The sequence below is a fragment of the Porites lutea genome, chromosome 9 (genome assembly GCF_958299795.1).
Source record: "Porites lutea chromosome 9, jaPorLute2.1, whole genome shotgun sequence".
Lineage (NCBI taxonomy): Eukaryota > Metazoa > Cnidaria > Anthozoa > Scleractinia > Poritidae > Porites > Porites lutea.
In genome coordinates this window covers 24,903,575-24,966,194 of record NC_133209.1, presented here as the reverse complement: position 1 = coordinate 24,966,194, position 62,620 = coordinate 24,903,575, and the positions used below count along the sequence as shown (strand labels likewise).

At 39.4% G+C, this 62,620-nt stretch overlaps 4 protein-coding genes across 5 annotated transcripts in view; all 4 read left to right on the top strand.

Annotated features, from left to right (window-relative positions):
- Nucleotides 1–3,097: 3,097 nt before the first annotated feature.
- On the top strand, nucleotides 3,098–10,451 carry LOC140948796 (neural cell adhesion molecule 2-like). The gene is made up of 6 exons (XM_073398062.1): nucleotides 3,098–3,334; nucleotides 4,252–4,560; nucleotides 5,775–6,092; nucleotides 6,743–7,099; nucleotides 7,762–8,070; nucleotides 9,397–10,451. The coding sequence occupies exons 1-6, from the start codon at nucleotides 3,175–3,177 to the stop codon at nucleotides 9,711–9,713; spliced, it is 1,770 nt and encodes a 589-aa protein (XP_073254163.1). The 5' UTR covers nucleotides 3,098–3,174; the 3' UTR covers nucleotides 9,714–10,451.
- An 848-nt stretch (nucleotides 10,452–11,299) lies between these two features.
- Nucleotides 11,300–26,832, top strand: LOC140948797 (neural cell adhesion molecule 2-like). 2 transcript variants are annotated; one of them, XM_073398064.1, is made up of 6 exons: nucleotides 11,300–11,427; nucleotides 11,604–11,912; nucleotides 21,205–21,513; nucleotides 22,546–22,878; nucleotides 24,069–24,377; nucleotides 26,318–26,832. In XM_073398064.1, the coding sequence occupies exons 1-6, from the start codon at nucleotides 11,343–11,345 to the stop codon at nucleotides 26,620–26,622; spliced, it is 1,650 nt and encodes a 549-aa protein (XP_073254165.1). In that variant the 5' UTR covers nucleotides 11,300–11,342; the 3' UTR covers nucleotides 26,623–26,832. The 2 variants fall into 2 exon arrangements, with proteins under 2 accessions (XP_073254165.1, XP_073254164.1); XM_073398063.1 differs by lacking the exons at nucleotides 11,300–11,427; nucleotides 11,604–11,912 and adding exons at nucleotides 18,668–19,015; nucleotides 19,192–19,497.
- A 9,965-nt stretch (nucleotides 26,833–36,797) lies between these two features.
- On the top strand, nucleotides 36,798–47,926 carry LOC140948799 (uncharacterized). The gene is made up of 3 exons (XM_073398066.1): nucleotides 36,798–37,159; nucleotides 47,111–47,419; nucleotides 47,773–47,926. Exons 1-3 carry the CDS (start codon nucleotides 37,006–37,008, stop codon nucleotides 47,796–47,798), a joined length of 489 nt encoding a protein of 162 aa, XP_073254167.1. The 5' UTR covers nucleotides 36,798–37,005; the 3' UTR covers nucleotides 47,799–47,926.
- A 4,092-nt stretch (nucleotides 47,927–52,018) lies between these two features.
- Nucleotides 52,019–62,620, top strand: part of LOC140949096 (vascular endothelial growth factor receptor 1-like) — a 40,408-nt gene continuing 29,806 nt past the window's right edge. Inside the window, exons 1-4 of the mRNA XM_073398337.1 lie at nucleotides 52,019–52,025; nucleotides 52,626–52,940; nucleotides 54,679–54,993; nucleotides 55,544–55,852. Of these exons, the coding sequence (XP_073254438.1) occupies nucleotides 52,019–52,025; nucleotides 52,626–52,940; nucleotides 54,679–54,993; nucleotides 55,544–55,852 (946 nt within the window). The remainder of the gene's footprint in view (nucleotides 52,026–52,625; nucleotides 52,941–54,678; nucleotides 54,994–55,543; nucleotides 55,853–62,620) is intronic.

The window sequence follows — 62,620 nt, the reverse complement described above, 5'->3', positions numbered from 1 at the left end:
AATAACAGCAATTTCACTTCACCTTAGGAATAGCACGGATACTTCATCGATTGACTCCAATATTAGATATGAAAGCAAGCGTTGGCGGTCAACTTTTAAGACTGATAGTGATAAATTCTGTCTGTTTATCTATGCTAATAGAAGCCTTGGAGTTTTTCAATAGGATAGACAAAGACACAATTGAGCTTTAGTGTAGTTTTTGTTCAAGCAAACAATGAAGGCGCCCCCTATATTAATCATGTCGACGCAAGAGCGCTCAAGTTACTTCCTAACGTAACAAATCAATAAGAAATAATCAAACTGAAAAGGGAGGATAGCGCTTTGACATCTAACGTTGTCATCCAACGCACCAGTCACGGAAAGGACAATCAAACCTAAAAACAGCATTCATTAATGAAACTAAAGTTTACACTGAAATCCTAAGTATAATGCTGCGAACAGATGCTGGGCAGTAAAACACTGACCTGAGAAAAGATGAACTGACACGATACGCATTTTGCTAATGAACACTTTTATTGGGATTAAAGACTGCAAGAGAGAAAAAAAAAGCACAAAGCCTGAACGAAACTCAAAAATTATGATTATAATAATGATGTACTGTACTTTTTTTTTCTTTCCTTCAGCACAGGAATAAGCAAACTTTTACTCTTGGCAGTCCTGTGTAAATATTCGAATCAAATACCTAAAGTGATCCGGTTTTGTCTCGCCGAAGATAAATTGGGTTGTTTTGCCCCTGCTGGCGGTAACGACCGCCCATTAGGAGGGTCTTATGAGAACAATGCTTCCAAGAGCCATTATGGTCCTTGATGCTTCTTAATTCTAAATTTAGCGCAAAAACGGGAAAAAAAACTTTCTCTATCTTATTGGATATTAGTCTGTGACATACCCTCTACGAAAATTCCATCTAATTCGGCTCAAAAACTCTGTCTGTGAAAACTAAATCTGTAATGGAAGCATCATAAAATAATTCAATTTGGTCAAGGCTATGGTTTTTATAGGAGACGATTTTGTGAGTGGTTTTTTTTTCCGCTCATCAATTCGATTCTAACTTCGCTGGTGACTCATTCATATCAGTACTCGATGTCGTGACCGCCTTCGAGATACGAAATTACGAAATTCTTCTTTAGAAGACTCACGTTTCTCATTACGGAGTTTACAAACGACGACACCAACAGCAATGATAACGTCAAAAAAGCTGCAATAGTTTTACTAAGCGAAACCACAACTTTGCACGTGCATCACGCTTTTTTTGCACATCACTGTATTTTCTTTGCCGTCACTGCAGGACTACAACGTGAAAATGCCTAATTTCACGTATAATGGAGGACGAAGTAAGCGGCGACATAGTTTTCTTTCTCTTTTCAAACGTGATTGCGGTCCCAAATAAATCAATTCCAGGGAAATTCCCCTGTATTTGACATTTTAAGCGAATTGGAATAAATGCGACTAAGGTTGAAACAACGCGAATTCGTTTTTAAAATGACGTTTTCACTGTCGTCGCCGTCGTCGATGCTAATTAAAGCCCTAATAACGGGGGAAGGGGGGGGGGGGGGATACGGGTTTGCTGGCTATTTTAAAACCCTTGGCAGATCGGGAACCAAAAACTTGGCGAACCATTGTTCTATATCATACTCTAATTAACAGCTATGAAGCTAAAATGCGCATTTTCATCATTCCCTGCAAAGAGAGAATTTGTTTCTTCGCTTACTTGATTAATCTTCAGAGGTGAGTGTAGGCTTAGAACTAGGAAGTGACCGGATCAAGCGACAACGTCAGGGCCACTTTGGGCAATAAGATCAACCGGCGCCACGAAAATTTGAGCGGACATATACGATGTTATTAAAACACGGAAATGAAAGATTGTCAGTTGGCAATAAAAAATGGCAAAAGATAAAATTGGAAATGAGACAATACTATCCTGAAATGGAATGTCATGCAGGTTGTTATGAGTGACGTGAGAATATACTCTTAATCCTGACAATGAAACATTGAAATCAAAACACTATTTTTTGTTTACCTTTTTCATTTTAGTCCCCTCTATTTTATATTTCATGTGAATTCAGTCAATTCGTCCGCTCCTCGTTTTGCTGTCACTTCTCTTTCCCGACTTGAATCCACCAGTCATCCCGACCTATTTAGCAACATTTACCGGAAATGTATATCCTTTAATGTTAATTGTACTTGAGGTGAATAACATACGCAGTTTATATAGACTTGCAAAAAGGATTTAAATAAAAGTGGTCCCAAAATTATACAATAATAATTGTCAATACTAAATAATAATAATAATAATAATAATAATAACGATAATAATAAGCTTAAGAATAATTGAAGCTTTGATAAACAGTAATTGCTTTCAAGAAAAAAAATTCTCAGATTGAGTGTCCATGCGCTACACTGAGCTAAAATGGCACTTAAAATGATAAGCCTGTCAGTTTTGGCAAACTGTGCCTCTAGTCATGAAAAGTGATAATTGAGGTCAAAATTTGGGATATCCTTTTTTTCCAGTTGTTAACAGTTTAAGATGTCTTTGTATGTGACACGCTGATAAAGAAGAAATGGTCTTATCCTTTGAGAAGGAGTTTCTCCAGCTACCGGAGGAAAACGGCTCCGCCCTTGTGGCAATCTTTCGTATGCGGTAAAAATAGACATGGCCCACTAATTACCTTGTTTCTCCTTTCATTGTCAAATGGTTTTTTGGCCAAAAAAGGGCAAACAAACAAAAAGAAGACATCAAGAGGGCAAATTGCCACAAAGAGTTTAGCGTCAACACGAAATTATCCAACGTATAGCGACAAATTCGTGAACTATAATTATTAATCTTCTGCCAAATGAAGAAATTATCCTTACAAAAAAAAAATAAAGACATTACAGAATAGAAATAAAAAATTATTATTTTGGTCCTAAACCTTGGAAGGAGCTCAAAGGTTTAACTTAAAGGCACGTTTCCAATAGGATGCTTTGTGTTCTTAAGGGATATAAGAAGATAGGCACTCGACAGATTAACTACAATAATGTCGTGAATGATTGTTATGTATAACTTGTGGCATTAAAACTCTTTAAATTCCTTAAATGGTATATATATACTGCACGTTTTAAGCAATATTAGTTGCAAATAGCTTGTAAAAGTGATGTCGATGATTTGTGATAAATTGCTGGACTAAAGTGTACAATATGGTCGAATTCAAGCGAAGAGTGGGGAAAAATGTTGCTTCCGAAAGATTCGTTCTTCAGTGTAGTTTAGTGGCAACAATTAGATTTGATTCAGGCAACATCCACTTTCTGCATACAGTTTTTTTCTGTTGTTCCATTTTCCTCTTAGCTGCAGTGCCAGGTAAGCTGACTCGAGTTTCTCTGTATATATTTTCGCCCAATGACACCAGCTAACCAGAAAATTTCCAGTCTTCTTGAAGTTATTAGGTTAACTACAAAACAGTTCTTTCAAGTGCATGACTGAAAAGTTCGCCTCCAAGGTTACTCAGACTAGAATTTCACTAGGTCCCTTTTCATCATAAAACTAAGCACTTCGATGAGTAACTATGCGGACACTCTGAGGCAAACCCTACTGCCTTGACACTTCCTCGTCCTTCTATTTTTCTATGGCGTTGCGTGTTAAGAAAAACGTAGTTGTAAACGTTCTCTTTTATAAAGCACTGCAGTTTTTACGTCAGATAATTCCACAACAATTTCAAGAATGATATGATTACTGTTGCCGGCTTTTTCACATAGAGGTCTGACTATTATCCTTATAAACCCGTTAAGTAAAAGGACGGTTTATAATCAATTAAGATTAACAGAAAGTCACAAGTTTTTAGACAAAAGTAAACACAAGCGGCTAAATAAACAGAGATTTTAGTCTCTGAGAGGACCATGTCGCCTGTGCTCTGACGCCAAGTTTGTAGTTGATTAAATTGATTAGACTGGAGTTGACGCCAAATGTGAGTGAAGTTTGTTGTTGATTCAATTTATTCGCATCCTTGATTTGAGAGGTATTTTTCTCCATGCAGGTACACCGGTTTGGCCTTCGTCTCAGAAAGTCTGGAACATTTTCAATCTTGTCCTAGATCCGGAACGGCAAACAAAAAACCATGATATCGATCTGAATATGATATGTCAATAAATTGTTATTATCATGGTAATCATCATTACTTAAAACCTCTTAGTGAGAAAAGAAAAAAGAGATGAAGTTAAAATGGGACTAACTTCTAATTGGGACTAATTTTGAAGGGAATTTTCGTTTCAACTCGGCAGGTGCAGTAGCCCTGGAATTCCTCCAGGATCCTCCACTAGTCCTGTCATCTCACGTTGGCAGGAGTGTTGACTTCAATTGTTCAACAGATGATCCAAACGCTGCAGTGTCACTTTTGTTTTCTGACAATTTTGGAGCTTCTTGGAGTGAGAAGCCAGTCACACCAAATAAAGTTGCCTTGAAGAAACAAGTGTTCACTTTAATAAATATCGTTTTGCGAGATGGCGGAATCTACGCTTGTAGGGCGACAGACCAGTCGGGGAAGACTATTCAATGGCCCAGTAATCATGGATTCTTTTTCGTACAATCAGGTGTGTTGATTCGCTGAGGGCTAGACCATCTTCACGATACTCGCAATACTCTGCAAGCGCTTAATAAGGATTATGTGTCGCGTGGTTTCTCAGGGGGGCAAACACACGATAGAAAGCAGTCAGGTAATACAAGTAATCATGGGTTTGTTTATTCCCTCATAACAAGACATTTATGGTGTCTAGAATGAATCACCTGGAACACGATTTCTTGTTTCGGCACATTTTGGAGACGGTAGCGTGGCCGAGCGGTTAGAGGGTGGGACTTACAATTCGGAGGCCCCGACTTCACGTCCCGGCCAGACCGTTAGCTGGATTTTTTCACAGTAGTCCATAGTTCAAATCCTCGACCACGCTCAGTGAATAGCCAGCTGGTTTGCCTCCGACCAGTTGGGATTCGTAACCATGTTATGTCATGATTTGAATTATTTGTTTTAGTCATTTGCAAGGCCCCAACAGCATTAAGTGCCATAAATACTGCCGAGGGTAAATAAAGGAATTATTATTATTATTACTACTATTATTATCATTATTATTATTACTAATATCATTATTAGTATTATTATTATTATTATTATTATTAGTATTATTATTATTATTATTATTATTATTATTATTATTATTATATGTACATTTTATCAGTTGTTTGCCCCCGAGAAACCACGTGACATTGCGTTTATCCCATCAATCTTAAGTCTGTGCAGCGCGTATCACGAATAAGGTCTTTTAATCTTAGAGAGATGTTTTTTGCGCTCGTTCCTCACATACCATTTGGAGATACCACTGTTGGCATTGCGAAGTGTTGGCTGCTTTCTTAAGCTTAAGTAAAACATCAAATATTCCCATAGATTTTTTATTTATTCCTATAGATATCATTAGAGAAAGACGGACATAGACATATAAGACATACTTTATCTAAACACGATTAAAAACATCTGTTTAAAACCGCGATAATTTAAAACTTAAACACTGGATTACATTTTTGTCGAGTGGGTGCCTGTTGATGAATATATCATATTCGGATAAGCCACGGAGTCTCCCACTATTTTCAAACATCCGCAACCGAAGTATTTACCGTTTGCCATACCGTAGAACTAGTATCCAGTACATATTATATCGTCTTCCTTCTTACTTTCGTTTACTTTGCTGTTGTTTTAGCTTGTTTCATGTTCGTTTAATTCACGTTAAAATACCTGATTCTTAAACATCTTCTGCAGCTGAGCTACCAAGACATTTTGTTTTGATACCAAACAAATCAATATACGTGCTGCAAGGGCAGAGTGGAGAAGTTACGTGTGAATGTGAAGGTGCTACAGTGTGTAAACTAAAGTGGGAAAAGCAAGAGGATGATGGTGAATCATATGCTGCTGTCCCTGACAGCCAAGTGACCGTCAACAGAAATTTGTCTACAAACAGAGTACAGGCTATTCTGAACATTACAAATGCACAGCCTGAAGACTCTGGTACGTACAAGTGCAACGTATTGGTTGAACCTGATAAATCTGACTTCAAGCTCATCGTCATTAGAGTAAAAGGTAAGTTGAGCCTAATTAAGCCGTTTAGCTTACGTAGCAGGCGTTTGGAAGTATTTTGCAGGAAAGAATGGGGCGCGCTACGGAGACACGTGAGGGGAGAGACGTGTCTCTCTCACGCGCCTCCGGTCGTTCTTTCTCGCATATCACTTCCAAGCGCCTGCTACGCAGACCAAAGTAGGTTAAATGTAGTCTGGTGAACTTTCAGAACTTGCAACATATTTTTAAGCGTTCTGAAAGATTATTGCTTGTAACCATGTACTGTTGTTCTTAATATACTATTGAATAAAAATAAACAACAACTAAATTGACAAATTAAACAACAAACAGACAGTTGAAACAAAAAGCTGATTTTTTACCAACATGCTTATACTATAAGTAGTTCAAAAATGTCTTACTTACTTCATTAAAATGCATACAAAAACTTAATTGATGTTCAATACTTATACCTGAATAAGTACCTAACATGGTTATAAAACGTCTAACTTACTGAATGAAAGTTTATACAAAAACTTTAACTGATGTTTAATGAGTTCTTTAAATACGATGATGATAAAGTTTCAACTCCTGTTTTGCGGGTTGTTGACTTCGTACCTTAATTAATACATGTCTTTGAATAATGTAACGTTCTAACACCGTTTTTTTGTCGATAGCTCCAACAGCACCTAGAATCACTGCACCCCGTAATGGAAAAACTATAGTTCTAGAGGAGGGATCGACAAAGATCCTCAAATGTATAGCAAATGGAGCTCCTAAACCTAACGTTACCTGGTACAGAAAAGAAAAGCAACTACACAGCAAACGAACAGTAAATGATCGAAAAAGTTGCAAGGATACTGCTTATGAGGTTTATGAAGAAAACGAGGAAACTTCAGGATTACATACGTTGCATACGGTTCAAATTCTTAGAATAAGAAGTGTTCTGTATCCAAGAGATCAAGGAGAGTTTAAGTGTGTCGCATCGAATGGAGTTTCAAACGTTCAAGCAGTTTTGCACCTTCAAGTACAAGGTGAGCTTGGGCTAATTGAAGACTGGTTCATTTAAGGGGAGTTTCGACCACTTTTTTCGCTAAAAGCTTTAATATTGGCCTACGGTTTTTCATGGTACGACCTTGGGCCAATATTGCCCAGTAGTACGGCTCCCGCGCTTGGTAAGTAAGTCAATACGCGTGCATTCTCTGCATTCTACGATAGCCATTTTGAATATTCAGTTTCCGACTCTCGTACCAGCCTTTCGTATGTAAGTTTGCTGTTCATCTCTTTGCTCCAGGAGATTCTTAGTTCTGTTTGGCGAAAAGCCATTAGGTAGATTTTTATCAATAATCATTATGTAAAAGCTTGTTTCTTTATTGGTCCCTAGTTACAACAAATTCACACCAAGCGGGAAGCCAAGGAACACCCTTTGTTTGCTTTCTTCTCATCTCTACATCTCCAGCACCTTTCTAACTATCATTGCCGACCCTAGCCTGGGCAGCGGCGGGATATTCTTGTGCCAAGAGTACTTTCTTGCTCTCCCACGCTAATCCCGCCGGCTACGCAGGCTATGCCGACCCCAACAATGCACATTTCGGGGATCGTTCCACACAAAATTCTCATATTAATCACTATCAGGCTATCTTTAGTGGTATAAATCCCTTTATTTGTTGTTTGCTTTGTTGTTTTCGGTACACAGTCGACTTAGTAAAACACCAAAAGTTACGACCACCAAAGCCGATTAATGTACTGCAAGGTCAAGAAGCAAGGGTAAAATGCGACTTACATGGTACTTTAACGGCTACGTTAGAATGGAAAAAGCAGACCGTTTCAGGAGATGTACCTGTTCCAGACAGTTTGGTCTCTGTTATTAAAGACAGGAGCATCAAACGAACCAGAGCCGTCCTCAAGATTAAATACGTTCAAATGGAAGACAGTGGCGTTTATAAGTGCGTCTCAAAGGCTTTCGGCAAAACACATTTCAAGCTCGCCTATATTACAGTGAAAGGTAATTCGTTTTCCTTTAATTGACTAGATTTACATGTGGGAGTTACTAGCGTACGGGTCTATATTCGGAGAGAAGATGATAGTACTTTAGCTTACTGGTGATCTGCTCTTCAACTACATCGAACCACTGCCTGGGGGTGGGGTGGGGGCGCAGAGGAAGGGTAAAAGCCTTTCCTCCTCGACTCCCACTTCTGAAAGAGCTTGCTGTTAGCAGGATAACCTTGAAAAGGGACAACTGGCGCGGTTATAGAGTTCCTGTTTACAGTGATCGACTGAAAATTTTATCTACGAGACTCTGTAACTCTGTGAGCTGGTGATTGGACACCAAATTGAGGTTAGCCGCTTACGGGACTGAGTAGAAGGTCTCGCAATACAGATTTGACTGCAATAGAAAAAAATGTAAAAAATGTAAACCTATGAAGCCCGTCAGACTCCTCTGTTTTTGTGGACTTAAAGGTGCACGACACTCGATAGCATTTCTATCATTTTGATCTTACTGACCAATTAAAAAGGTCGCGGTAATTTATTCCGTCACAATTTGTGAGCAAAAACCAAAGATTAAGTTATAGTTTGTGCACCGTCGTGGAGTCTAATTATATTTGATGTTTGCTGCCTTTCACAACCTGTTTTCTCTACTTAGTATGTGTAAACTGAACTACTTGCAGAAAAAAGGCTTTACTCGAATAATCATAGGGTTAGCATGCAGGGCGAATTTGTCACATCACTATATAACTTTGCTCCAAAAATCTTGATAAAAGCCTGGCATTAGCCTGGTAAACCATAGTTGAACCAGACTTAGCATAAGAAGTAAGATTGGGAGCCGTGTTAAGCCGGTTTTACCAGGCTTTCGAGGTAAGCGCGGTTAAAGTTTACCATGAAAGTCTGGTAACTCAGGTTTTAACTGAAAAATCTTAACCAGGCTGGTATTACCAGGCTTTCCTAACTTGACGACTATGTAAATGAAGCCTCTCCGAACATTATCCGTTTCTCTTGTAAGGTTCAAGGCTGCCATATCGCAGGTTAAGAAATGTCTGAGCTTCGAGAAAATGCCCCACGCAAGGGAATCCGGACTCTGGAATCCGGGACATTTTGCTTTTTTTTGTGGAAACCAGAATCCAGGGCTTTGGAATGCGAAATACAGCTTAAGGAATCGCGAATCCACTAACGATTGGAGTCCGAAATCCAAGTTCCAATAACAAAGAATCCCGAATCTAGTACCCGGAATCCGGAATCCCCGGCTCCAGAATCCAGGAATGTCTTGGATTCCCTTTTAAGGGGGTGATAGAGAAAGAAATTGATACCAAATTAATGTATTATTACTTTTCAGAGTCACTAGCCTTTCTCAGTAGACCACCACAAGTAATTCGAGGACGCCTTGGCCAGGACGTGGTGATTGACTGTTCTACGAATGACAATGAGGCCACAGTGTCACTTCTACGTAAACCTCATCCATTTGCGCATAGCACAGAGCTTAAACCAAAAGCTAATAAACTCTCTAAGGAGCGACAAGTGTTTACGATTCTTAACATCGATATCGGAGATGCAGGAATATACTCCTGTGCAGCGACGAATAAAGCAAATCAGACCATCCAGTGGCGGCGTTTAACAGGATATTTTGTTTTTCTTAGTCAAGAGACCAATTAACAAATGACACACTTAGAGTAAACAGGTCATTTTTTCTCTCAGAGCAAGTTTCTTGCGAATGTCTATTGCAGCAAAAGCAGTTGTTAAATTATACCTTTTTTAACTAAGCAGGCTAATTGCCAGCAGTATACGTTGGATTAATGAATGTTTTTGAGATAGAAATTTGCGCGGTTAAATTCAGATTTAATCAGATCAGATTTATTTTGGAAAATCTCATTTCTTACTTGAATCTCAGGTTTGCCGTTTGCCGTAATCGTGACTCTAAATTTCTCTAATACAACAATTGAATCGTAAGGTCAAAGCGTTGTTGCAAAATAGCTAACCGGCGCCTGCCGCGAAGGTTAATTAATCGGTGCGTCCGTCATTAACATACGTACAAGCAATACAATTTTGATCAGGATAGAGAGAACCCGGTCTTGGAAAACACTGTTTACGTTTGTACGCAGTGTAGTTCTGACAAGTATGTTGTTGAGGCTGCCCGTCCAAAGATAACAAGAGGTGTAGATATGAATGATGACATTGGCACAAAGTAAGAAACATGAGACAATCATAACGCGTAGTTGGTGAAAGATACATATTAGTGGGACTAAGGGCAGGATTGTATGTAACCTCAGCTCCCTCGCAAACGTTCTTAGGTTCTGCCAGTAACGCGTGACGAACACCTAAGAACGCTGCGTGGGAGGCTAGATTGTATGTTACGTTTTGGGTTGATGAAAATATACCTCGTGTATTACTTTAGGGATGCCATGAGTGTAACAGTCTAATTGTTTTTTCGTTTCGTACCGTTTTTTTTTTTTTTTGCTTTGTTAGGTCATTTTCAACATGTTTATCATTAAGAGATACCGGCTTTCATTTCAAAAAGAGTGGAAAAACCCCCAGCTTCCTAGATCGGAAGTCTTAAGACTATAACCTTGTTTGTATAGGTAATAGCATTATTTGTAGTGATATTTGGCATAAAATACCACGAGTGATATTTCGAAATTGTTATACGTAATTTCACGAGCCGTAAGGCGAGTGAAATTTGAGAAAATTTAGAAATATCACGAGTGGTATTTATGCCAAATACTACGTACAAATCATGTTTAATTGTTTATACTACTAACCGTAGAAGGTTTGTAATTTTCACATGTAGGTATTTCAAATTAAGCTGAAATACCACTGCTTTAAGCAAATCAAATTGCAGAAATTTCTCATGTAGTAGTATAAGGAAAAAAACACTCCTCTAGCAGGAGCCTCAAGGAGAATACTGAGAGCCTGAATATGATTCTTTTTTTCTTTTTTTTCCACAATTGTCTGTCCTTTATTCACAGTTAAGACAAGACGTTAATGCATGTTTTATACAATGTAAGCCTGAATCAAATTAATGACATACGTGCTTGGGGCTAAGCCAAAACGTGAATCACGGATGTAAGAAGCGCGAGTTAAAAGGAAGTCACGAAATATAATTACGAAAATGTGGCGCAGGGCTTGCCCCGATTTGACGTAACCAGCTTTAAAGACAGTAACTGGCTTCTAATTGGCTGTTGTTGACACATCTAGGCTCTATCGTCTCTTTAAATATGTTTTATTTGGAACAAAAATAACATTAAGAAAGGCACTCGAGTGAATGATCGTCTATTTTGTCCATGAATGGCGATGCGGGAGTATTACGACATTTGGCGAGGCTTAGTTTGGAGCGCCTTTTTTCATGCTTCATTTCTATTGATTACCCCAGGTATGTCCAACTGCATGAAATGAATTACTTTGCCACGGGCAGTGTAACTTTTACCCTTGCGAGCGCTAGTCCCGCATTGCTCAAAGCGAAACAAGGATGCAGTGTGTGGTTTATGTATCGATTCTTCTAAAAGTATTTTGTTGTCTTTGTTTTTGTTGTTGCGTTATTTTCTGTAGGTGTAGGAGCTCTGAAGTTTCTCCAGGATCCTCCACAACTCCAGGTATCTCATGTTGGCTGGAGTGTGGACTACAACTGCACAACAGATGACCCAAATGCCACAGTGTCACTTCTACAGTCTAAAGATTTTGAGATTTCTTATAATGTGTTACACCAAGTCACACCAAACAAACTTCTTTTGAGGGAACAAGTGTTCAGCATAGTAAACCTTGTTCTTTCGGATGGCGCATACTATAAATGCAAGGCCACGGACCAGTCAGGTCAAACTATTGAATGGAACAGTGGTTCAGTGTTATTTATACAAGCAGGTCTGTATGTAAGAATATTTTGAGTAAATTGGCACTCGTGAATAGCTAAAAGCACTTGTACAATAGAGAAAAGACGTCCCACAGAGGGTCCACACACAGCACACAATCTGCTTGTGTAACCGATGTGATTTTATGGTAAATCGGGGGCACCCAACGACTGTTTTCTGTAAAATATCTTTCCACAGAAGTAAATAGTACCTAGAATTTTCTATTAGTACTTGAGGACGGCTAAAAATTTCTAAACATGTACAAGTTTCGAAGCTTATCTAGTAATAAATTGCCTACGATTTTCTGAAGTCTATTTTTTTTACATTTTACAGCCCACATTAGGCTATCTTTCGCACATAAAAGGAAACCAGGAGCCACAAGTATCGGCTCCTGAGGAAACCTAAAATTTTCGGATTCAAGACTGAAAAAAAACTCTCTTTCGTAATACGTTAAAATAATACTGAAGCGCTTCTCATTTTGAGAAGACTCAAGTTCCCCTAGCATGGCCGAACAGGTGCAAGTTTCATAGCGCCGCTTAGAGAGCATTCCTAGAGATTTTAAAGTACTCCGGAGAACCAAAAACGTATTTTCAATGAACCGTCGTTGGGGGCCCCTGGTAAATGTACTGTATTTACCGTTTGCTTCATCTGTAGCGGTATATCACTAAAAAGGGGCATGTATCAAAGCTAAATAAACGTTGTGTTACCTTACCTTCGGTAAATTGTCTTCCCTTTGCCTCAGAAGTGGTATTTTGAGCGATTTTGAAGGATTTTGAGTTCGCTGTTTACTGTTCTTCTTAATACCTCTTTTTGTTTGAATATCGTTAACCAAATGGTTAAACTATGACTGATTTAAAGCAGAGTAGGTAAATCGATTATTGCTTAACGATATCCAAGCAAAGAGGTGATCAGCGGGACAGTTTCTTGCTGGCACGCGTAATAAAATTAAATCTTCCGCGCATTTTGACCGATTAAAAACTGTCGGATTTTAATTTTCTGCGAGGGCTAGCAACGGGCCTTTTGGATGGATTTTCGATCGGAAGGTACTAGAAGAAGCGTGAATCAATCGAACTTTCTGCTGGGTGGTTTGAAAGTGGAGCGATGCGATTTGCTGGGGAAAAATCGGTCCGGCGCTGGCGCCGTTCAAAGATTGATATCACCCTTGTCCTTCTATTAAGAGGAACAGTAAACAGCGAACTGAAAACAGGGACACCGAACGACTGTGTTCTGTAAAATATCTTCTCGGAGAAGTAAATATTGCCTAGAATTTTATTCTGCTTGAGTACAGCTAAAATTTTCATATTTTTTGCGTGTAACCCTAAACGAGACCTTCACGGCTAAATATGATGGCGTTTTGTCCAGAACACCCTAATTGAGACCAAGATCCGAAATTTACACCCCTAAGCGAGACGATGAGTATCCCCACCCCAATAGGTTTAATAAGCAAAACAACAACTTCGCACGTGCATCACATTTTTTTGTACATTTCTTTCCCGTTTTAGCACGACTAAGACGTGAAAATGTCTAATTTCGCGTTTTATAGAGGACGTAAACAAGCAACGACGAAATTTTATTTCTCTTTCCGAGCTTGAATATGGTCCCTTGAAATTCAGCTTCAGGAGGGTTCGCCTACATTTGACAAAGTAGGAATAATCGCTAAAAAGACTGAAAGAACGCAAATTCACTTTTTAAGCGACGTTCTTGTCGCCGTCGCGTCTTTGGATCTTGAAGTCCCTAATATATAGCTAGAGTCCGTAATAGCGGGAGTTTTGTTTCAGTCAAATGTCTGTAATTTTCGCCCGGGATTCAGCAGCTGTCCGTATTTGCTGGTTGTCCGTAATAGCGAGGTGTCAGCATGGCTTGAAGCTCCTCCATACGATACTCAAACCGCGATACGAACGACCAAAAATTCCTTAATTTACTCTGACCTGTTTGATGAAGAGATTGCGGTCGAAAGTCTGCTTTATTTCAGAAACAAAAGGTTTCCTTCAATAGAGTCTAATTTCACTTCTACTTTTGGTTACCGTGAAGACTTATCCCGGCAGTGCCACCCCGTTTTATACAGGGAGGCTCCGCCCCGATATCCGGCAACACCTTTCCTTTTATATTCCAATTTTTTGCAGAAACCTTTCCCCTTTCATATACTTCAACTCAAGAAATCCAATACCCCTTTATATACCCAAAGCCTGAAAAGGATGCCCCTTTTGGGTGGAGCTAGCCTGTTACATAGCTCCAAGATAGAGAGGAAAGCGGATCGAGAAAAATTGCGCGAAAAACGCGTTGGGGCTGGGGAGATACAAAGTAGTGGAGCCTGTAAACGGCTTTTTAGGAAAGTGGCGGGGTAGAAGGCGGATCCAGAGAAACTGCAATGGGCCATTTCCGAGTCCAAAAACCCTCACTTTCAAAACGAGGCTAAGTGAAAAACCTTTGTTTTAAAAATGAATTTTATTTGCATGATATTTTCCCATTCCTCGTTCCCCATTCCTCATTTTAGTAACACCCAGGCCTTGTGCGCTGTGGTGGCAAAGAAATATTTCATACAATACAGTGCCTGGACAGAGTTGTTATTGTCTGCTCAACAAGCCTATTACCCTCTGAGTAGAAGTTTCATCTTCGTTATCGTCTCTAGCCTAACGTACAAAGGGAACCCATTAACCCAGACCAGTTATGTCACCGCCGTTTTCATGGATCAATGTATTTTTGGTCACATATAAAGTACTTTTTTCTGGTGAAAAAGAAACCTCCGCTCGGTATGTGTGCGCATCCGAATGATTTATTTAATAAGTAAAATATCAAAACCTGCCATTTTAAGGTGAGTGTACCTTTTGCTGTCGATGTCAGTCTACTTTGCGGATTGATGGTCTAGCTAGATTTGCGTTAAAAAAACTGTCGTGTGAAAACATCGTGACACAAATACATTGAGGAGGGTCTTTTAATGGGGTTAACCGATAGGCGTAAAACGGCCAAAAATTTAGTCGATAGCCGTAAAAATCGTAAACTTGTTTCCTAGATTTGTTAATTTTAAGGAAGGTGCTGAACTCACTTATGGCTGACCGGCTACTTTGACTCCGTACGCACGTTAGGCCAAGCGCCTTTTAGTTGTGACCTAGGCCTAAACTCCATTTCCACCGCTCCCTCGGAGAACTAATTTTTTACATAGCGAAAATCTGGCTTCTTGCTGGGGATTCAAATTTGCAGTTTTCAGGAGGTCGTTCCCTCGAAATACTAGTGAAACAACCGCCTAGAGATGTCACTGTTTGTAAAACACGTTGCCGATAAACAACAATTCCCTTGTTTTTCTCTGACGCTATAAGGTAGACATTGCCAACATTGCCATGCCTAGTCCCTGTTCGGTGTCTTCCCACGCAATTTCGGTGAAGGCATTTCGGTGGCGTATCTGAGAAAAAAACTCGCTCGGACCACGTGACCCGAAACGCATTAGCCGCGCGGAATAATGAGGCCTATGGAGAAGGCAACAGCTGATAGTCTTCCTGTACAGTCCTTCGCTATCAATAGAGGATGTTAGCATCAACAACGAGTACGAGTACGAGAACGACTTCAAGCCGTACTCGTACTCGAAGTCGTTTTCTCAGCTTTCTATGTTAGCGATGACACCGAGTTCGAGTTTATAGAAAATAACATTATGGGATTCCGCAAGACTGGACGCCAAATTTGAGTCGAGGTAGCGCTTCCCCAACAATTTCGAAAACAAAAAATGACTCTAAAAAACGTTCAAGACTGCTTGTTGATCGATTTTTCGAGGTAACTCGAAGGATGGTTAGTCGCGGTTTTAAAACACGATTAAACCCATCAAATTCAACACAACAACCACACTGGATAAAGAAGTAAGTATTCTTTATTGATATCTTCGACTGTTGGGATATTTTCGACCAAATAATGGAGGGGCAATTTTCGGGGTTATTTCGTGAGCCTGTGAGGCCTATGGAGAGACATGAAACTTTCCCGGGTAAATGCAAATTTACTCTGTGTAGGAAATATCGCGTTCTGTTGCTTTTCCTCGACTTCAAAAGCAGTATTTTACATAAAACATAATATAAGGAATGTTCAAGATGATAAAGAGAGGCTAGAAACGAAAACAAACTGCATTAAACGATCGGAATTTACCTTTGAAAACCAACTCTTCCCAGTCGTTCTACCCACTTCGAGTTTTTGGTGAGAACTCGTCGTAGTGCAACTTGACAGGACGCTTGAAAACGTGGGGATGCGCCTTACGCAAAATCGCTGATCTCGTTCTATAACTCGTACTCGTTGTCGATGCTAACATCCTCTATTAAAGACACTGGACACGGGAATTTTGTTATTGGCCGTTTTCAAACTAGAAATGGATTATCCGTCTGAGACTGGCCTGTGCACAGTCGCCCCCTCCCCCACAGACACCCTTTCTCCGATTTTTTTTCTGAGGGGAGGGGGCGGCTGTACACAGGCTATCTGAAACGGATAACCCATCTTTAAACTGTTCGTCAAAATTCACGTAGATTGTTCATTCAAAATTAAAACCCTTTCCATTTCAAATTAAGACCTATTACCTATCTGACGCGATTTATCAAACGGATCACCCATCTCATACGAATAATCCGTCGCTAGTGTGAAAACAGCCATTTCTGTCATAATAAACCCCCCGCCCCTTTCCCGCATGCCTTGAGTTGGGCGTTCGCGTGTCTGCTTTTGCTTTTTCACAAAGATCATTTTTAAATTGACTATTGACATTTCTACGCGTAAAATAATATGAAAAATGGAATACTTTATAAATAGTATGATCTATCAAATGTTAAAATTTTTCAAAAGAAGAACTTCATTTTATCCCGAGATGATCCTAAGACCTTTATTTTGCATTGAAGATACAAAAGAAATTAATCTTTAACTTTTTGTTAACCGTAAGTGAAAAAAAATTAACCGATAGCCGTAAAAAAGTCAAAATTTTAGCCGATAATCGTAAAAGCCACCACCTCATTGAGACCCTCTTCCCTCCTTCGTACTTGTCGAGTATGTCCCATATCATACGAATCACTTGCTTTAACGCAAAGTAATTAGGGTGGAAGGCCAGCATTTTCCCTGAAGTACTTACAGTTTTCTCTTGCAGATTCAGTATTAGAGCGATAAAATGACAATAGTTAAGAGAAATTTAGAATCACGTTAACATCAAATTGTACCACGTGATTAACTTTGCCCTTTACTTGTTGCTAGTCATTATTTCCACACTGGAATAAGTTTTATGATGCTATGTTCATCCATCAGATTTATTTATGAAAACTTATTTCGTAATCTGCGAAGTTGTCAACTTGAATCTCAGGTTTGCCGTTTGCCCTAAACGTGACTCTAAATTTCTCTAATAATTCCTCTAATATTTATCTGACAAATATTAGAATTAACCAAATTATTGTAATTATTATAGTTATTTCCTCTAATAATTATTGAATCGTAAGGTCAAAGCGTTGTTGCAAAAAACTAACCGGCGCCTGCCACGAAGGCTTTAGGCGGAGCGTCATTAACATGCGTACAAGCAATACAATTTTGACCAGAATAGACAGACCCCTTGGAAAACACTGTTTGTTTTTGTACGCTGTGTGGCCCAGTCTGACAACCATGTTGATGAGGGTGCCCGTCTAAAGACAGCGGTAGGTGTAGATATGAAAAATGACATTGGCAAAAAGTAAGAAAGATGAGACAAATCACAACGTGTAGCTGGTGAAAAATATATATTAGTGGGACATAAATAACCTGCGAAAACATCCGGTTTCTCCACGCTCTTCGCCGCTGGGCGCGTTCGCGTGGAGGAACGTCTACGTCTTAGCGACAGAAATTCCATACTGATGACGTAAAATATGTTTAGAATCCGGTCAGAAGCCCTGATTGGTCGATGGAGTAGTTACATTGTTTTAGCTATTGTTTACGAATGACAGACAAAAAACAAAAGGCCACAAAGGTCAAATGTAAACGCGATGAGTCTCTAACAAAACAGTCAATATTCGTGGAATATAGTCTTTTCTAGAACAAGCATTTGAGTTTTACTGGAGCTCGTTCGCAGATGAACACAACACTTTACCCAAATCGACCAGGAGAAACCTAAAATTGAATAAATTTACATTTGGAACCCCATGACTACCAGATTTATTAAGTAAACATTCATTTGCGTCATCAGTATGGAATTTCTGTCGCTGAGTAGCAGACGCGCGAAACGTGCCCAGCGGCGAAGAGCGTGGAGAAACGGATGTTTTCGCAAGCTAGACATAAAGGGCAGGATTGTATCATGAACCTCCCCGGCATTCAGACGTTTTAGGTCCTGCCAGGAACGCGTGACGAACACCTAAGAACGTCTGCGGGTGAGAAGCTAGATTGTATGCTACGTTTTCCGTTAATAAAAATTTACCTTGTTTGTTACTTTAGGAATGCCATGAGTGTAATAGTATAATTGTTTTTTTGTTTCGTATCGTTTTTGTTTTTAGCTTTGTTAGGTCATTTTCAATATGTTTATCATTAAGGGATATCGGCTTTCATGCCAAAAAGAGTGAAAAAAAAACAACTTCCTAGATAGGAAGTCTTAAGATTATAATCTCGTTTTGCAGAAAACAATCGTCTGGAAGGCGAGCGTCAAGGGAAATACTGAGAGCCTGAATATGATTCTTTTTTTTCTATTTTTGTACAATTGCCGTGTCCTTTATTGTCAGTTGACATCATGCGCTAATGCAATGAATCATTTTCCAGATAATTTATGCAATGTAAGCTTGAATCAAACTAATGAGATGCGTCCTTGGGGGTAAGCTAAAACTTGAATCACGGGGTATGAGAAGTTTATCTGCGTAAGTTCAACAGAAGTTACGAAATATAATAACGAAAATGTGGCGCAGGGCTCACCCGGGTTTGACCTAAGAACTTTAAAGACGGGAACTGACTTCTAATTGGCTGCAGTTGACACACCTAGGCTCTATCGTCTCTTTAAATATGTTTTATTTGGAACAAAAATAACATAAAGAAAGGCACTCGAGTGAATGATCGTCTATTTTGTCCAAACAATGGCGATGCGGGAGTATTACGACATTTGGCGAGGCTTAGTTTGGAGCGCCTTTTTTCATGCTTCATTTTTATTGATTACCCCAGGTATGTCCAACTGCATGAAATGAATTACTTTGCCACAGGCAGTGTAACTTTTACCCTTGCGAGCGCTAGTCCCGCATTGCTCAAAGCGAAACAAGGATGCAGTGTGTGGTTTATGTATCGATTCTTCTAAAAGTATTTTGTTGTCTTTGTTTTTGTTGTTGCGTTATTTTCTGTAGGTGTAGGAGCTCTGAAGTTTCTCCAGGATCCTCCACAACTCCAGGTATCTCATGTCGGCTGGAGTGTTGACTACAACTGCACAACAGATGACCCAAATGCCACAGTGTCACTTCTACAGTCTAAAGATTTTGAGATTTCTTATAATGTGTTTCCAGTCACACCAAACAAACTTCTTTTGAGGGAACAAGTGTTCAGCATAGTAAACCTTGTTCTTTCGGATGGCGCATACTATAAATGCAGGGCCACGGACCAGTCAGGTCAAACTATTGAATGGAACACTGGTTCAATGTTATATATACAAGCAGGTCTGTAAGAATATTTTGAGTTAATTGTACTTGTATAAAACAATAGAGTAAAAAAGTTTGGTTTGATGTCACTAAAAATTCAAATTTGTGAAATTAAGGGATTCAGGTTGGCCACTCAGAAAGAAAACGATGAAAAAAGCCCTTCTCGGATAATTAGCCTGTTAGTTCAATTCATGAGGATGAAATAGTATACAACTATCCCCCGAAGGGGAGGTGAATTAAGTGGCTATATATGTACCGAGACGGGAATTCGCGAAGAGTCAAGGTATTTTAATCTAGCGCTGTTCACCGAGCCTGAGGGGAATAGTTGTTTTAGTATTACCAAATTAATTGGATAAAACTGAAAAAAAGTAACTTTTTGTAAATTACAGACGTCAACTTAGTAGGAACTTTGTTTACAATTTACGAACATTTCGGAGATTTTGTCAAGCGCATTTGACGATTTTGTTGCAAATTCAGTATGAAAATAATTTTCTACCTACCAGTGAACACCGACAAGCCAAAGTTCGTAGCTCTCTTGGTATTTGTTTGTACGAATGCTTCATTTATCGCACAAATATGTCTCCGGAATAGCCAAGAATATTCCGAGTTACGGGAGCCAATCGAAACGCGCGAAAATTGCTATTTACTGATTTGGTAAATACTAAAAGGCGCTAAAATAAATATACGGTTGATTAGCCTGGTGACATATATATATTAACTAGAAATACGTAAATCGCAGGACCTCGCGAAGGACTTCGAGGGAACGGCAAGATAAGGCAATAGAGAAGAAAATTTATGAATCTAAAAATTTAAGCAATACAAAGAAACAAAACAAAACTGCAATAACTAAAAAGAAAACTAAACGAAAAGAAAAAGAAAAATAGAGAGAGCAAGCGAACTCAGGACTTTCGACACGCCGGCCCATATCGTTACCATTAGGCCACTTGGAACACCCTGATGGAATTGTAAAAAAGATATTATTAAAACCCTTTCCCCTAGCACTTCCGCCAGCGCGACCTGTATAAAGTAAAGGTATTTTTCGGAAGAATGACCGTTGTTTGGACAGTGAAAACCCAACGTAAACGCATTTCATGGCATTTAAAGAACAGAAGCCCAACCAAGCCGATACGGTATAAACTCGTCTGCGAGCAAAACGTGTTTTGTTACCGCGGTGTTCAGGAAAGCCAGGGAAAAGCGCCCTGGGGTCGAGGTTGCGATGTTCGCTCATATCTTAAGGCTAATTAACCAAAATCGCTTCAATTTCCTCATAAAATTACTTTAGCATTCGAAATTCATTGAATGATGTTCTTTCTGTTTCGCTGTTTGTTGCTGCTGATTGTTTTTGATTAGCTGGGAAAACAATAGAGATTGTCACATAACAACGCCCCTATCTCTGAAAACAATGGAAGTGCAGATTAAAGGGGACCAGTGAAATAAGCGGTTTAGAACGATGCAGGCCTACTGAGAGATTTATGGGGCATCGAATTTTGCAGCTGGCTAAGACCACGCGCGGCTAGCGGACTGCGGGAAGCGCGGGCGACGAGATTAGAAAGTCGCTACGCTCGGAATAACTTCGATTCAAGATCAGATTTCAGTTTTCCTGTTATCATTATCATTTTTTTTCATACTTTTACACTGGAATTATATAAGTTATGAACATTTTGCAGAGCTGGCTACAGTACGTATTGAAGACAACATGTAAAGTACTGCACATATTTTTTGCAGCTCAGTTACCCAGGCATTTTGTGTTGATACCAAACAAATCAATCTATGTGCTGCAAGGGCAGAGTGGAGAAGTCACATGTGAAGCTGAAGGCCCTTCAGTTTCAACGCTAAAGTGGGAAAAGCAACAGGATGATAAATCATATGCAGCCGTCCCCAACAGCCAAGTTAACATCACTAAAGATGCAAACTATGTGAGAGCAACCCTGAAGATTACAAATGCCCAGTTCGCGGACACTGGTACATACAAATGCACAGTATCAGTTCCACCAAATCAATCAGATTATAAGCGTACAAACATTACTGTCAAGGGTATGTTTGCATTATTATTTGTTTACATTTTACCAGCACCATACGATTTTTAATTTTCAATGTACTATATATCTAGCCGTAATTTTCAAAAAACTTACCTTCAAATTTTAACCGTTGAGCCATTTGATTGAAAAAAAGACCAAAAGGCGAGTTATTTTGCATTCACTTCATTTTACTTTATTACTGATTTATTACCTCTCTATCTCCGCAGATGCCTGCTTGTGTTGTATGGAGGCTAAGAAGAAAGAAAAAGAAAGCGCGCGGGGTACGATGGGAAGGCGAAATAGAGAGGCCTTTCCCTCTTCCCATCATCCGCCGCGCGCTTTCTATTTTTCCATTATTGCTTAGTACTTTCATTGGGATACCCAGAGGGAGCCTCTGCGGAGGAGAGAGATTCATTACTTTTTTGGTGTCCGACGAACCCGAAAAAAACACTAACAAAGGAGAAGGAAAGGGGCAACTGAGAGATCGAGGAGAAAGAGAAATAGAGATTTAAAAAAAATGATGGTTGCGCTCTTAGCTTTTATATTAGATCAGGAGCTAGCCTGTTACATAGCTCTAAGATAGAGAGGAAAGCGGATCGAGAAAAAGTTGCGCGAAAAACGCGTTGGGGCAGGGGAGATACAAAGTAGTGGAGCCTGTAAACGGCTTTTCAAGAAAGTGGCGGGGTTTTAGACAGATTCAGGTATTTGGCTCTCCCCTTCTCTTTTCCCGTCTTTTTTCGCTTATTCGCTATTTTAATGTTTGCTCGCTACTTTCGCTCGTCCGCACTAACCGAGAGCCCGTATAGGCCATCTCAAGGAGAATCCAATAGGGGTTTTCAATGTGCGAAAAGAAAAAATGGATTTGCACAAATTTGCTCTAAGCAAATATGAAGCAAAAATAAAAAATAAGGAGGATTAAATCTGGAGCAAACATGGTAAATGCCACTTTTGCCTACTTATTTTCACCCCGTGCGAATTGGTATAGAAGTGTAGCATTTACTATATTGAATGTATGTTATGTTCTTATAATCTGTGATTCTGTTTACAGCTCCTACACCACCAAGGATCACTGCACCCCACGATGCAAAAACCATAGTTGTGCAGGAAGGATCGACAAAGGTCCTCAAATGTGTAACAAGGGGAGCTCCTAAACCTAACGTTACCTGGTACAAAAACGGCAAGCAACTACACACCAACGATCGAAGTTGCAAGGCCATTCAGGCATATAAGGTTTATGATGAAAACGAAGATAATTCACTGTATACGGTTCAAGTTCTTAGAATAAGACGTGTTTTATATCCAAGAGACCAAGGAGAGTTTAAGTGTGTCGCATCGAATGACGTTTCAGATGTTCAAACAGTTTTTAATGTTCAAATTCAAGGTGAGTTTCAGCTTGGGTTTTTCAAATTAAACATTCGTGATTTCTCTACAAGAAAGACAAAACTTCAGCTTAAGTACAGTAGAAACCCATGACTAAGAACCTGGTTTTTAAGAACCCGTCAGGCTAAAATTTACCAGTTAAACCCCTCTATACAAGAAGCTGTTTAGCCTAAAATTTGGAGCAGGTTCTTATCTTCTAAAATGTTTAATGGTGCCTTATTACTCCAACTGTAATTGTAATGGTATACAGGTTTTACCTAGGGAATGAGCTGAATCCCACTAAATACTCTAAGCTACTAGGTATTTTTCTCTTCAGAAAATAAGAACCTATTCAAGAACCTATTAAATAGCCCAAATTTGTGCTAATTACCATTTATGTAAGAACCTGTCAATGCTAACTTGGGAAAATGCTGGTTGTTAGTCGTGGGTTTTTACTGTATCTAAAAACTAAGGCGAAGCTACGGGATTTATTGGACAGGTGCAGTTTTTTAGTACTTGTTTTTCCCTAGCTTTGATTATTGGACCCACACAATTCATTGAGAAAACTGTTCTTGTCCAGGTTCTGTTGGGCAGAGTCACTCTTGTTATCACCAGTAGTAGCACATGACTAGGATCCTCCATCTCCTTTAATTTCAGGAGTCGAACCCTTTTCCGAGTAGATTTATATTAAGTAGAACGGCTTGTTTCCCGCGAAGTGTCATATTTCCGCGAGTCTGCTCATGGGCTTCCGTTATCATAAGTCTTTGTCAATTAAATTGTTCATCTGACATCCCTGACCTCAGAATAGTTTTAAGTCATCTACTTGCTTTCGCCCCTTTAGAAACCAGAAGGAAACTGAAATGAGTTTACTTCATTCTCAAAGACCCCTGGAACTGTTCCTAGGGATAGAGAAAACAACAGCCTAAGGCCATTTCCGAGTTCCAAAAACTCTCACTTTCAAAACGAGGCTAAGTGCAAAACCTTGGTTGTGAAAATGAGTTTTATTTGTATGAAAATGAAAAAAAAACATTTTCATATCAATGATTTCCCACTTAGCCGCGCTTTGAAACATAGGCTTAATGTAAGGCAATTTGCCCGGTGCGTCCCCAGAAACTATCCCAAAAACAAGTGCTGGATGCATTTCGGCTTCAGCCCCCTTCTCGTCAGTCTAAAGTGACGAACTGACAAAATGTCTTTTTGTTTGATACTCAGTTGATTTAGTAAAACGCCTGAAATTAAGACCACCAGAAAATATTAGTGTATTGCAAGGTCAAGAGGCAAGGATCAAATGTGACCTAGATGGTTCTTTAACGGCTGAGTTAGAATGGAAGAAGAAAACCATTTCAGGAGATGTACCTGTTCCCGAGAGAATGGTTACTGTTGTTAAAGACAGCTCCAACAATCGAGCAAGAGCCATACTCAAGATTAAATTCGCTCAAATGGAAGACAGTGGCGTTTACAAGTGCGTATCAACGGCTTCTGGCAAGACCCATTTTAAGCTGGCCTATGTAACAGTGAGAGGTATTCTTCTTTTTGTTTGGCTGTGGTACATTTATTTACTAGCCTGCTCGTGTATGATTTGATTGGGAAAAAAAATCTGAGGTCTTTTTTACGGTTATCATAGTGGTCGAATGAATTTCTATAGAGCAGCTACTCTGGTGGGGCAAAGCCCTTAACTGATTCATTTACTAACAAATTTGTCATATGAGTATCTGGTAACTGACCGCTAAAAGGAGAGTGGCCACATTTTAAAAGAGGAGCCTACCCGCTTAAAAGTTGCTTTTTGTGCAATACTTAATAACCTTGGCGTGTTATCAAGTTGTTTCCTGAGAAAAAAAAGTTTAAGAAAGTTTCTAAATTTGAATAGGTAGGCACTGTATTTAAGTTCAAGAAGGAGAAAAAAATATGTCGTCGAGTTTCCAAGTCCTAGCTAAGTCCTCTACAAAACATGGCATTAAGAGGAAAATTTCATGTCAAAGACCTTGCGCTCTCAGTGTATGGATGTTACTAAACGGGGCACGGGAGTACGGGAAAATTTGAAATGGGAGCCAAACAGAGAATGCGTAATGAAGTTCCTCAGATAGGGCTGGGGTGTAAGTTTAATTTTATTCTCAATTATATTTTCCCATTCCTCGTTTCCCCGTTCCTCGTTTTAGTAACACCCTTGGCTCTGTGGCGGCAAAGAAATATTTCATACAATGCAGTGCGCGTACAGAGTTGTTATTGTGTGCTGAATAAGCCTGTCACCCTCTAGAAGCGCACGTTTCATTGCCGATCAAAGTCATCGTCGTTGTCGTCCCTAGCCTAACGTCCTAAGGGCCTGAGCCCATTAAACTAGAGCGAGCACTCCCGTTTTCATGAATCAATAGGCCACTTCCGAGTTCTCCCGGGCCTCTGAATCAAAACAAGGTTAAGTGCTCAACCTTTGATATGGAAATGATTTTTCATCCTCATGCAAATAAAACTCATTTCCACAAGAAAGGTTGTACACTTGGCCTCATTTTGAAAGTGAGGGTTTTTGGAATTCGGAAGTGGCCTATTGATTTTGGTCACATTTAAAGTACTTTTTCCTGGTGAAAAAGAAACGTTCGCTCGGTATATGTGCGCATCCGAATGATTTAAGTGAAATAAAAGGAAAGGAGTTTGTCATGGAAACTAAAAACTGCCATTTTAAGGTCTGCTCTTTCTGCTGTCGACTCAGTCTACTTTGCGGATTGTGATGGCCTAGATTCGCGTCAAAAAACTGGTGTGTGAAAACATCGTGACACAAATAAAATAATGGAAAAAGTTCGCTTGGAGTTGTGAGTTTCACGATCCAGTTCTAGCTAGCTGTATGAATCACGCTACTAACACCAGGATAATACCCGGCCGCGTGGGTCTATCATTGCCTGTGCCCCTGGCGAGTGTGCATTAAGTACCCTGGGCTACTGACAAAAACGTTAAGGTTGTATTCTGTATGCTATAAGAATTTGCTCTTCCCCCCCCCCCCCCCCCCCCTCTCCTAATTCCTTTGTACTTATCGAATACCGTAAAATTCCGAAAATAAGCTCCTCCATGTATAAGCCCCCCAAACCGGTAACGCAAAAAACCCTCCGTTAAATAGCCCCTCCAAATATAAGCCCCCCGGGGGGGCTTGTACGTGGAAAATTGCCCTCAAATACAAAATAAAACAAAGCAAAAACGGTAAATTCACTTCCAACTATAAGGTTAGCCCAATCGATTTTGAAGCGCAAATTTCCCTCCGTAGATAAACCACTCCGAAAATAAGCCCCTCCAAAAATAAGCCCCTCAAAAAGGGCCTTTGAAAAATATAAGCTCCGGGGCTTATTTTCGGAATTTTACGGTATGTCCTGTGCATATCAGATGTATTACTTGCTTTAACGCAAGTTAAAAATTTAAACTGCCAGAACGAAACGGGAGGTTGATTAATATCTATTGTATCTTACTTTCCTTCTAAACAGAATCACTTGTATTCCTCAATAAACCGCCGCGAGTTATTCGAGGACGCATTGGCCACAGCGTGGTGATTAACTGTTCTACAAATGACGTTGATGCTAAAGTGTCTCTTCTGCGTAAACCCCATCCATTTGCACCAACCACAGAGCTTAAACCCAAAGCCAATAAACTTACTAAGGAGCGACAAGTGTTTACGATTCAAAACATTGACATCGGGGATGCCGGAATATACTCTTGTGGAGCGACCAGTGGAAAAAATCAAACCATCAAATGGCCTCGTTTAAGAGGATATTTTGTTTTTCTTCAATAGCTTAACTGACACATTTTTAACTTTCAAACTTAGAGTTGGTTTCTTGCTGTTGTTTGTTACATAAATTATTAGATCACACCTTTGAGAACCGCTAAAATTGGGCCTGATCTCAGGTTAATAGTTGACTTGTTTACATTCAGTTTTTAAATCATTTAATATTCAGGTGTTAAAAAGAATTTGACTGAATATGCATTAAAATTCAACAGCCCATTTTCGAGTTCGCTACGACCGCTGAATTAAAGAAGTGAAGACGCATTTTTTACAGCTTTAGCCTCCATCTGAAGTAATATATTCACAAATTCCAATGAGAAAAATACCTGTTTAATACTTTGTCAATACACTTTATTACACTTACTTGCCAGAATGTCTGAATATTTTACTTTACGTCGACGCTAACCCTGTATGAATGTGTCGTTAATGTTTGTATTCAGCGGTGATTTTTAATTCGAAACTGGACTATTAAACGCAAGCTGCTGCGTGAGAGGGGCGCTCTCAACCACTGAGTGAAAAGTCTTGCTCTCTGCCTATTCATGCAGCTTGTTCTTAAAAAAATAATAATAATAGTATAATAATAAATGTAATAATAATTATTATTATATATCGCCATTATTGTCATCATCATCATTATTAGTATTATTATTATTACTATTATTATTATTATTATTATTATTATTATTTGTAATTGTCTAAGCGAACCTATTACTTCATAGTTGCGTCAAGGCAACATCTGAAGGGAAAAGGAATAATTTTAATTATCATTCCCAGATCATTCCTTTTCCCTTCAGAAAGAGGAACTTCGATCCGGGAGTGCGACTGTCGGTAAGAAGAAGCTATCCCCGCTTTCAAATTCAATAATCAAGATTAATTTACAAACACTTACTGATCTTTTTTACCTTTATTATCTCATGATCATGAAGATGCCTAATATAACCTTTGTGGACGAGTAAGGGCCTGTTTGATTCTTAGCAATGATATCGATCAAAGGGAATTTACCAAGCCCGGCTCTAAAAGTGGTAATGCCCAGATTTCCTTCATATATATAATTATATATATAAGGATTACTGATTACAGATTATAGAATTGAAAATTATTCATTTTCAGTTGGAAAACTGTCCAAGGACTCAAGTGTTGATTTTACAAACGCATCTCAAAAAATGCTGAGATCATAATGTCAAAAAGTATATTCCCGACGAATATCCTGTTCACCGAGTGGTATTGCATACCATTTAAAGGTGAAACGTCGGCCGGAGAAAACAACTGTCTGATCTCAGCAGAAAAATCGACCACACCGTCCAACCAGTATTTACGACCCGAAAAGTTGTTGATGATTGACATGAGTATAAAATGTGTGAGCCCAGACCATCCTCAATTAATCAACAATATGATCTGTGCGATGCAGACTATCTACACGGCGGCTACTCTAGCCGGTATTTACATGAACGCATTGATTAAAACACCATAACTTGGCAATTGGAAAGCACTTGACGAACATCCATGGCCTAAAAGCCATAGGCGACCCTAGTACCAACTTCTCCGTACCCAAGAAGTGCAATAATCAAACTTAAACACGCAATCAGATCCCCTCCGGACAAAACTGTTTGTTTAACATATTTTCATTTTCGTTTACACTTTGTCACTTGATAACGATGTCATGACGACATCGAATTATTCTTTATGTTTAACCAATTTAATTTGATTCGTTAATTAAGGGATCGTGATAAAAAGCCTATTTGTTTTTTTCTAGGAAGAAGAGCTTGGCCGGGTCGTTTCAACTCAGATTCATCTGTTTGATATTAAGTCGATAAGGGACAGCGGGCTGGTCATTGTAAATTAGTCAAAACTACGCTCTCAGCCATTTTCAGTTTTGTTAACTCTGATATCTAAGCTTTGTTTTCTGCTAACAGTATCAAAAAGAGTAAAATTTTTCATCGATTAATATGCATGCTTAAAACAAGCCACATGAACACCGGACCAAATTCGAATAAGTGACGCAAAGCATTTTCTTTTTCGTACTGTTCTGAGGTTACGTTTTATAAAAGGAAACATTGTCGTTTGGTGTGTTTCAATGTTTTATTTTGCATAAAGCATGATTTCTCCTTCATTATATGCTTATTAACGGGAAAGAAAAACTGCAGGAAACCGCGAAACAGATAATTTACCCTTTAATTTTGTGCTAACAGAGTACTTTGAATTCATATTCTGTTGGGAAAGGGAAATTAGTTTCGAATGACAGGAATATCACAAACAGGAAGGCTTACCTAGCCACGGCTGGCCAATGGTATTGATAACAATAGGAAGTAGGTAAGCCATAAGATTTTTTGCGCTTACTTATAGTTGTATTGAGCGCAATATATGAATAAAAACACTTAATCGTAGTGAGTTGGTACATAAGCACAGTTCCACCAGCCGCGGCGTTACACAAGTAGGGTCGCTTTTGTAAGTTCTCCCCTCGTTGGAGAGGCGCTATTGCCCCGGCTTTTCGTCCTTTTTCGAAGCTGACCGTTTAGTCTCCTCTCTTATCATTCCTTTGCTCCTTTTCTTGGATGGTTTCTTTCGTTGTTTTCTTGCTTTATATTTTAGCTGTAGTTGTTTCGTACTGCCTTTCTTATTCCTTCTTATTCCTTTTTTTTTTTCGTTACTCATCCACTCAGATCCGGTTTGGTGACCATGCACTAATTTTCTTAACCCTTTAAGTCCCAAAAGTGACAAACATCAATTTTCTCCTAAAAATATCAATACACAATCAAAAGAAAAGGTAGTGAGAATTAGTATGTGTAATCAAATGGTGACGAGTGAGATTAGGGAATAATTTGGACAAAACGCAAGTGAAATTATTCCCTAATTTCACGAGTATACCATCTGATTACCAATTAATATCATGGGTGACGAATTATGTTAGCAATCTTGGATTTTTGACATGTTTATCCTGGATCGTATCGATCGAGAACTCCACTCTTTCAAATGTTTTGACCTTAAATTTGGCTTATAAAGTTCAGAATTTTTCAGACTTTTTCGGCAAAATACCTGTTAGAATCCTTTTTGTTGTTCTCTTGTGTGTTCAGGTTTTCTAAAGCGCCTTTTTGTGCCCTGGCATCTTCATTCACGGCATTTTAAAACTTCGTCGCCATCTCGACACTGAGAATTACGGAAAGGTTGCCATGGCAATTTTGTAATTTCACAAATTAACGCTGGAATTTCGCGCCAAAATTAAGGAGTAATTCGTCACCTATGATATTACAAGGATAATACTTGCCAATTGCTCTTATTTTAAGGCTAAAGACTTCGGTACCCCCTCCTGTCCCTTGTTCTTCCGTCTCCTTACATGGTTGATCAACTGGAACCCTATTAAAAAGGGTTTGGGTCACCGATCTTGACCTAAAATCCACCAAACTTCAGATAATCATAGGCCTCCCGATCGGTCTCCTCGATGTGGGACATCTCAGCGAAGAATGCTGGTAAATAGCAGGCATAATTTGCGTTATCGTAGGCCAAGCACCAAGGCTGTCACAATTCAATTGCAGATCAACGTAGTTCCCAATTAATGCCCGTCTAATTGATTCTCTTACACGTACTATAGCAAGCTGGGAAAAAGAAATGCCATGACCATAACGATTTTGTATAGACACTAGCTCCACGTTATTTGTGAGAGTTTTAACAGCGCACTAGGGAGGAATTGTTTACTAGGTGGATTCGAATTGTTTACTAGGTGGATTTTTGTTAAATCCTTCCTGTGGTTACTCCAAATACTCTAGAAGTCTTGCGAAGACGACTTTATGAACTGGTCGACTCTCTGACGAATCTTTATTCGGCCAGTCAGCCATGTATACACAAACCCACGTAGCTCTTTAGGGACATGGCACTGTCATTCAGCTCTGAAGGGCGCGGTGTGCATGGCTAAGAAAAATTCCTTTCTTTGTTTCGAACGGGAACGCGGATGTCACCCGCAGCTTCCTGAAAATTCGAGACCTTTGTTGCTGGGCCTTTGTCTTGTTTTTTGTTTGTTTGTTTTTTTTTTCCTGCCGTACGAATAGAATTTTTCCCATAATGCGATTCGAACGCCATTTTTGAATTTTCCTCTCTCGTCACAATATTTGTATTTTGGCATGAAAAAATTTCCTCATTTCTCCCATCATGAATTAAACTACAAAAGCTATATTTAGTGCATACTAGTTGGCGTTGTTGAGATTCTGAATGGTCATTTCTTGCTCTTTTACATTAAAAAATACTTTTAAAGCTACTTCCACGAAAGGTTATTATCAATACAAATTTTTAACTTTCACCAAATGAAACATTTCAGAAGTGTCCGCGGCCGCCTTTTCCCGCTTACGGAAATGTGAAAATACAGAGTTTGTCTGGGAGTTGAAACGGGAGTTTGTGAAGGCGTGGTAAGTATAGCTGTCCGAGAGTGAATATATTTTTTCCAAAAAAAGCCGGGTACGTGTGTTTGGAGACTTAACAGCCAGCTTGTTTTAGTGCTGATTTGCATGTTTATTGTTTGTTGAAACAAAAGAAAGGCACTATAACTTATGGGAATTGTACTTGTTTTTAAGAATTTTTGAAACAATGGCCGTATCCATTAGGTGAACCGGTAGGATTTAAAACTTTAAACATCTTTCTCTCACCGATTTGTTGTGCAGCTAGTTTTCGATCATAGGAACTAAAGTCTATTTGGGTTTGTGTTTGCCCCGAAAACAAAAATAGTCAAAAACAGTACAGTTTTTGTCATTTCCAGCCCGTATAAAATGGTAACTCGGTTGTTGTTGTCCGGAGTGTTTACACATTCGTTAATGTAGGATGTGAACTTGGATACGGGCAATGGTTTCACTCTGATGGCGCTGAGCATGATTGCTGAACAAAGTAGCAATCCGAACTATAGTCGCCGACCGCAGCAACAGTGATAATGGAAAGCTGCTTTTTAGACTTCGGTTAAAACTTAAGTCTACCTCAGCAACCGCTACGATTCGTTGAAGAGTTTTATTACCGACCGTAGCGATCCTATTTGACCTATATCAGGAAAGAGGCTTTCATCAGAATCAAGACTGTATCTTTTCATGTGCGAGAACATCTTAAATTGTTTAAACAGCCGGCCAGCAAGACAATTATTCTGTATTCCTTAAAATCGACATGAAATTTCATTGTCCCCCATTTCGGCTCATTCAATTGCAAATTACTGAATAAACCGAGTTTCACTGAAACAATAGGCACTAACCAATCAGTTTGATCTGATTTGATGACGTTAGTCTTTCCTGATTGGCTGACACCTCCTCTATTGTTCTTTCTCTATATATTTGCGATACCACCCGGATGGTTTGGGCGGATCCGTATAGCACTGCACAGTAAACTTCTCAATACTTCATCCATATTCAATCAACTCCTCCTTTACAGTACAAATTCCCAACAGTGAACCCTTGAATTCTAATAAAGCCGTCTCCCAGCCTCTCTGTTCCATTTTCACTGACAATGTAAATACCAGTTATCTGTGAGAAGTTAAGCGACAGCTAAACAAATGAACAAAAAGAAGATAAAGCATTTCAAATGCAACCATACGGCTTGCATCTTACACTCTACGGCCTCGACGGATAACACCCTCCTCGATCTCCATAGTTCTTCATAAGATACTCAGCCTCATTCATTAACTGTTAATTATTACTATTATTTGTAATTGTCTAAGCGAACCTATCTCTTCATAGTTGCGTCAAGACAACATCTGAAGAGAAGAGGAATGATAATTAAAAACTACAGAAAGAGGAACTTCGATCCGGGAGTGAGATCGTCCGTACATTCAACAAGCTAACCCCGCTTTCAAATTCAATTATCAAGATTAATTTACAAACGTATTTTCATTTCATTTACACGTGCAAACATGTTACTTTATGTCAGATTTGATAACGATGTCATGACGACATCGAATTATTCTTTATGTTTAACAAAATTTAATTTGATTCGTAAATTAAGTTATGATGATAAAAAGCCTATTTGTTTTTTTCTCGGAAGAAGAGCTTGGCCGAGTCGTTTCAACTCAGATTTATCTGTTTGATATTAAGGCGATTAGGGACAGCAGGCTGGTCATTGTAAATTAGTCAAAACTACGCTCTCAGCCATTTTCAGTTTTGTTAACTCTGATATCTAAGTTTTGTTTTCCGCTGACCGTATCAAGAAGGGTAAAATTATTCATCAATTAATATGCATGCTTAAAACAAGCCACATGAACACCGGACCAAATTCGATTAAGTGACGCAAAGCAAAAATATTTCTTTTTCGTACTGTGAGGTTACATTTTTTAAAAGGAAACATTATCATTTAGGGAATGTTTTGTCGTTTGGTGTGTTTCAATGTTTTATCTTGCTTTAAACATGATTTCTCCGTCATTATACGCTTATTAACGGGAAAGAGTACTTTGAATTCATATTTTGTGGGGAAAGGGAAATTAGTTTCGAATGACAGGAATATCACAAACAGGAAGACTTTAGTATTTTGAGGTTTACCTAGCCACGATTGGCCAATGGTATTGATAACAACGGGAAGCAAGCCGTAAGATTTTTTTGCGAACTCCTTAGTTATTGTATTGAGCGCAATTGGTACACAATCACAGTTCCAGCAGTCGCGGCGGTACACAAGTAGGGTCGCTTTTGTAAGTTCTTCCCTCGTTGGAGTGGCGCTATTGCCCCGGCTTTTCGTCGTAGCTGACCTTTCAGTCTCGATCCTCTCTTAATTTTCATTCCTTTGCTCCTTTTCTTGGATGTTTTCTTTTGTTGTTTTCTTGCTTTATATTTTAGCTATAGAACTTTGGTTCGTACGGCCTTTCTTCTTCCTTTTTGTTTTCGTTACTCACCCACTCAGATGCGGCTTGGCGACCATGCACTAATTTTCTTAACCCTTTACGTCCCAAAAGTGACAAACATCAATTTTCTCCTGAAAATATCAATGCACAATCAAAAGAAAAAGTAGTGAGAATTAATGAAATAATCACCCATAAGAGAAAATAATGCTTTGATCTTCTACCAAATTCCCTCAACTTATTTTTTATGGAAACAGTGTATAGAGACCAGTTTCGAGAATTTGCATTAGGATATACTGGGGCTTAAAGGGTTAAACCGCCGCTCTCTATTAATGGTAGACTTCGTTTTTGTTTTAGTCACCAGCTCAAGCATTTTATACCCTGCTTGCAGAGTCACTTCGATCTTTCCTAGATAAGTCAGGAAAGAGGAATCGGAGAAAAAAAAAACAGATCGAAGGAGACTCTGTTCGCCGGGAAAAGCATTTATGTCAGTTAAGACACAACTACTAAAATGTGTTACAATAAAACAGTTTGCTGCTTAATTACTCTAACTTACTTTTGCCACTCCAGAGGCGGATCCAGGATTTTTTTTAAGAGGGGGTGCACTCGTCTCCTGCTCTACTTCAACACCAATAAACCACATAGTTTTTTCTTTTTTGGCAGAATACCAGTTGTATTAGAAAACCGCAGGTCATCTCGGGGGGGGGGGGCGCACCCACTGCACCCTCCCCCTAGATCCGCCCCTGCACTCTTATACGTTTAAGAACAAGAATTGCGATTTTTAGTCCTTTTATTCTGCCTTCAGGCTACTTTTCATAGTCCCTGTCTGATCTTGCATAGGCTGAAGTGTAAAACAAGTAGCAAAAGTGATGGAAAAGTCACAAAAATATTGATTTTCTGTATTCTGTAGCCGCTGGACATAGAAGCCTGAGTGTATAAAACAGAACAAGTAGAATATGACATCGTATTTTTAATCGTTCTTCATTTACATGTACAAGGCTCTTTATAATACTTGAAAGCTAAAAAATTGTTATAATTATTATATATAGTAAAGGTCAACCTATGCTGAATCAATACTACCTAGAAGTAAGAAAAACAATGATTCACTGTTCAAAATTGTGTAAAAAGATAGATTTTAAGAGACCTCTTGAAAGTAAATGTAGATTTGGTTATAAAATGTCAAAATCTGAGAAAAAAGTGAGAATGAAGCAAACCTTCTATCAAAATATTTAGGCAGAGCAACGGATGTTCAAGTCTTCCATACCGTGTGGAGACCAACAACTACGTATTTCCTGCGCATCTTATCTCAAGTACCGTCTTCAGTAAGTCACCTTGCACATGCTTGCAAACACGTTCACTGGATGTGACGAGCCCAGCGATAGAGAAAGATACATTGCATAGGATTTGCAATTTCTGTACATTTTTTAATAGTTTGCCTTTTGCCTCTTGTGTCAAACTTGAGAAGAAGTAGCTTTTTTAACTTATCAGCTTACTGTACATCACAAAAGACTGGAAGCTAAAAGGAAAAGTCTCACTCGTCTGTTTTCCAAAAAGACCGTTTTCTTTCAATTCGCCACAAGGGCCTACACTTCGTGAATGAAAAATTCACAATGGCTGGCAAAGTATAACGGTCGATCATAATCACCACCACAAGGGGATGTTATCCCCCCTTTCTCGTTCGAACCGAAGCTGAGTGAGAAGCATCGTGAGATACTATAACCTTTAGGACAGTCATCCTTTAGCACACAGGGTCAGTTAAGATAGTAGTAGACGTTGCGTACCGCAGTGGAAATGATTGGGCAGATGTATCGTTCTGATAAGAGAAATCCTTCATTTCGCATTTTCTCGGAATGATTTTATTATTATTATTATTATTATTATTATTATTATTATTATTATTATTATTATTATTATTATTATTATTATTATATTTATTATTTTCTATTTTTATTTATCTTTTTTTTTGCGGTCTCTTAAAAGTCATCAGCTTAAGTAAAAGGGACATGACATTCAACGTAATTCGGTTCCAGGTTTTCCGGCTGACAGGGCACACTGAATGCACACTGGCATGAAGTCCAAACATACTGTTTGCACGCTTTTTTCGCTGATGCGAAGCACCCTTGAGAGTGTGTTGTTGAGGTATAAGACTTAGGGGATCAAATTTTGACCCAGTTTCCCATGCATTAATAGCTATAATCATAACTATAACAAAATTCTCAAATCTGATTGGTTCTCAACTGCCCTGATTTCAGCCTTGATAGGACAGTTTAATAAGACAGTACGCATCATGCCTAAGTAATTGGACAGTACGCGCCATCACGCGCGCGCTTAAATGGCTTTTTTTTTCATAGCTAGCGAAAAAATCTTGGAATTTCTTGTGTTTTGATTTAAAAAGAGCCCTATATATCACAAAGTTTGTTAAAGTTATGATTAATTGGTAACAGAACTTCGTGTCGTCCAATTCGGTCTGTAATCATACTCGTGATTAAACAAATCGGACTCCCGCTACGCGGTCGTCCGATTTTGTTAATCACTCGTATGATTACAGACCGAATTGGACTCCACTCAGTCCTGTTACCATTACTAATAGCGCAGTAAAATATCGGAAGGCCCTAAACATCGAGAACGCGAATGTCCCGGACGTATGGCACTCAATAGTTTGGTATTTCGTTCTATGAAATGCAACCAAGTTCGAAAGCTTTTGTTTTTACTGTTATAGTATGACATAGTTTAGTCAGAGCACTGAATTAAAGAGGGAAAAGTCCAACTTTGGGTTCATATTTTTTACTTCCGGGACATCAACGCTTTCGTTACGCTTATGTCTCAAAAACAGTCCAACAATGCACTTCGAAACAATACTGATCTAGTCTCACGCGCGATTTTATAACGGTGAACAAAATAAGTAATTAAACGTAACACCTGTGACAGATGATAAAATGGTTACAACAGGATAAGCAAAGAGTACGATGATACTGTAGGAAAGCTGAAAAACAAGCATCGATCACTTGAATATACTTTTTTTTTTTCTGGTGAGTGGGGAGGGGTCGTTGTCGGTGGTTGTTCCGTTCGAGTCATATCAGCCTCTTCGGTTGGACAGCAGTGTAAACGGTGTTTCGAAAAATTAATTATTAGAGAAGTCTTTACGTGCGCTGTGGTTGTCAACCAGGTAGGAACCATAGCATCTAAGGGTTCTTTGACTATTATCTTGCTATTATCTCTATCATTTATGAGTGGTTGGAAGGAAAAGGGCATACTTCTTGCCGTCATGTCAAAATGGCTTTGTACTGTTATTCAAATATAGGTGAGCTTTTTAAAATAGCGGTGAAAATAAGCCAGTTGGTAAGTTTACAGGGTGACTGCGTCCGCTTGAAAGAGGCCGCAACAACGGCTCAATAGAGGTAGAATTTACCGTAAATATTGAAAGCAAATTCCGGGAATTTCACAAGTAACCGGTTAACGGAGAGCCTCTTAATAGAGTTTTGATAGTAGTAGAATTGTTGAGCAGAGTTCTTCCGATTTGATTGAAACCGGCTAAAACAGGAATTGGCTTCTGATTGGCTGTAGTTGCCACACTTATCTTCCATCGTCTCTATAAGTATCTCGTGATGTTTGTATTGGAAGGAAAGAAAAAAGGAGAGGAGAAGAATTACATCGTTGACCATTTTTCCAACATGGCGCCTTGGGACTGTTGCAGGGTATGGCGAGGTTTAGTCTGGAGCCTGTTTGCCTTTTATGCTACATTTCTGTTGATTACTCCAGGTATGTCAACTTATGTTTAACTCTAATGGGGCGGGTTGAGAGCGAATAATATAAAATTGTAGTTTAAATGTGCTACGACTTTGACTCTTTCCAGCGATAGTCCTTTGTCACAGTGAATCACGGCAAGGAAAGTTGGGTATGGCTTTAATACCAAAACTCTCAAATGATCTAATTTAGTAGAATGTTTTCACAACCATTACTTCTTTCATTCATGGCCGACAGGAAAATAGGCACCTTTTATGTTAAGAAGAGCTATAAAATCTGATTATGGACCAGAAGCATTTCAAATATACGTGCGCACGATGCCATCCTGCGAGTAGAGCCTTTACCTTTACTTACTGCGATTTAGGGGTCTTCCACGAAAAGTGCTCTGTAATAAACATGTCAAGCTTGTTGGGCAGCCCAGGTACAGTAGACTTGTTATTTTAATAGCGTTTTAATGGTATATTCGTTTTTTCGGATTCTTTATCTAGGTGTAGGAGCCCTAAAGTTCCTCCAGGATCCTCCATCAGTCCAGGTATCTTGTGTCGGCTGGACTGTTGACTACAATTGCACAACAGATGACCCAAGTGCCACGGTGTCACTTTTATATTCTAGAAATTTTGGCATTTCTTATAGTGTGTTACAGGTCTCACCAAACAAACTTCTTTTGAGGAAACAAGTGTTCACCCTAGTAAACCTTATTCTTTCGGATGGAGGATCCTATAAATGCAAGGCAACGGACCAGTCAGGTCAAACCATTCAATGGAACCGTGTTTCAGTGTTATTTTTACTGGCAGGTTTGTAAGAATATTCTGAGTAAATTGATACTCGTGAGTAGAAAATATGGTGAATACAAACCTTTGACAAGTGCGACATGACTACGTTAAGTGCCAAAGTGATGTGTTGAATAAAAATGCAGCCTTACAGTAAAAGTGTATTAGGCTGTTTTAGCAACAGAAAGGGGAAAGTCAGTTGACGACGGCGCGAGCAAATCAAATAACTGGCTTGACCAATGGTAGAGCGGCAAATTGGGCACCGGAAGTCGACTTTAGACCTTTTGCTAAATCAGCCTATTATTAATCAGACCCCTTACTAAGGGGCCAGCAAACATGAGCGCCACATGCACTTGTCCTCAACTGTTTTACCAATATTTTATTTTGTAAAATGAACCTGTGCTAAGCAGATGCCTTGTGTCAGTCCGATAGTTTGCCATTATTTCTTTGGAATGCAAAGCGGGCTGGAGTGTGGGATACGAGATACGTCCTAATAAAAGCTGTAAAATCCCATTTACAAAGATAATTTTAGATGTAAAATAAGTCAGAATAACCATTTTAATTCAGACTTTTTAACCAATTACTGTAGTAAATTATGCATAGTGACTACTTACTAAATGCTGCACGTAAAGTACATTTTCTTATGAACTTTTTTTGCAGTTCAGTTACCCAGGCATTTTGTTTTGAAACCAAATAAATCAATCGATGTGCTGCAAGGGCAGAGTGGAGAAGTCACATGTGAAGCTGAGAGCCCTTCAGTTTCTAACCTTAAGAGGGAAAAGCAACAGGACGATCAATCATATGCAGCAGTCCCCAACAGCCAAGTTAGCATCACTAAAGATTCAAACTATGTGAGAGCGACCCTAAAGATTACAAATGCCCAGTTTGCAGACACTGGTACATATAAATGTACAGTGTCAGTTCCACCAAATAAATCAGATTACAGGCTGGCAACCGTTAGAGTCAAGGGTAGGTTTATTTTGAATTCTTACGTTACACTGGAATTCCAACAAATTTAAATTAATATTTATGATTCTTGCACCTCCCCTTGCGTCGTCCACTTTAATTTTCAAAGATAATTTAAACGCACGAAAGAAAAGTCAAATCTGGGGGAAGGAGGCTTTTGGACCTATTTGTAATCTGAATACATGTCATTGTGTTTCCGGAAGATTGGTCTCACAGCATCTAATCTCGGACCCAGATCTCTTGTCTGAGAAGCTGAAGGTGAGATCAGGTGACTGATCGGTAACTTTTCGGGCCGGAAAGCTGTTTTTTGTTTGTTGTGTTTGCATTCAAGATCAAAGTTTCAATAATTTTGAAAATAATAAAATAAATCTATCAGTTTAAAATGAAGCAACATTGACTGGTTTGTAGGCCAGGAAATGTGCTACTATTCAACAGGTTTGGATTTCAAAATTTGCCTTTGGGCCCGAAAGTTTCCGTGACTTTCGAGAAACAGGCACGTGATTGCGTGTCAGTAATGTGATAGGAGATGAATATTTTTTAACAGCGAGCTTGGATTTTAATGGCAATAATATTAGCTTATAGATAGCCCAACAGCGTGACTTCAGGTTGGGCCCACCTACCTTTCAGTCCCCTATCAAACAAAACTTTTGAATCCGCCCCCTTTGCAGGTCAAGGAAGTCTTCCCGTGATCGCCCAAATAGGAGATTGTGTCGAACGGGACGAAGATATACATACACTACAAAATCATGCCGTAAATTTTTCATGTAAATTAAAAAAAAAACTGTCTTATTACTGTTACCCCTTATCATTCTCAGCATTTTCGAGAAGAACCAGTTTATTCAAGGAATAAATCCCAGTATAGCCTGCGTTGCAGCCGGCCGACGCATCGCCTAAACCATGTATAGATACAGAGAAGGTTTAGTGTCTGCGATGCAGGCTAAGCCCGGTAAAGCGAGACAAGGCAAAAAAAAAAGCGGGGGGGGGGGGGGGGGAAGCACAAATTTTATCTTTAACTCATGTCCTGCGAACGCGAATTTTGAGAGTAGCAAAGAAAGTTTTGAAAGAATAACGCGTTAGCATTGACCTAAATGACATGCGAGAATGCTACTATACAGGTTAGAAGCAGTAACGGTTTTTAGTTAAGGACTTGAGACTTGAACTTACATATAAAGTTAGAATACAGTCTGTGCTCTAAGGAACATTGAAAGGAGCCCAGTTCTCTGAACCTGTAAAATCTAGACTGTCCATGAGCGTATGATTTGTATGAAAAATCGGCCATTTTCTTCGAGTCACTCAAGAGTAATAGTTAGGCGCCAGGGGCCACCGGGCTCTGCTAGAGCACAACCTTGTTTGAACTTTAATTTATAATATCAGGACCTGAACAATCGATGGCAATCGATAACAATCGATGACAATCGATATCAGTTAATCGATTAATTTTGATAATCGATGGACAATCGATCCCGAAAATTTTTGTGATTATTGATTATCATCGATTATCAATATTAATCGATAATCGATATGGGAATCGATCAATTAACATAACAGATTGTTATCAATATGCAATATCAACCGATTACCTATTCAGTCAAACATTTCAATTGTCACACATTTTGATATCATTGCTTTTTAATTGAGTAAAAACAAGCGAGTAGCAATGTTTATTCGCCCACACGTTTCGCGCGAGTTTAAAATTCATAGTCTAGACGTACTACGTTTAGACTATGAGAGCAACCCTAAAGATTACAAATGCCCAGTTCGCGGACACTGGTGCATACAAATGCACAGTATCAGTTCCACCAAATCAATCAGATTATAAGCTGACAAAGATAGAAGTCAAGGGTATGCTTGTACTCTATTTCATTGTAAAGGTTACATACATGTGCTTTTATTTCTAGTATCTCATTATTTCTGCAATACATGGCCCAGCGGCCAGCATATTAGACTCACAATACGGTTGTCCCCAGTGCATGTCCAGCTCTGACTTGCTGAATTTGTTTTTGGTCTTTCCAACATCAATTCCTTGGCTATGCTTTTCCAGCTGGTTGCTTCCTGCCAGTTAGGGTTTTCAATCCTGTTATGTTCTATTTGGGTTATCATTTTGTTTCCAGTTAAATCAAGAGTGGAGTGCCTGTAAACTAGCTGGACTTCCACTGTGAAAGCAAACCAAAAAACCAGTATTAACTGCACATCAACAATGTACATGTACAGTACTCACTTATGAAATGGACAAAAACTGGTGAATACCCATATGATGGTCTGATGATGACTAAGTTCTGGCATTTGACGTGGGTGACAGTTCTGCTCTGTACAAAACAATAGCAATATTTTGTCAGACAAATTATTTGTTATTGTGTAGGCTACAGTTGATTGTCACTGAGTATTAATCTATGTAAAATCTGTTTTATTCACACATTTAGCTCCTTTAGCACCTAAAATTAGTCCCTACACAGAGAAAACAGAAATACTAGAGGGATCCACCAAGGCTATCAAGTGTGTAGCAGAGGGATATCCAAAGCCAACGGTAGACTGGTACAGAAATGGCAAGAAAATGAATGTCACAAACTGCCATTCAAACCCTCAGAGTTGTGATAAAGTTGACTATGAGGTTTATGAAGAAAGAGATGGTTCTTCTGGACTTCATACTATTTACACAGTTCAAGTTCTCAAAATAAGAAGTGCACTATATCCTAGACTACGAGTAGTCCCCCATTTTTCCTCAGGGATAGTAGAGCGAGCGAAACGCGAGCGCGCGTGAAAATCACCCCCACGCGAGAAAAGGCGACACGCGGCGGGAAGAGAGAAAAATCCCCACCGCGTGTCGCCTTCTCTTGCGTGGGGTGATTTTCACGCGTGCTCGCGTTTCGTTCGCTGTACTATCCCTGAGGAAAAATGGGGGACTACTCGTAGTCTAACTATATCCAAGAGATGTTGGTGAATTTAAATGTGTTGCATCAAATGGAGTTTCACCAGATGCTGAGTTGATTGTCAGCTTGGATGTTCAAGGTACCTATAAGCAAAGGAATACCGTTGAACTTTATGTAACCAGTAATTTGCATAATACATTTGCAATTTTTTTACCCCATTTACAATTAATGATTTGCTCAGAACCAACATCTAGAGCCTTAGTTCCATTGTACAGCTGTACCAATTGTGATCCTTAGTAAGTAGATTTTAACTGTTAAAGACATCTTTAATGCACAACTCATTGGAAACGCCTGTGAACTAGTCAATCAAATCAGGCCAGAATTGATATTAATCCTTCTCTGTATACGTATCCGCTCTCTTTTGAACATTTGGAAACATTGTTACCTTCCTATGCATTAATTAATTTTTTACCTAAATGTTTCAGCCAGGAGTGAAACTAGCTGGTGAAAGCATAGAAAAACAATTGTAAGCACTTTTGTTACTTGTACACTGTAGCACTTACAGTGTACAGTGCAAAGTTGTATTCTGAGTGCAAACCTGTTTTCCAAGTTGAGAAAGGCAAGAAACTAATTTGAAGAGGGGGGTGGGGGGAGGGGGGTTGAGAGGCTTATTTGCATTGGGGTGCTTATTACCTTACAGTTAAAATGTAATAAACATTGTCTTCCTTTCAAACAAACACATCTGTAAACAGAGCACAAAAACATATCTCTAAGAAGAAAAAACTAAATATGGTCTTAGTGATGGCATTTAAGGTCCTAAAAGTTCTCGTTTTGAAATGCTCTTTCTCTCCTTCTTTGTACTGGATATTCAGTCACATTTGTTTTCTTGGAGAATGGTTGCTTGGTAAGAAACTCTTGACAACAAGATCCAAAGCAGATTATACATGTAAGTTAAATCAGAGGTTGAAGAAAGATTATAAACATCAGAATACACGGTTCAAATTTTACAATCTTATTTTCAATATAAGATGTGGCGCAGTCTACCCCATGAGCATCGGAGTATGATATTTGCATACTGCAGACCGCAGACTGCAGACGGCTGTGTGTAAAAGTGGGACGGGGACAAGGGGACGGGGACATCAGGACGCGTGTGTGGGGACTTGGGACTTGGGGACGCGATACGAGAAACTTGAGGACATCAAGTATGGGACGCGGGGACGTGTGGGACGGGGACACAGGGACGTCAAAAACAGGGACGCAGGGGACGCGGGATGTGAACGATTATCGCAAAAGTCGGAGCTAAATGCAATGTCTCTTTCTTCGTGAAAATGTGTTGTTGATGTGTTACCGTAAAATTCCGAAAATAAGCCCCGGGGCTTATATTTTTCAAAGGCCCTTTTTGAGGGGCTTATTTTTGGAGGGGCGTATATTCGGAGGGGCTTATCTACGGAAGGAAATTTGCGTTTCGAAATAGATTGGGCTAGCCTTTTAAATGGAAGGAAATTCACCGTTTTTCAAGCCTTTGTTTTACTTTGTATTTGAGGGCAATTTTCAAGTACAAGCCCCCGGGGGGCTTATATTTGGAGGGGCGACTTAACGGAGGGTTTTTTGCGTTACGAGTTTGGGGGGCTTATATTTGGAGGGTCTTATTTTCGGAATTTTACGGTATTTAACACATTTTCACGAAGAAAGAGACATCGCATTTACCTCCGACTTTTGCGATAATTATTCACATCCCGCGTCCCCTGCGTCCCTGGTTTTGACGTCCCCGCGTCCTATATTTGATGTCCTCAAGTCCCTCATCTCTCGTCCCCAAGTCCCAAGTCCCCAAACACACGTTCCGATGTCCCCGTCCCCTTTTCCCCGTCCCACTTTTATACACAGCCACTGGAGACTGCAGACTGCAGACCATAGATTGCAGATTGTAAATTAAAAGACACCAAAAATCTTCCTAGCAAAGGTGACACCATCAAAAATATAACATTGTGTGAAAGTGAGAAAGGGGCCTGGGAACAAGGTTGATATTTTTGCGCAAAGTTACATTGGCCTCATTTCCAAGATGCTGTTGGCTATGCTTCACCGACGCGGCTCTTTATTGACTTACCCGTTATATCACTAATGGCGCTGATTCTTTATTCTTCTTTGATTAATGTGAATTGATAATGACAAGTAGCAATGCCCACTAATGCCTGTCTAAATAGTAGTCTTCTGTAGAAAAGAGTTTTTAGTTTGCGAGCACTTCGTGCTCACTATAGTTACCTCGACAAAAACAACTAGGATAGATCACGGACATTTAACACCTTTTAAATGACGTATTTCATGTTAGCAGTATTTAAAGATATGCTAAATAATCTAAACCAAACAGATCCTACCTGGACTGGACGAATTACCGGAAGTGCATTTTGAATTTCGAAATAAGCAAATCGACAGTGGCTTTTTTAACAGGCCAATCATTGCTCATACTCAAATCCTAGTACACAGGTGGGGCTCCCGTAGAATAAGGATTCCGGCGCTGTTTCACAGATAGACTTATATAACCAGAGTTTAGTTTCGTCTGTGGTGCAGGCTAAATTGCTAGCCTGTTGCTATGGATTCATGAGCGATTTTGTGACATCGGCAGACATTATTCTGCTCTAATTCAATACGAGAAGAACATCCAACAACTCCTTCAGGAATGAGGTCGGTGTAATTAGCGTGAAAAATATAAACTTCGCTTCTAGGCTTTACATGTACTTCTCGGAACAAGGTAATGTTGATGATGATGCCACCTTTATTACGATATTTTTGGTTTCATTCACTTTACAGTCTTGCTTTGCTGCCTCGTGCAGTCTGCAGTCTGCAGTCTGCAGTCTGCAAATGTCATACACCGCAGGAGCATCGCATCATCATGGCAACTCATTTAAGCATACGGTAAATCCACTATTAAGCCCCCCAGGGGGCTTATTTTTTTCAAGCACTTTTGAGGAGAGGCTTAATAGAGACGAGGCGGGATAGAGACGGGGGTGCTTATTTAATTTAGCGAAATGCATCAACAGGAGCAAGGTTTCTCAAGGACAGACTTGTTTTACCGGGCGCTATACTGTTTTTTCTAACAATAAGAAAATGGTAACAATTCTCCACAGAGAATTAGAGCATAAAGTTGAAAAAGTTCGATCAGCACGTGAAGTTTGAGGTCGTATGGCCGAAGACCAAAAACAATATGAATTTCCAGCCTGAATAAACCATAACTGATCAGTCCACGTTAATTGTTCGTGAAGAATAAGGATGGAGGGGGGAGGGAAGGGGGGGGGGGATTTAATAACTTTTCTCTGACCTCTGAAAAGGGGGGGCTTATTAGAGAGGGGGCGCTTAATAGAGTATTTACGGTACTTTATTCGAGATAGTGACATGAACTAGGCATCAACTAACAATCTTAATTAAATGCAGTTAAGCCGACACTGAAAGAGAGATTAGGTGCAGTTGCTGTGGTAGAAGACAAAGAAGCTGAAGTTTCCTGTACAGTGACCAAGAGCAACCCACTGCCAACGTTCAGTTGGCAGTATGCTTTCAAAAACTTGGAATGTGATATTCAATCTGGTACCTGTGTCCCTAAGGAAAACAAGTGGATTACTGTTCCTAGTCAGCTGGTGTTTCCAAGCAGCTCAACACCAACAAATGAAAGCATTGTGAATGTTGCCAAAGACCAACAAAATGCATTCTACCGTTGCCAAGCATTCAATTCCTTGGGAAATGATTCGCAAATCTTGAGATTTGTCAGACTTGGTAAGAACATCAGTTAGTAAAAACAGTCCGTTTTTTGAGATATTGAATTGTACAAAAGTGTAAGAATGTGCTTCATACTACTACAGACAAGAGGACAGATTTTCTAGGGCCGACCTGCACCTGTTCAAAACAAAGTTTGTGATTGGCTGGCAAAACAATAGGGATGGTGACATAGTGCGAGTTATAGGGACCAATGAAATAAGAGCTTTGGATGCGTGCAGGTCAATCGATTTTCTACTTATAGGTCAAGCTAGGTTGCAAATGGACAGATTAATGCTCACCTGAGGACATTTTTAGCTGCATGTATTTTGTGCACATCTAATTGGGCTTGGAACTGAGACACCCTATGTGATAATATATATTGGAAAATGTGTGGTTCCAGGCATATCCATAAAACCGTGCCGAAAAAATAGGCCAAAGTTTTAAAAAAAGTCTTTACGAAGGTAAGCTTGTAAAGAACTTATGCAGATCTTGGAAGATGTTATCCACCTCAACATCGAGCTCCAGCCTGGGTGGATAACATCCTCCTTGATCTGCATAATTCTTTATATCTTACCATCCTCATTTTTAAATAATTACATGTATTGCTAATTTCCTATGATTGATCAACAGTGAAACCAGATCCCAAGGTTGAGATTGACACTGGCAAAACTATGACCGAGGTGAACGAGAAGTCTACCTTACAGGTCTTCTGCATTGACAGGATTGATGGTGACTGGGACCTCCTTTTCTCAAAAGATGGGGGAAAAATAGAACTAAGTGATCCACGTGTTAATGTCACCATTTTTGAAAATCTACCGAAAGAAACTGAAAGGTTGTTTAAACTGACGATAAAGAATGTTACAATGAATGATACAGGAGAGTATGGATGCACCCTTTCTGTTTTGTTTCCAAATCTCCTTGATGCCATCAATGTTACAGTGAAAGGTGAGCGAGCTAAGGTTTGAAAGAATATTCTGAGTAAATTGATACTCGTGAGTAGAAAATGTGGCGAATACAAACCTTTGACATGTGCGACGTGGCTACGTTAATTGCCAAAGTGATGTGTTGAATAGATGCAGCCTTACAGTAAAAGTATATTATTAAGCAGACCCCTTACTAAGGGGAAGCAAACATGAGCACCACTAGACTACGAGCAGTCTCTCTTTTTCTTCAGATTTAGTAAGGGGAGTGCACGCGCGCGAGTGTTGAGCGGTGAAGCCGAGAGACGGGAGAAACGAAGGCGGCAGCCCGAGAAGAAAAAAGAGCGCCTTCAGTTACGCGCGTGGTCATTTGCGTGTCTCGGACGTTTTGCTCTACGGGCCAAAAACAAAGAGAGACTGCTTGTAGTCTAGAGCACCACGTGCCCTTGTCCTCAACTGTTCTTCCAATATTACGTTCTGTAAAATAAACCTGTGCTAAACAGATGCCTTGTGACAGTCCGATAGTTTGCCATTATTTCCTTTGGAATGCAAAGCGGGCTGGAGTGTGGGACACGGGATAGTCAGAATAACCATTTTTGTTTCAGACTTTTTAACCAATTACTGGGAGTAAATTATGTGTAGTGACTACCCATTGAAGGCTGCATCTAAGGTACATTTTCTTATGAAATTTTTTTGCAGCTCAGTTACCTAGGCATTTTGTTTTGAAACCACACAAATCAATTGATGTGCTGCAAGGGCAGAATGGAGAAGTCACATGTGAAGCTGTGGGCTCCTCAGTTTCTACCCTGAAGTGGGAAAAGCAACAGGATGATCAATCATATGCAGCAGTCCCCAACAGCCAAGTTAACATCACTAAAGATTCAAACTATGTGAGAGCAACCCTGAAGATTAAAAATGCCCAGTTTGCAGACGCTGGTACATATAAATGTACAGTGTCAGTTCCACCAAATAAATCAGATTACAGGCTGGCAACCGTTAGAGTCAAGGGTAGGTTTATTTTGGATTCTCACATTACACTGGAATTCCAACAAATTTAAATTAATATTTATGATTCTTGTATCTCCCCTTGCGTCGTTCATTTTAACTTTCAAAGATGATTTAAACGCACGAAGGAAAAGTCAAATCCGGGGAGGGGGAGGCTTTTGGACCTATTTGTAATCTGAATAAATGTCATTGTGTTACCGGAAGAAAGCATCTAATCTCGGACCCAGATCTCTTGTCCGTGAAGCTGAAGGCCATATTTATTCATCTTACTTTTTGTTTGGTTATCACTGTTACATTTTAGTGAAATATCTGTTGTTTTCTCACTGTGACAAATATATTGTCTTATTTACTTACAGTTTCGCCCGCCGTCCGAAGGAAGTAGTAATAGATCCGGTCCTGGAAGAAAAGGCAAATGAACCACTATCCCCCATTTCATGGACACGAACTTTAATAAGTAGCCACCGAAAATAAATCTTGAGATATAATAACTAAATCTTGTTCTGTTTATGCTACTGCTCTAGTTAATCTATCCGTATATGGACCGGGCTTTTCTTTGTTTCCTGCGACCAGGAGGAAATTCGGAGACCCCCCTCTAGACGTTCAAAACCGCTCATGATACTGTCAATTACAGAGAATAATGTAGCCATCATTCCCAACATCTAGGTATAACTTGATTGGCACAATAACGTACATAATTTGATGTCATCATGGCGCGTCAATTGTTGAATTTATTGCAGAATCCAAATTTTCCTAAAAGTAGCCATAAAAGGAAAAATACTTAAAATATAAGGTGTCTGATAAGTTGGCTAACACATAAACTATCTACAACAATAGCAGTGACGTCAAGATGACGTCATTTATTATAAGGAAGGAACTGGAATTATCCGCCATATTGGGTTCCGACCCCGTATACCGTAAATCGAGATAATCGTGATCGAAAATTTGATGTGCGTATCGTGAAAGATACTTAGGAAGCAAAACATCTGCAAGATTCTGAGAGATATAACCACTGTTGAAAAACTGAACTGAGTATCTGCCATTTGGTCATTTTAATTTCGTGTTTTTTTTTTCTCAAATTAGTCACTGACAAGCCTAGACTACGTTAAACCCAATAATAACTTTAATAAAATAATTTAAAATTTAGTGTAATCAGAAACTCATAAGGAGTTGTTCAATGCTCGTGAATATTCATGTTTTATAAGTACCATATATAGGAACCCTCCCTGCAGCCTCAAAAAAGCAATAGATTTCCTGAAAACAGCTTTACACGTACATCACGCTTTTTTTTTAACATTTCCATCACTGCACGACTTCGACATGAAACGTTATGCATTGACTTTCTTTTTCTTTTTACTGAACTTCGACACAGTCTGAACGAGATGAAATAAGCGCGGCAAAGTTGAAGCGGCGCAAATACACTTTTTAGTGACGTTTTTGTAGCTGTCGACATCGATGTTGCTTAGTGAGCTCCCTCAGGTTCCCTCCCGAGAACGTAGAGTAAAATGACTTCACGTCGTTTACGAAGTTTGATTGGTCAGTTATCTTTTGATCTCGTTCCAAATATGGTACTTGCGAAAATAAAAATTCACGAGCATCGGACAAAGCAAACATATCACAATTACACGTTTCAGCCCCTTATGAGTTTCTGGGGTGATATAACACTGCAATCAGAAAAATATAAACAATTAAAAGCCCTTAATATTATAGAAAATGTAGAAAAATGAAAAAATATGGCTGTCCAAACTAGGTGGCAATGGTAACATCAATTTTGACGTACACATCACGACCGACTTTTAGGCCAGTCGCTAAGTTTGGCGGTCGGTCGATCATAGTTTAAATAGTTATGAAGTTATTCAGCTTTTTAGCGAGAGCCCTCCGCCCGGTCTCAAAAAAGGTTAAAGAGTTTTTCGATATAAGATCAACTTTAAGGGAGAGAAACCACCCACATGAAAGAATCTTACTGTTACCGTTTTTCCAGTTTGACAAGAAAGCCTGTTTCTGACCGTTTTGATCATGACGTAAGCTCTTTATTGGCTGACGGACATTTCGTTGTTCTTTTTTAAACAAATAAGGAAGCCTGGACTGTGCTGTGTTCTATCGTAAAGTACGCAGAGAGCGGCTAGTAGGAGCTCTTAGTCAAGAGCCTAATATGTAAAGGCATACTTCTATTTCCTCCTCGGAGGTAGTTTCTTGCTGTTGTTTATTTCAGCAAAAGCATTTGTTTTAGCTTGTGTATGAATGGTTCAGTCATGTAGGTACTTTGGATTGAATTTTTCTGGAATCAAGGGGGTAGTAATTTGAGCAACATTTCCAAATTGAACCGACAGGAGCCGCAATTGGAACAATAGCGCCATTTAAAGGAGCAAAAATAAGCCGTGTCTCGTTCTTGACCTTTCGTGTGTTAAAAAAAAAAGAAAAATTAAAGAGCTTTAAAAATGATAAACAAGGAAAGCAAGGCTAACCGTGCAGCACAGAGCCTCTTATTAGCCGATCCTTTTGATGAGTATTGTTTTCGAACTAGTCAATTCAGGTCAATTCCTACTGGTCTATAAAATAATGAGCAAGAGGCATGTTTCCTAGAAGTTATTTTCTGTTCTGCAATGCACGCATTCATGTATGCCACTAAGAAAACCTTGGGGTCTGCCCCTGCTATGGCTTATAGCACTTATAAAACTTCCAACTTCTTTCGGAATTGTCAAGGCTGTGTTCACACTCTATAAGATAGCTTTTGCGTCGGCACGAAAACCACACCGTGTCAGTGATCTGTTCACACATAAAAACAGTCAGATTCCGGCGCGATTTTTGTAACAGAGCGAAGCTGCACTGCACTGCACTGCACTGCACTGCACCTATCTCAAAATAGAGAGTCACATATCGGACAGGTGTTCACTTTTCTTGAGATGGAGACACGCGCGACCAAGATGGTAGCCTGCGAAAACATCCGTTTCTCCTCGCTCTTCGCCGCTGGGGAAACGACCAAAATGGCGGGTGGAGAGTTAAACGCGTGGAGAGTTAAACCGTACAGAATTTAAGAGTTTAACTGTACAGAATTTAACCCAGACAAAGAGTTTAACTCCCCTTGAACAGTTTTAAAAAAGAATAAAAACTTTTTCTACTTGACAGTCAGGCATCTTGAACAACTCTGATCTGTTACTTAGCTCTATTTTTTTAATTACTTAAGTTAAATAGTTTTTTTTTTTATAAGTACTGTATAACCTCCACCCACTTGTAACCGTTCTGTGGTAGCAGCCAACTCGAAAGCTTGGCTCCTTTGGCTGCTACACACTCTTTTCCTTTGTTATGTTTGATTCAATGTATAGTTAGCTCTGTTTATTATTATTATTTTTTTTTTTGTTCCTTATTGTTGTTGTATCGTAATTGAATAAGTGTGAATAAATGAACTTGAACTTGAACTTGAACTACACCGAGAAGCTTTTCGTGTTGGCACGAATATAGTGTGAACACAGCCAAAGATATTATGACTAGAGGGGTTTTCCTTTCACTATACACTTGTCGAAGATGATTGTTTTTCATTGATTCCACTGTTCTCCTCAGTAGATAAGTAAATTTCTTGCATATCTTCTTTTGAGATAAGAGATAAGTTAAAGCTACGTAATTTCAGATTGCATTTCAGGGAAGACAGTGTTCTTCAAGCTTGCTCAAATTTTGCCCAAAAGGAGTTTTGTTGACCATGCTAAAGATTCATAGAAAATTGATCGAAAATGGAGGCAGATTTAGTGTCCAGTTCTTGTCTGCCGTTTTTATCTTTTAGGGAAACACACATTACATGGACTATAAACATAGAATGAAAATAGTTTTTATTTGCGACTATATTTTTTCTAACACACCTAAAATTCCGCGAGTGATACATTATCTTTTTGACCCCCGTTTTGACTGAGTATTTATATGAGGGCTTATTAAAAAACGGTATACACTTTGATCTCCGTCGTGTCATAGTCAGTTTGAAATCAGACCATACTCGCGGACACGGCACGGAAAGTTACAGAAGATAAAATCGCATCTGAATCATAGACTTACCAGTTCAATGAAGTCAAAAAGGTTAAAAAATGGTCCTTGGAACGTCCCTGCTTTTCACAAGATTTTATATTTTTCCGCATTTCTTGCTGCAGTTATTCCAGGTATGCTACCCTCATATTTCTATCATATGTTGAAGATGGATTTAATTTGCAAATTGAATTGCGCGAATTGGGCAACTTCTTTTCAGCCGCACCGCATAACTTTTGCAATTGAAAAGGATTTCGTCCTTCATTTTAAACCTCGATAATATTCGAATTTGAAAAGACGTCAGTTGAAATCCACTTATACATGTATTCACAGTGCCACCAAGATGTCAGTTATTACAATTTAATCAGTTCGATGAGTGAGTGGAGAGGACTACTAAGGCGAGTGGGAGCCCAAGAGAATAGGGGCGGGAGGGGTGGTACGGGAGGCAAGAGAAAAAGGAGCGGGTGAAGGGAGTACTAAAAGAGCGGGAAGTGGGAAAATTACTATGGGGAGGCTACGTAACAACAGTGCCTAATAGTTCACAATCGAAGAAGCGCTAAAGGGAGGAAGCCAAGAGAAAAGGGGCGGAATGCGGGAATGCAAGGTACAGGAGGCTAGAGGTTCGGACCCCCTGCCCCCCAAACCACCCAAACCCCCCTATGTAAGTTACCGTAAACCTTAAATGACTTTCTTGATAATACCCCCTCTGTACGTATTAAAAATTTAAGGCCTTCTCTTTCATATACCCCCTCTCTTTCCTGTCAACTTTAACTTTTCCTCAACAATGTACGCTAATAAACGAAAGACTGTTTACGTGCACCGACGATACTGACGAGTGATTTCACTGAAATCTCCATATCAGATGGTCACTCATAACCCCCGATCCAAAACGGTAATTAGAATACCATATAACTCCTGCATTGTTTGTTTGCTTTTGTTGTTTGTTTGTTTTTCTTTTTTTCTTCCCTTTGCTGTCACGGCATGTGGTTTCGCATTTCCAGCTAGTTAATTCACGCCCCCGGCGTGTGAGTCGGCCAGGCCTTCCCGCTAAACAGGCCTGCCGCCGATGCCGAAAAAAAAAAAAACGGCCAATTTGGCCTCGGTATAATGTGTTCGAAATTCGATATCTGTCACTAGCAGCCCCCTCTTCGAAAACTTCATATTGAACTTGTTACAAAAACAATACTATTTTCCTTACGTACAGGTACACAGACTTTGAAATTCCTCAATCGACCGGCTCCCCCCATCTTGTCAGCTCACGTTGGCACCCATGTTGACTTAAACTGCTCGACAGATGAGCCAAATGCTACAGTGAAGCTTCTGTTTACAGATGATTTTGGTACAACTTGGAGAGTTAAAAGTCTTGCGCCAGACAGACTTGTTTTAAAGGAGCAGGTTTTTACCTTAATGAACGTCGTTCTTAGAGATGGAGGGAGCTACGCTTGTAACGCGACAGATCAGTCAGGTCAAACCATCCTATGGCCAAATAGTCGTGGAATAATCTTATACGTAAGATCAGGTGTGTTTATTTTGCTTTGTTAAAGGGGCTATGTCATGAGTTGTTGTCTTAGGTAAATTCAATTCTTTGCTTAAAAAAGTCATTACAATTGAACCGAGTTAATACGGTCACCAATTGGTCGTAATAAGGAGGTGGCCGTAAGGCGGGGTTACACTGTACTTAATGCCCTTACTCATAGACAAAATGCTCCTATAGGAGAAAGATAGTATCCCACCAATCTCATGAGGGAGCACTAACCATGGTAGTTTTTAAATTTTTGGTGATTTTTAGAGGCATGGTATTAAAACTTTTTTCAAGTTTCAATCCATGTTTATTATTACGAGAGGAAATTAACAGTTTCTTCAATGCCCAAATATATGGGGCACTCAGCGAGAATATAGTTCAAAACCACTTAAACATGGCGTTGTTAAACGTATTTTAGTATTTAAACGGTAGACATAGGAATATTTTTATCCCCTAAAAATTTTTCATGATCCGTTCGGATTTCCTAGCTGAAAGACTAGAGATCTGAAAATTATAGGGATCGAGACTTACCTTTTCGAAAATTTCAGCCAGAAACAAGGCTCCCGAAAATTCTAGGTGACCTTTCCAGGGCCGTTAAAAATGTTCAATTATACCACTTTCTAGATGTTCGAAAATCCTAGGAGAGGCAGGCAAGCAAGAAATTTTACAACAAATGTTCCGAAAATCTAAATCTCAAATCGTCTTCCGAACAGATATTTTCGAAAATTGACGTTGGGTGCCCTTGAATAAATATAGTCTGAGTTGCAAATTTTAAAAACTGGACCATTTTTGTTTTGGTATTTAATTGACTGATCAGTTTTATCTTTCCAAAGACAGCGAATAGTGTGACGTAGACCCCCACTTTATAGACAAGCAACGTGACTGAGTATAGCTGTTAGAAAGTTCGTGCTCATAATATCATTGTTTATTTTGACTTACCGGTGACATTAGCTGTGGTCACACTACAGACTTTTACCTAGGTAAAACCGATTTACCTAGGGCAAAATCATCAAAAAATCTGCCTAGGTAAACCTAGGTAAAAATTCTGGGAAGGTCAGACTACTGATATCGGCTCCCAAAGTTTTCACGCCCCAGTTGAATTTTTTGGAAAGTAAATTCAAGAATTATGCGCCAAACTGGAACGGGTTAATTTCCGCAAGAGTTGTGTGATACCCGGGGAATACGTACTCAACAAAGTTTTATTTGGGGAGGCTCCGTCCCGAGGTCTGCTCCCTTACCCATTTATACGCACCCTTTCTGCCGTACTTAAAACTGTCTTTAAGGAAGAATATATCACAACATCAGAACGTTTTCTCGACTTTTTCACAGTACATAAAATGCATGTTAGCCCTCTTGAGCCTTTTTACAGACGAAAATAACATATCTTCTCACCTTTCATCTACCTCAACTAATTAAATCCCTACCTTTTTTTCATCCTTGAAGCATGAAAACGGTAACCCTCCCTGTTCAGGCGGAGCCTCTCCGCATAGGCCATTGTAGGAAGGACCTCTCTTCCTCCGGGTTGTGTTATAAAAATAGGTGCCATTTATATTTTAAAACATTTACAGTATATTGTCCACTTTTGTTTCTGTTTGGTTGTTGTTGTTGTTGTTGTTTTTGTTTTTCAGTCTATGAGTTTTTTTGTGCTTTACCAAAAGTTTTTATTAATTAATTTATTTTTCACACAGGTTCATGCGAGGAGTATTATAAATAAAATCTTTCATTTTCTCCTCAGTTGAACTGCCAAAACATTTTGTGTTGATTCCGAACAAATCTATCACTCTGTTTCGAGGGCAGGATAGCAGAGTAACTTGTGAATGTGATGGTGCTGCAGATGCTACTCTAAAGTGGGAAAAGAAAGTGAATAAAGGATCATTTTCGGTTGTACCCGAAAGTAAAGTCACCATCATTAAAGATCTGATAACCAACAGAGTGCAGGCTATTCTGAAGATTGTTAATGCCCAATTAAGAGACTCTGGTTCCTACAAATGCACCGTAATGGTAGAACCTGATAAATCAGATTATAGGTTGACAACTGTGAGAGTTATAGGTAGGTTTGTCAGGTTTTTACACATTGAGTAATAACTGGACTTTTAACCGTGGACGGGGTGAGGTGGGAGGAAACTGAACAAAAATTTATTACTGGCAGGCATTGGGTTCCTAAATACGAGAAAGCGCCGTCCTGAAGTCAAATTCCTTACCCAAGTTCTGCTATATTTACCGCTATCATTTTGACGAAAAAGGTAGGTCTTTCGACCATCCATTGAGAAAACTTCATCCCTTTTCTAAACCCTTGAACAAAGCTAATGAATGATGTTAAGGGAGAACAGCCACACGTACAGCACTCTCGATGTTTGAGTTTAATCCCTCACTGAAACCACCCGCGGCAATTCAAATAAAATCTCTTTGACCGCCTTTACCAAACTTGATGTTGTAATAACATTTTGATTTTATTTCATCGTTATTTATTGGCATAGCTTAGTAAATCCCTAAAATAATAGGTCGAGGATCTGAAAAATACGGGTAAAAATTTCTTCAGAGAAATCCTGTTCGATTATGATAAAATAGTAAGATCAACGTGTTTTCGTTTTCCACGGCAGCTCAGTTGGCAGACCACTTCAGGCTGAGACCACGCAGATCAGTAACTGTGCTACAAGGCAAGGAGGTAAAAGTCAAATGTGAATCAAAGGGTGTTTCAGTCACCAAGCTACAGTGGAAAAAACAAACGATTACAGGGGATGTGCCTGTTCCAGACAACATGGTCACTTTTGCTAGAGATAGATCCACCAACGCCATGAAGGCTATCCTCAAGATCCCGAATGCTAAAATTGAAGATGCTGGTCTGTACAAGTGCGTGTTGACGGCTTTTGGCAAGACTGACTTCAAGCGGATCAAGATAACAGTTAAAGGTTAGTACAAACAAACAAACAAACAAACGAACAAACAAGCACTGAAGCAACAGAGAGACACCGGCTACTCATAAAAACCCTCTGGGGTTAGGCGTGATAGCAGAAATACAGCGCTGAAAATACCCAACGGAAGTTGTGGCTGAAGTTAGCAATGTGTTCCTGAGGGCATTCAGAGATTCCGTAACGAGGCTATTTCTGAATGTAGTCCGGCTGATACATGAATAGGATCAGAGCCAACGTAATGACTGCCCCCGCGTGGACCGGCACAGCGTCCACAAGTTATCGAACGTCTGTCACTGTTGACACCCCTCGGGGGAGGGGGGGGTGGACTCCTCATAATGGCCTATACTGTAAATATACTTTAAATAGGCTATTATTACTAAAGCGGGGCTTCACGCAAGCATGAAGCGCGCGCGAGCGGAGCCCCATACCTGAGAAAATTTGGTAATTCATCCATCCGAGAAATTTTTGTCATCACGTGACCGTGCGCCCGTCTGACCGTCCGTCCGCATTACAGGCATACCAATGAGAAATAACTCAATTAACAGGTTTGACACCACAGGTAACTCGAGGTGTTTTGGGCGGGAAATCGCATAGCCACCCGGCGGACTTTTAGAGAGAAAAAACAATAACAAAGTCGAGTCTTTTTCGACGTTATTGTTGATAAATTGACATTTAAACTAAAAAAGACCTGACCAGCAAAAAACACTGAGTAGACACACTGAATTCTGCAAAGCTGATCGTACTGAGAAAATTGACTTTGCTAATTTTCACGTAGTACGATCAGCTTTGCAAAATTCATTGTGTCTACTCAGCGTTTTTTTGCTGGTCAGGTCTTTTATAGATCCTACGTTTTGTGGCATATTCGTTAGCAGTCCTTTGCAGTTTAAATGTCAATTGATTACTTATTTTGGGGGCCGTAGGTCTTTTATAGATCCGATATGCTGTTCATTTTTGCATGTTATTTTTGATGTCTACACTCACGAGGATGTTGGATAAAGGGCTAGAGCAGTGATTACAAAAATAAAGGAAATGAATTTCGTTCGAAGAAAAAATGAAAATTTCATAGCGGGGGTGAGGAAAATGAGAAATGCTAGCGGCCAGCAAGGTGAAAATGAGCGGCAGTGAAAAAGTAAAAGCGAACAAGAACATGTGTGACTAGGAAGTGACACGTTTTAATCGCGCAAAACAACGGCAAAGAAATGTACAAAATGTTTGCTGCACGTGCAAATTTATTGTTAATTTTTTTTGCCAATGAGATCTATTGATTTTGTTGCCGTCCTCATTGCCGTCGCCGTTTAGCCCAGTTACACGATTTTATGAATTGTTTACAAGTATTAAGGGTGTGAGCTTCGCTTTTAGCCCTGGCTGAATCTATATGTTAGTTAGAGTTTACGTTCAAGAAAATTAAACTCAAAAAAATTCACACTGCTGGAACTCACAAGCAGAGGATAACTGACAATTTGTTGCTAGTTTCTTATTAATCCTATGGCTTGCAAGCTCATGCAGTTTATAATCGGCAGCTGAAGACAGTCATGCATTGATGGCAGTTTTTCTAAGGTGGTGCCTTTTGCAAGTGAAAAAAGATTGTTTATTTGTGAATAAAAGCACGTTTAGTTAAAATAGTAAATGTTTATGGATAACTTAACTACCGATTGGAAGAGGCAAATAGGCACGGTGAGATTGTGTTATTACAAGTGTGAACACCTAGTGAACTGAGATGGCCAAAAACTTCAGCGTTTGCGCAAGCAAAAACGCTTCTATGAAGCAAAATCTGACTTTGCAATCACCACAATTCTCGCAACGCCCTATTTATATGTTAGCCAAGGATCCAGCTAAAATTTCCATGTTCCACTGTCTTCGCGATTCGCTCCGCGGCGAAATAGTCTCAATCCTAAAGTTCCAACAACGCTTTGGATCGGAACCTTCAAACTTTCATGAGCGGCGTTCGTGATACACCAATCACTAACAGCCATTGTGGATACAAATAGTACTAACAGTTCTACTCAGTAAATCGATACCATTGCCTGACGAAAACCTGTAGTACGCAGTCGAAACGTCGCGAGCGATACTGTCTATGCGACAATCGTGAGACAAACGATTGATGGCGTTAAAGTAACTTAGCAAAAACGTCGTGCGGACCCCTTGGCTTTGTAGCTGAAAGTAATTCCCAAAATTTGGCTTTTGGTAACTTAAAGAAATTTGTACTGCAATGATGCAATGGGTTAAGCCATCAGGAGTATAGAGTAAACGGCTGACCTTAACAACCCGGTTGAGAAAACATTTCTGATCCGTTCCGGTTGTTAATCTTTCCCAGTACGCGGAAAGTACTTGCCTAACGATTTACCGGTCGAAAAAGCAATTATTCTTATTACTATTTTTTTCTGAAAGCGAAAAGTCTAGTCTTTTGCAGGACGAAGGCATTACTTTTATTTCCCTTAAAAGACCTTGAATATTGGTCCGGCCCTAGGGTAACATCGAAAGTGATAAGTAACCATAAATAAACGTCTACTTTAATTTTCTATTTCACCAGAACTTCTGCTAAAAGAAGTCTTACGCGACTGCCTGGTTGGTCAGCTTAAGCAACGACGACGGCAACGTCAACAAGGACGGCAAAAAAGCAATTGGTTTAGATTGGAAAACAACAACTTTGCACTTGCATCACGCTTTTTTGTACATTTCTTTGCCGTCACTGCACTACTACGACATGAAAATGCCTATTTTCACGTTTTGTGACGTACGTGGACTCAAGACCACGACTTTCTCTTTCTTCTCCTGAACTTCGATACAGTCTTCAAGAATTGAACTCCAGAAAATAATTGCCAACATTTGACGAATTGAACGAGATGGAATAAGCGCGATACTATGAGTTAGAAGCAGCGCGACTTCACTTTTAAAGTGACGTTTTCGTAGCCGTCGCCGTCGTCGTTGCTTAAGCTCCCTCTTATAAAGTCGCTTACGAGCCCATTCTCGTTCCCGGCTCTAGTTACCACTACTTTTATGGACTATCAAGGTGGTGGGTTGAGACAGCCTTGACTGTAGTTATATTAACCTCTTCAAAACAATGAAAAGCTGCGTTCATTTCAAGAAACGGTTTCGCTCAATGCTAAACCAGTCAGGATGCGCCAAAGCCTATGTCCGATTGTCCGGGACAGGTAGAAATACAGTTCGGACAAGTAAACCTTTGACATAACTTGTCCGTGGGACAAGCACATTTTTAATTAGAAAAAATACAGAAACAGATGAAAGTTGACTTCAGATTACAGTAGAATTAAAATTTATGTTATGGTCATAAAAGCAAACCTCATGCTTGTCAAAATAAGGTCAAATATTCCTTTAAAACTTCGCCATTCCACAGCCATTTCAATCATTTGTTTTTTTTACGAGCTCCATTTGAGTTAGGAACCTTTCCTTAGTAACCAGGCCTGTTAATTACCTGCAAAAAGGCTGATTATGTGATAATAAGCAGTAAAATATATGCCCGATTGTTTTTGAGTTTTGAGCAAAACTTTTTGGACAAGAACCCTTGGGTTTCGGACAACCAAATTTAATATAGTGCTTGTCCGAAGGACAAGTGGATAAAAAACTTTTTGGCGCACCCTGCCAGTATGATCAACTCCAAGGAGTTTCGTGAGCTAGTTTTTCTAACTTTAGGGATTTACTAAAGAACAGCAGCGAACAGCAGACGCATTTCCGGTCGTCGCTTCTCTCCCTCCGAAGAAGCGATGACCGGAAATGAGTCTGCTTTTCGCAGGCTACCCCCTGGTATACGAAACCCCAAAACTGATTTCACATATTTTTTTAAGCTTAGTACTTCCACCCCCTTAAAAGCCGGTCCGGACAAGTCATTTTAACGGTTTAACCGTTTTTGGTCAAAACTGTGATCAAAACATGGGCAAGGGTGACTGAAGGGTCGGCTTTTCCCGCGCAAAAAGAATTGACAGCCAAAATCAATACGACCGGAAGGCTATCAAGTGAGTTCTTGATGTCATAAACCATAATCAGCTTAAAAGTAGAATACATGTGCATTCAGGAGAGATTTCAAGTAATCGAAAAACACCCATATGAAAGCAGATAGCACGAATAAGAGTTCGATGTAAGTGGCTTGAATAAATAAATTGGGTTATGCCTGATATGAGTTATGGTCAGGAGCTGGCAGGTTCAATGATCGCTCTTATGCCCTTATAAGTGTAGTCGTGATAGCCTGCGAGCAAGCTCTCCTTCTGGGCAAGCGAAGCAAGCCTCGCGAGAACGCGCGAGCGAGGGGCCGATCGAGGGAAGGCTCGCTCGCACGTTCTCGCGAGGCTCGTTTCACTCGCCCAAACAGTACTGGTAGTGTCGGCCTGGGGGGTACTCGGGTAGGTACCAAGGTTATGCGGCCGGGAGGCTCCGCCCCGATTCCAACCTCTTATCCTTTTATGTACCTTCTTTGACAGAAAAGGTACCCTTTTCGTATACTTTTTTCTGGCAAATGATGGGCCCCTTCCACATACCTGGCTTAGAACACTACATTAGAAAACACATAAAAAAACACACACAAAAACAAAAACAGAAATACCGCTAGCTACTTACACTAGGTTGATCTCATTCACATCCATAAAATGCGCCTGTTACCGCTTTTTATCCTTTGCAGACCGAAATGACAGATTTGCCCTTCCCTTTCATCCGCTTCAACTAATGAAATTCCTACCCTTTATTAATTCCATATACCAGAAGCAATATCAATATTAGGACTGAAGCACACGTACCAAAGCCGTATGGCCATAACCTTACGCATGCTCACAACCATATCACCCCGGCAGTGACAGCCATGGACAGCTGTCTCACCCTTATTGGGGCTCATCAGAAGCCTGAAAAAGGTACCCCTTTCAATAATAATAACGCGAATATTTATACAGGATAACCTATCAGTTCTAATAAAAAGAACTGTTATCAAAAGGGTCCTGTAATTATCTCATAAATAGCTTAAAAATAAAAAATAAAATCGAAAAAGGAAAATGGAATAAAATAGCACCAAGAAATCTAAGACTTAAAAATCAAAATCTGTAAAAATCATCGACTTACAGGACTGAAAAGAGTTATGAATTATGGAATACTATTGAAAAAATTGTTTTAAATTACTCTTAAAAAGAAACCTAGAATTTACAGTTCTTAAATGCCGAGGTAAAGTATTATAAACTAGAGCCCCTTGAAAGGCAAAACTTCTCCGTCCAATTTATTCCTCTTATCTTTCGGGCGGAGCTTTCCCGTATAGGCAGTTATAGGCAGTTTCCCCCGGGGGTGTCTGCAGTGACAGACGTTCGATAACTTGTAGACGTGATGCGGGGGCTGTGCCGGTCCGCGCGGGGGATGTCATAACCTTGGCTCTGATCTTATTCATGCATGACCGCACTCACTCAGAAATAGCCCCGTTTCGGAAATTACAATCTCTTCGGCATTGCCAGAGATCTTAAAATCAAAAGTTGAGGACACAAATTTAATTAATAGTATACAACCCATGCAAAAATTTAACCGAGATCTTTATAAATTGCTAACCCACCACTTCCGATGGGTATTCATTGTCTTGCCTAACCCCAGAAGATTAGTATACTAGCTGGTGTCTCTCTTTTGTTTGTGTGTTTGTTTTTTTAAGGCTAATTGCCAACCTTGCTGGATTGCGCGCCGCAGTGTTGGGTTAGAATCGATCATAAGTTCGATTGGTTCGACTCACTTAATCGAACTCTGACGCAAATTTTTTGGTTCGATTGTTTTCCATTGTTGGGTTCGATATATAAAGTTCGAATACCGAACAGTTCGAGTACCTTACTCCGGAAAATAATGTACACGTACTTACTCGTGAACTTTGTAATTTAATGTTGCGAATTTTTGCGAATAAAGCTCTTAAGCTGCCTTCATGAACTTATTACTCGGGTCAAGCACTTAACTAATTTTGTGCAGTTTTTACTAACAGAGAAATGCTATACGTAACTAATCAGCCGATCAATTTTCGTGAACTTTGTTTCCCTGATAAACTCGTGCTGCAAACCGTCAGTTGAAAAATTAGCCTCCTTAGGGGTTTGTCACGCGTTCCTGCCCCACTGGCAGGAACGCGTGACGAACCCCTACTAACGTCTGCGTGGGAGGCTATTGAAAAATACGACTGATTCTCACGACGTTCGTGTCGTGACTGGGTTTTCCGGTTTTACAGCGTACACTCATGCTGACTATTTATGCTCACATAAAGAGGGGCCGCTGTAATAATAATAATAATAATAATAATAATAATAATAATAATAATAATAATAATAATAATAATAATAATAATAATAATAATAATAAACCAATCTTTATTTAAGTATCTGAACAAGAAGTAATATTTACAATTTTAAACTATATTGATTGTTTACAAATTAAAAACTAATATATATGTCCACGATAGAAAAACTATAATTGTGAATAATTAAAAAAAAAATAGTTCGCTCAGTTTTATAAAATCAAGCAACTATTAGAATTTGTAAATGAATAGTTTCTTTTTTTCACTTATTATATATAGGATTGCTTTTTGATGAATTAATTAGATTTTTGTAACAGCAGGTTGATTGTAAATAGGGTTTTAATTGAGGTTTTGGAATAAAAAGTTATTATTATTAGTAGTAACTATTCAAGGCAAGTGTAGAAAAAAAAAGTAAAATAAAAAAAAATAAAAAAAATAAGAATAAACAAATAAATAAAATAAAAATAAACAATGCGAACTGGGAACTCGCTTTCGTCGCGCCTTTTTCATCATTA

Bases quoted from the DNA above. Each gene is read 5' to 3' on its own strand.
- LOC140948799 (XM_073398066.1), top strand. From the start codon at position 37,006: ATGTTTGTATTGGAAGGAAAGAAAAAAGGAGAGGAGAAGAATTACATC. The intron at 37,160-47,110 runs GTATGTCAACTT...ATTTTTTTGCAG, and splicing joins ATTTCTGTTGATTACTCCAG to CTCAGTTACCTAGGCATTTT. The intron at 47,420-47,772 runs GTAGGTTTATTT...ATTTACTTACAG, and splicing joins GGCAACCGTTAGAGTCAAGG to TTTCGCCCGCCGTCCGAAGG.
- LOC140948796 (XM_073398062.1), top strand. From the start codon at position 3,175: ATGGTCGAATTCAAGCGAAGAGTGGGGAAAAATGTTGCTTCCGAAAGA. The intron at 3,335-4,251 runs GTAAGCTGACTC...TCAACTCGGCAG, and splicing joins CCTCTTAGCTGCAGTGCCAG to GTGCAGTAGCCCTGGAATTC. The intron at 4,561-5,774 runs GTGTGTTGATTC...CATCTTCTGCAG, and splicing joins ATTCTTTTTCGTACAATCAG to CTGAGCTACCAAGACATTTT.
- LOC140948797 (XM_073398063.1), top strand. From the start codon at position 18,907: ATGATCGTCTATTTTGTCCAAACAATGGCGATGCGGGAGTATTACGAC. The intron at 19,498-21,204 runs GTCTGTAAGAAT...TATTTTTTGCAG, and splicing joins AATGTTATATATACAAGCAG to CTCAGTTACCCAGGCATTTT. The intron at 21,514-22,545 runs GTATGTTTGCAT...TTCTGTTTACAG, and splicing joins TACAAACATTACTGTCAAGG to CTCCTACACCACCAAGGATC.